This window comes from Calonectris borealis, chromosome 12 (assembly GCF_964195595.1).
Source record: "Calonectris borealis chromosome 12, bCalBor7.hap1.2, whole genome shotgun sequence".
Classification (NCBI taxonomy): domain Eukaryota; kingdom Metazoa; phylum Chordata; class Aves; order Procellariiformes; family Procellariidae; genus Calonectris; species Calonectris borealis.
The window spans coordinates 11,873,503-11,945,591 of NC_134323.1; positions in this window are offsets into that span (position 1 = coordinate 11,873,503).

Genomic DNA, 72,089 nt, shown 5'->3' on the forward strand with positions numbered 1-72,089 from the left:
GTGTTAGCAGTTAAACATCTTTTGGGAGATGGATGGATGCTTCACTTAAAGAGCTAAGAAGAGACTTGTTGCCTGTTCCAACAGCTTGAATATTAATCTAGACTCCCTAGCCTTTTATAAAGTACATAGGACAATCTAGTGTAAGGATTGAACAGCCCTCTGGGAGGAACCCTAGAAGCTGAGAGAGGACTGGAATTGACGTTTCAGATTAACAAACCAAACTGGATCACACAGAGACTTTGAAATACTTACAATATCTGATGCCAGATCGTCATGTGATACATACTGTACTACAGTATACTAGCAGAGACTTTTTGACCTCAGCATGTAGTGATATGCATAGGAAAAACACATCAACTTCATTGGTTCTGAACTAGTTGCTAGCACTCAGCTAGAGATTTGGAGGTTTTATTAACTAATTCTGTAACAATGCTGGCTTCAAGGTTCAGGAGCAGTTAAAAAAGTAAATGAAATATTCAAATTTAGTGGAGAGGAACAGAGAACATATCAGAATATACTGTTATGTCACTGTGTAAATCCTTGATACATCCACATTTTGGACACTGTGCAGTCTTCACTCTCATCTCAGGAAGGACAGAACAGCTGCAGGACACCAAAGGCAGAGAATGGTTTTCATACATGGGAGAACCAAAGTGGCTAGGAATTAGCAGCCTGGTTGAGTAAGAGACAGTTGAGGTCCTGAGTGGCCTGTAAAGGTGATTAGGGGATACTGGTCAGTGTTGTAGAATGTGACATCAAATTAATTATCAAGGGGCATGTTCAAAGCAAACAGAAAGGGGCTTAGCATAATATGAAACCCATTGATGTGAATTGTGGTGGATGCCAAAAGCTGACAGGTTTAAAAAGTATGAGAGAAATTTATGGAGGGAAAATCCATCAAAGACTGTTAAGCAGAAGGGTACTGCTTATGGTTAGGAAGCCGGAGCAGTTACTGTAGGCTGGGAGGCTGTACTGGAGAAATATCATTGTATGTTACTCATCACTGCTGGAGCCTGGATACAGGACCTTGGTTTGATCCAGTAACGTTTTTCTTACGTCTCTAATGAAATGACCGGTTCCAGATCTGCCTCCAATTTGTTGATCCTGAACCAGCTAGTAGTACCATACAAATAGGGAGCGTTGACGAGACTGTATCGATATCTAAGCTGGGTGAAGCAGTTACTGCATAAAAAAAATCCTATAGAAAGTAAACACCTTTGCTGTCATCTGCAAGATATCTTTCCTGTGATATTATAAACAAATAATATTTGTCTACTGATAGTGGAGATGAGCTGACTGGAGATGCATTTTTCAAAAGCAAATGCCAGGTGTTAATTTGATATATAAAAAAAGAAAAAAAAAGAAAAAAAAAAGGTTGCCGCCAAACGGGAAGGTGACTTGGTCAGCACAAGTTGATATGCTGCCTGGGAGCACTAACTGATAGGCTTGTCTGTATTCTTCAGTTTTTGTAGGGTAATCAGTTGTATGAATTTCTCCAAATATCTTTGTGTTAGAAGATAACTTTTTTTTTCTTTCTACATAAAAGAAATCAGTTGTTTGGCTTCTTCAATGAGAGTGTTCATTTCCATGATCAGTGGAAATCAGGTGTCTGGAAAAACAGAGATCTTAATTCTTTTATATCCCATTACATCTATTACTTAGAGTGGATAAAAACTGAAAATAGTTCCCCCCTAAACAATTATGAATGCACATCTGCTGTGTTTCTTGACATTCACAGAACTGGTATAGTGCTTGAGAACTTCAGTACTACTAGGATCAAATTTAAGCTCCAGTAGAGTCAGAGAAATATATTTTGCATTTGACCATCTTTTTCCTGAGCATAAATACAATAAAATTGTAAAAAAATAGAAAATTTAAACCTGAAAGATTTCCCCTGGTACAAAGGAATTCAGTGTGAAACGGTGTCACGCAAAATGACTACTGCTGGTGTATGGCCCAAGGTTAAACAGTCATTTAATTTTATCTTGTATAATAAGTTACCAGATAGCAGTTAATAATTGAAGAGAATCCCATATTTCATAGCAAAAGGCTTCTATATTAAAAAAGAAAAGAAGAAAAAAGTAGAAATAACTTCTGGGAAAATTAGTGCATCTTTTTCTTTGACCTGTGAGTACATAAAACAATGAGCTTTTGCTTCCATATGTATAAAATCTATGGAACAGTTAAGAGACCCATCAAGAAAAGGAAATAATGAACATCATAATGCAATAGAGTACACTGTGTGGCTGAGCCCTGAGCAAGGCAGTTCAGTGGGGACTTCACTGAGGGAAGGCTGGGCTGGCCCCTAGTGAAATCCATGGCAGTTTGTCAGGCAGTTTTGTAATTCCCTCCCCCCACAAAACTGGTATAGCTCAGTTATGTTCCACACTTGCTGAACAGAAAAGCAGGCAGCTGAGGCTGTTTTTCACAGCAGCCTTCTCAGTGAGTTTTCGTGGTACAAAAATAGGAGTGGGACCATACTCAGCAGGCTCAAGCTCTGTGCTGAAAATAATAGGATCTAGCTGTTGTCTGGGGCATGAGGGCTCTGGGTTAATTTGCTAGCTGAAGTGCTTGGCATCCTCATCTGAAAAGCCCCCAACCTACCCCCCAGTGCCCAATTGGTACCGCCCTTCAAGGAGTTGGCAGAAAAGGGAGGAGATACAATTTACCCTTTATCCTGCTCTCCATGCCTCAGGGATGCTCAAGGGAGCCTCCATATGTACCCTCCTTGCTCCTACAGTGTCTTTTCCATGACTGGAAGAGTGTTGGGACAGTCTATGTTCTGTTGAAACCTTTGGCACCATCTCTTCCTTTGTCCTCCTGCTCTGGCTGCTGCTCAGTAAGTCCTGCAGAGCACTCTGAAACGTGTAATGGATGTATTTCCCTCTGTTTCACTTGACAAATCCCGTTCCCCTACTCCAGAACAGGCCTGTCTTGTATTTGCTACCCCCTTCAAAGAGGGTAAGCATCATGTTTTTATCCATTTTCAAAATGGATGAATAAATCCAGATTCTGGCAGATTCTAAATATCCAGAAGTGATTTTTCATATAAGAGTTGTTCCTGAGTTTGGGGCTTTTTTTTTTTTTTTTCTTCACACAAATATATCTGTTCCAGTAAAAATGTCATCAGATCCAGGGTGGGGTAAAACAAGAGGAAGAGCTCCACCCAAGCTTAGTGGTTAGGACACTCATCCGAGATGTGGGAGATCCAGATTCAAGTCAGTGTTTTCCTGGTTCAGAGTGGGGACTTGAACCTGAGTCTCCCACAGATCAATGAATGCTCTTACTGCTGACTATTGAGTTGGGGATACAGGGCTTGGTGTCCCAGGATATTTGAGAGTTTTTGGTTTTATTTTGTATTGTGTTGAAGACAAATTTCAAACACTGAAATTATTTTGCATGAAAGGGAATAGCTCTTTTCTAGCCAGCCCTAATTCTCTACATGGCAAACTCAGCCAGGGGTCTGAGAAGCAGACTTTTGCCGTGGCTTTGGAAATGAACATCTGGAGGCAGAGGCATAATTGAGCCATTGTACATTAGAAGAATGTACTTTGGACCGTGTGGATGGGTGTGCAAGCAAAAGCATTCAGCCGCTTGCCTACTGCATATGGACATCACTCCAACCAAATGCCAAACGTTCATGGACCAGAGGTTGCCCCCAGAGCACTTAGCGTGTGGATAAGTGGAAGAACTAGGGCAGTTTTTCTGCACTGCAAATAATATTAAGATGCTATTTCTTGTGGCTTCCTGCCCCTGTCCTCTTTCTCTACATTGATTTCATTCATAGAGATGGAAACTATCTGCAGTGCTTTGAGACACAAGCATACTTAAATGGCCATTTAAGTAGCTTTGCTTGAAGCTTTCAGGCTAGCCAACAAATAATGTAAGGAGCTGAGAGGTTAGCTGTGCATGGAAGCTAAAAACAAGCTCATTGAACAAATATAGATACTACCTCTTCTGTGAAAATTTGATCTTTGACTAAGTCTGTTTAATGTCCAACCATGTGGTTTGTTCTTTAAAAAAAAAAAAAATTCTGTTTCATCCTGGTGTATCCAGGCATTTTGGTTATATCTAGGCAACTTATCATCACTTCAGACAAGCTTTCTCACAAAATGTGACTACTGATTTATTTGCACAATGAAGGAAAATTCTACGTTACCTTTACTGAAAAACAAACTTGCATGAGCCTGTAATTACACCTGGAGTATTTTCTAAGGAAAAACTTTCTGGTTGGGAACTAAGTTAGATTTTGCTGAGCTAACACTCCACAGTTTAATGTATGTATTTTCAGTACTTGGTTAGTATTTAGTAATAGAAGCTGTTTTGGTTTCTGAAAAATTGTAAGAGATTCCAGGTAAAGAGGAAAGAAATTATAATGTGATGAGAGACATTGAGAAAGCACATATAACTTTATGTTTGTAAAGCTGAACTATAGAAACTGAGTGACTACTTACGTAATAGATCCAGACTGAGCTGGGGAATGGTAATCCGTGCCTGTTTATCTTGAAGATCTATCACTTTTAATGAAGGATAATAGCACTCACAACAGCCACATACATGCCTGGAAAAAGCCCACGTGTGTAGGTGCAAAAATTTGCCTTGCCTCGGGCAAATACACTTGAAAAATTGAATGCTGTGGTTATAGGTTGGTTTTGGCAGAATCATGAAGAAAAAAAACCACCAAACAATATAAATATCTTGTCAATTATAAGGCTGTATCTCTTTAACCCTTTGATTTTTTTTTTTCCTAATTTTTTATTGTGCACACCACAGTCATTTTCTGAGTGACATATTGAAATCAGGGCAAATTTGCATAACTAAAACCATCTCCTGGTACTATTTCATTTTTGTGCTGCTCAAGTTGAGTCTATGCTCGTGCCAGAATCTGTTTATCATTTGCACTATTGGAGGCAGCACCTGAAACCCTGCTGTGCCGGGGGCTGGGCAGAGGTGGTGCAAAAAGTTTGTGGCAGGACCTGAGTCTGGCTGGACAGCTGTGCTGCCCTTCCTTGCTGAGAGCGCTGGCACTAAGCCTTGTGATGGCTGGAGCAAACAGCCTTGAGGAAAGAAAAGGAGAGGCAGACACTTGTCAGCAGCAACTAACCTAAGGAGTCTCTGGTGAGAGGCACCTCCCAGACCGGTTCCACACCACCTCATCAGCATCATATGATCATGAGGCCTCTGAGCACATCTGTGGCTGTTCAGCCCCTCCATCAGTAGGAGAGTGGCTATGAGTATACCTGTCTGATGAGATGCTAAGACATGAATAGAGAGGGAAGACTGATGGTGAGCATGAGGCTATTGCTTTACCTCAAATGGCCAGCAGACCGACTCCCGAAACCTCCAACAGCGAGGTTTTGCAAGGCGATGCAGCTAGATCATCTTCTTCATCACACCTATTTGCCCAGTCAAAAGGAGACAAGGGAGAGCTGGCTGCTCTATGCATTTACACTCTCTAGCCCTGGTCTTGCAAAAAGACTGTTTCTTTTACTGACTTCAATGGCGGTCAAGTCATTGCAGGTCTCTTTGTAGGACTGGCATCCTAGTTGATCCTAGTGAGCCCAGCTACCCAAAATAACCGTTGTTACTGACTCTGTGGGTTTAGCAGGATGGTGTTCTAGCACAGCATCACTAGGGATCACACTCTCTTAAGTCGCTGCCAGTTTTGCTGCTGATTTTAACCAAAGTACTTGCCATCTCAGTTTGATCTCATTGACTGCCTGTTACTGGTTAATTCTTAATTCAGACCAGAGAGGTCTCTCACATGGCGAACAAGGTGCAGTGAGTGTCCATCCTGCGCTAGGCCTGTCTCCCACTTATTGCAATGATCTCGATCCGTTGGCCCACATGCAAGATGCAGCATGTGGGCTGCTCTGCAAGCCAGCGACCAGCTGCACCTGAGCTACAAGGCGACAGCGGTGAGCATGGCCACTGCACTGTACTGCAGCTGGTGATGGGGCTCCCGGAGGGTGGGCACCTGCGGGATTCTGTCTTGCCCTACATCAGTCTCCACAGTCACATAACTTAGCACACAAGTCCTGCTGTGGGCCAGAAGAGCTTTAAGTGCTTAAGGTTTGGTTGCCTTGTATATGTCAGTTTTCTTTCACAGGGATTTCCTCTGGCTGTAGCTAGATTGATGCTCTAATACACAGAAAGGTTTTTTTTTTAAAGCTACCCTGTTCTATACCCATCTGAAAAGCAGGTGGGTTTTTTGCCTCCTAAACCCCAAAAAATGCTAAAGCCCCAGATAAAGCCTGAGTGTTTTAACAACAGGAATTGAGAAACAAGCTCTTGCGAGCCTGTTTGCCTCAAGAGGACAATGTCCCCAACTGGGCTGTTTCACATCTGATACGCTGCAGCAAGGGTTTCCTGTGACAAAATTTTCATCTATGCTGGGAGGACAGACAGAGGTACACGATGGGAGATGTAGCCTATCCAGGACATTTGCCTACATTTGAGACATGTTTTAAGCAGTTTCCAGATAAAGTTTCTCGCTTTCAATTGAACATATCTTGCTTTTCAACCTTTCTTCTTTTTGTCTCAGTTACTGTACTTTTCTATGGCAAGACCAAGTGGAGGGATCATACTTGTTCTTAATGTACCCTTTTCACCACAAAAAAAAAAGTCATTTTATGAGGATTACTTTGTGTTTCTTCTGTTAGAGGTATCTCTGGAAGCATCCATAATTTTCCTTTCAGTAAGGATAGCTCATCTGATAATCAGTCCCAAATACCGCCTGTGACAATGGCAGGTGAAGGATAGCTGTATTCTTGGTTTTCTTTTTTTGCATATCTGTATTTAAGACAGCTAATAATTAATTATCTGTATCTAAGAAAGCTACTAGCTAATAATTTTTGCAGAGCAATGTGAGAACAAAACACAACATTTGTTAGTATGTGGTTTTAGAGGGAAGAATTTCTTTTGTGTGTGCTGCTTCTATAAGCCAGAGCAGTAGAAAGCTTTTCCACTCAAGAGCCTCTGCAAGTACATTGTATTTAAGAAGGTTTTGTTTTTGTAAGATGGTTAATTATTTTTATTTTAAAAATACATAAACAATTTAGCTGGGTTATTTAAAATCCATTTGCTTTCATTATAGTAGATATTTAGTTCCTTGCCATTTACAATGTATTTCTCAAAATTGTTTTCTCCTTTCTATCTCCTTGCCAGCTGGATCTTTATTCTACCATTGCTAGCTGCCTTTTTTTTCTGCCAAAATCTGAAACATTTTTAAATTACATTAAAATGGTTTAAAATTAGACTATATGAGTATAATTTGGAAAATGTGTTAGATTGACTCAGCCTAATGAGTCAGGCCTATTTTTTAGATACATTGGCTATATTGTAATATTTTATCTGACTGTCAATAACTCAGTAAAGAAAAGGGAGTTGAAAACAAAAAGTGCTCCAGCGGAGCAGAAACAAATCAGAATAGTTAAGTATGGGAACAATTAGGAGCTGATTCTGCATTATTTTTGCACCTAACTTCCCCTTTATTTTGCAAAGATTTTTCTAGATACAGCTTTACCTAGGTAACATTCTCCTTTCAAGCTAAAGAAACATAAGTTTATTCATTAGGATTTCAACTCAGAGTGGAGATTTCCATTCCTTAAGACACACCAAGGAGCTATGTTCATGCATTCAGAACTGTTTACAAAAATGGACTAATAAGAGAAAACAGCTTTATCATTGTGGTTTTCCTTGTGGTCAGCATCTGCACGAGAGAAGGAAGGGTATGAAGGAAGGGTAGTCACATTTCAACAAAAAGACAACAGAGCAAATCCTGCTCTGTTAGGTGGGTGTAAAGCCATAGCTAACTGCCAATTTTAAATGAGTAGTTACAGAATCATACTGCTGTATACAGGAAAGAGGATTTGGCACTGTATCAATAAAATTATTCCAGGGAGGTGGGAGAAAAAGCAATGTACTGTTTCTGCTTGCAGATTTAATCTGCTCTTGCAAGGCATGTCCTGCAAGAGACAATCTTGGGGATAAATCTTCCTATGCGACTCCCTTTAAGCCCACTGAAGCAAGATTTACACCTCTGTGGCTGTTCCAAGGCTTGTGTTCCAACCACCAAGCCCTGAGCAACCTCCTCATTATTTCTATGGGTTTATGTACCAGTTTGACATTACTTGAGCTAACATTATCAGATGTATATTGCTCTGGATAACACATATATGGATAGCAATGACCTAGAATCATAAAACTGCTGCTCTGGCCCCTCCTTAAAGGCTCCTTGGGTCAAAAGATGAGGAACTAAATGCAAGAGTCAGGAATGAGACAATTCTGTGGCCCTTGCAGTATGAACTGTGCAGGGTCCCACCCATCTCTAGTAAAGGGCACCACAGAAACTCTCTGTCTTGAATGCAGTCCTGCACTGAGCTGAGGTCACCTTTGCTAACCAAAAAAGTCTGGTGGTTCCAGTGAGGCTTGCATGACAGGTGTTGGTGAGAAGTGAGGCCCTTTGCAAGCTCCTTTCAGATGAGTTTGTACATGAGTGAAGCTCTGGGGTGCTTAGGGGGGCAGCTAGCAGGTGCTACCGCCTCATGTCACCCCTGGTGTGGTGTGCACATGTTACAGGGCCAGTATCAAGGCACAGCAGCTCCTTCCTGAGTTTGGCGGCAGCACGTTGCATAGGCTGCGCTCTTCCTTTGTGTGCGCTGTGATGGGCTTGCATGATCAATATAGCAGTATTGATACATGTGAAATGCCTGCCATTGCAAAACATTAAATTGCATTATACTAGATCTTTTGGATAAATAATTTGCAATATTCTTTTACCCAAAGGGCCCTGTCTTGAGCTCTTTTACCTAGCTTAGATTCCCACTGACATTGAAATAAGAGTTGAGGCAACTGTATTTGGAAACTTTACAAAGAAAACATATGTATCCAGTTTGCTCAACATGGGTGTCTGAAGAAATGTTAAAAGGTGTCCAAGATGCAAATGTTTGTTTATGAAACACTCAGGAGAATTTCACAACAGCATATAAAAGCAACCTAATTTTCCATTTGAACCCTTGTACATCAGATATACGCAGTGTGGATATCCACTCAGCACCTGTCCTGTCATCTTATTCCCACTGACTGCTGCTTCACAAGGTTAGCGTGACAGCAGAGCCTCTCAGCCTGCAGCATCATGACTGCCTTGTGCTAATCCAGGTGTGGGTTCCTCCTGAGAAAGGTGTCTCACTGGCTGTACTGCCCCGGCTGTGTTCAGCACCAGAGCTTACGGAGCGGTGTGGAGAACACAGGCTAGCTGATACATTGGGTTGATTTTCATGTGGATCAGTTCCCAGATCTGGCTCCCTGTGCACTCACACAAGGATTAGTGCTTGCACAAGGAAAGAGATAACATGGTCAGACCTACCCCTTGCAGCAGCAGCCTTCACTTACTGCAGCTTGAAGCTACCATGACATTGGCTCAGTGTCAGTGCAGGTAACGCTTCAATACAATGCATGGAACTAGGTTTTAGCACCTTGAGTGCATGCAGGCTTCCCAAGGTACCAAGTGGTAGTTTCCACTCTAATGATAAGAACTTCATCAGTGTAAGTTTTTACAAACTGTCCAGAGGACATGATGGCTTTCTCGCTCCACCCTAACTTTTCCCCATTGCTAAGCCCAGGGTAATGACCAAAAGGCTGGGAAGCAGCTGTCCGCAAACTTCATGTAAATTCTCGTAGTTCTTTGCCATATTGTAGGAGAACTATTTCTTAGTTTATCTCAGTTCTTTTTTAGAATGTGAATCTAATTGCAAAACTATGATACTGCACTTCAGCATGTATTGCAGAGTTTCCGGGATCACGTGTAGCTGCAAACTTTCACTTCATGCCAATGTACTGCACTCTAATGGGTGAACTTTCTAAACTCAATGTTCTGAAAGCATGGAGGTATTTTGAAATAAAACCCCAGTGGATAAAAATAATCCTCTAGTATTTTACTCCCAGTTAACCTTTTGATGAGAGAGGGTATGGAGTTGGGCAGTAAAGCTGAAAGTCCAGTTAGTCTCAGTGGGACTATTCATGGAATAGCTCCTCTTCTGTGTTAATGAATCAGAATCTGCCCCTGAGTCAATAATCTCTAAGTTCAACATCTGTGGACAGAGAATATACAGAAAAGAGCCACAAATACTACACAGTCATAGGTCAAGGCAAGTAGACATTTTGTGGCGGTGCACTTCATAATTATTGAAGTGTAGCTAAAGTCCTAAGCTTGTGGATGCAGCCGAGGCAGGAGTTCATATATTCTGTAGGCCATCTCATTTTTTAGCTTTAAGCTGAGAAATGGTCTCTTTCCCTGTCCCATCCCCTCTTTCTGGCTCAGTCACTGTTTAATGATTCAATGCAAAGTTGAACAGTGGCTCCCAACTGAGCTGAGAAAGCCCTTCCTCCAATGCCTGTGGGCTAGCAGGTATGTCCCTCAATTACAGAAGGGAATTAAACCTGTTTCCTTTCCACACTGCCATTTTGGGTGAATGCTCTAGCCACTGAGCTGTTGGTGAAGGTGGGGGATGAAGGCAATAGTCTTGTAAGAGGAAGATGATCATGTTCTGTGGGGAGACTGCTCTTTTTGCAGGAAGCACTCAGTTTGCTTACTTGCTTGAGTAGTGTAGGAAGATGCAGGCAGTTCCTGCGAGACTGCTGCACGGAACTGGGTCTTGCCTGTGCCCACACCAGGCATGTTAGCATGGGCATTCAGACCAAAAGCAACTGAGACTTTGGTGCTTATGGCCTTTTGTGTCTCCAGTGAGTTCCATCAAACATATCATCAAATAGAGTTAGATCTTCTGGATCAAGCAGAGAATTTCCTGATCCTAATAAAATGAAAAGAATAAAAACATATTAAATTCAGTCCTGATTCAGCTCCTAATCAAACAGATTTACCACCAACCTACTGTGCAAATGTATATCTCACATAGTGGCAAAACTATGTGGACATCTGAGAAATTGGTGCAGATGGTGGAATCTGAGTTCTAGATCCCCTTGTAGGCAGAAGGCTAAACTCTCTTCTTTTTGACCTGATTGATGTTTGTCAATGACAGTTAAGAGGCTTGGTGGTGTTTCAGTATCATTTGAAAATTCATTTGTATTTTTAAAACTCTCATATGAGATGTCAAAGCCTGTCTTCTAGGGACATTCTACCATGTCACTGACTTGAGCAGGAGTTTATACATGAATACACTTTTGAAGGACCAGATCCTGAGCTGGCAGGTATTTCCAGGTAGATGTTGAACCCCGCTGTTTCATTAATTGTCAATGCTTACCCTGTGTGACCTCCAGTGAACTGGGAACTGGGGTGGGAACCTCCCAAGAATGGGTTTTCCCAGGAGCACTTCTCGCCTTTTGGATACCAGTGGAGTCTGAAAATGTTAGAAGCAGAGCTGATCCTCTTGTCAACTTGACAACTCAGGGGTTTGTTTTGGTAAGCTGGCAGTAGGAGGTGAAGATGAAAAAAGAATTACAAGGGAGGTGGTGAGAAATTAGTTCTGTAAAGGTGGGTGAGCCCTTTTTTCTCCATCAGTTTGCTGCCCCTGCTATTTATATCATTTAATGCAAAATCTTCCTGACAAGTCTTCTGTTTGGTGGGGAAGACAGGATCATGGAAGTGCTGTGCTGGGCTTCTAATTCTCCTAGCTGTCCTGGTGTTGATATGACACCTGATGTACCAGGGCAGCATGGCAGTTAAGATCAGCATTCACCAGCAGATAATACCAGTAAAGATTTTATTTCCTATTCTAATCAAATGTGGTATCGCTGATATCTGATGACAATTGCTGTCTTTTTAATAATCCCCACTGTGGAAAGCCTTGAATACTCAGTTATAGTTGCATTCCTGGAATCATTTATTCTCTGCATAGAGATGCCGTAAGATGTTTGCTCCAGTTAAGCTAAGACTGAACTGTGCCCCAGGGAGTCAACCAGCCAGCTACTGAATCTTTATCAAACTGACATGGACGTCCCTCATCCCTGGTAAGGAGATCAAATACCCCCCACAGGAATACAATATTCTTTCAGCCTTTCAGCATCACAGTGTAAACTGGAGCATGCATTGGCTTGCTGGCTGGGCACGAAAGGGAGGGAAGCCTGCAGCCCATTACCTCTGCCCCCACCAGCTGTGGCAGTGAGACTGTGCTGCAGGTTCCAGGGAGAAGGGGGATGTATTTGGACAGCTGCAGAACATGAGCAAGGGGAAGAAAAAGGGCTGTCTCCAGGCAAACATGTCCTGATTTATAACGGAACTATATTTATGTTAGTGGTAACCACATTATTCAATGTAATTGGGGTCAAGAATTGGACGAGTCTAAAAGAATGCAAAAAATAGTTTCAAAATTCCTATTATAAATAAAGACCTGGTTTAGAGGTTTTGTGAGAACTCCAGAAGTTGAAAGGGTAGCAAAACCCCAGTGTTTTCCAAAAGACAATGCCAGAAAAACCACATGAAAATTCCTCTCAGTGGAGACTGACTGCTTTCAATTTATTTTTTATTTTTTGGTGCTTGTCAGTGTCTCATGCTGCCCTCACTGTCATTTTATTTCAAGCTATTTCTGTGCAAGCTGACCAGTTCAGTATTGGTGCATTGTAATACCAGTCAAGAGCAGGGACTTGCTGTTCGTAGTTGCCAGGAGTGAATTTCCCTCTCCTCACCATGCCCCAAGGTATTAGCAGTTGTCAGTCAAACAAAGCGATGGCAGTACCCTCCAGTCTTACGCTGTGTTTGTTAGATTTTTGGCTGGGAAATGTATGTATTTCCCCATGGCTGCATTTTGGAAGGCTGGTCCCAGGGCTGAGGCACTATGTTCTGCTCTCCTTTACATTTATGTGCTACCCGAGGGCAACATTTGTCTGAAGACTTCCTACCATTTGTTTAATTTTTTTGCATCTTGCTTCTTTGCTTATGCTCTGTCAGGTAGAATACTGAGTCCATAGTGAAAGCTGTGCCTGGGCACAACTTTTGAGACATGAATTTTACTGTGTTTAGCTCTGTCTAAAATGATGTTTCTCCCATCAATGAGAGCTTTCCTGACTATTGCTTCTCTTCATAGTTTTCAAGCGAATGTGAAGTCTCCCTCCTTCCCCAAGTCTTCTCTTTCCACCTATTCCTGTCTTCTTCTTCCATGGTACTCTGAAGAAACATTGACAAATAGTTCTCTGCAATTGGCTTTTTATGGCTGTGTTGCCATAATTAAAGAATTTGTCTTCATTTTGACAAAAAAATTCAAAATATGGCTTCTAAGCTATAGTAATGCCAACACTTTCTATTACAGTTAACCTTTGCTCTTCAGTTAAAGCTGTATCTCAGACCTAAGCCAAGGGTCATAGATAAAACATCCCTAGGTTTTTTTCCACCTCTTAAACTGAGTTGCATCAGTGAACCATTAACTTAGTAGATTATTTACTGTTACCTTTACGGAAGAAATGCATACTGTACTTTTCCTGCATTGCTTAGTTTGATTTATGTATGGCTTCAGTTCTATAGGTTCCTCAATGAGGCAGGGCCTTCATACCGTAGCAAAGTAAACAGGCAGCTGAAACTTGCCTGAACAGTAGTCAAAACTTACAGTAATTCACATACTTTTGTCCTCATATCTTTTCTATTTAACATGCAGCACTAACAGTCCTGATTTGCACTGAGGAAAAACTAATTACAGGAACATTAGACTCAGATAAGTGTTAGCCTCAAGTTAAACTGCAAAGGCCAGGATCTGAGCTGTGCTCAGATCCTATGGGGAGCCGTAGCCAATTAATTATAGCTCCCTGATCTGAGGACAGGTTACAAGCTGGCCCCAGCACTGATTAGAGCAATATTAGAGAAGAGATTACAGAATCTCAGGGGCTGCTCTAATCAGGACCAGCTGCCGGTGGCCATTGGGCCTGCCAGAGCACGGCTTGTGTTGGACTACACCCCTCTGTGCCCTTGCTGTGGCCTTGCAGGGGGCTGCAGGAACCGGTTGCACCAACTCTCTGGCAGGATAAAATATCTGGGCTGAAAACGAGTAAGGCAGCATACGGAAGTGGGGAGGCCATGGGCTGACTAAATCTTCATCCTCCCATTGGGCAGCTCAGCAGGAAGAGATAACAAAACAGGAGACATCCGCTGGTAGTGACCAGCTTTTCTGCTCTCTGACTAGCAAATGGAGCTTTCCTGGCGAGATGATTTTCCACTTCCTCCCAGTCTCACCAGCCTATCTTTGAGAGTCAGATTTTACAGTAATTTTTGGGAGGTGGACTTCCCTATTTCTTCTCCTGCACCCTCCTTTCTGCTGTTGCCAAACGTTATCTCCCCTCCCAGCATGTTGGAGCTCCCCAAAGCAAAGGGAGTGGAGTGTGAGGAAACCAAGGGATTTGTCTGACTCAACTTCATTTGGTCTTTCAATCAATTGAGAAATAAATGTGATATCCCCCTCCACTCCCTATCGACTGGACTCGTATGTGTAGGTCAGGCATCTGGAGCTGGATTTTCCAATGGTTGGGAAAGAGCTTAATCCTTAAGAGGAGATTTGTAGGGAGGTGTGGAATAAAAGGGATAGGTTCTCGATGCCCTTACAAGTGAGAGCCAGGAGAGAGGTGATTCACTCAACTCTGCTAGTAGCCTTCTACAGATGCCTTTTAAAGGAGGCCAGGGCTCCTAGAGAAGGGCAGTACAAGCCAGCCTCGGATGCTTTTATGATGTTTACGTTGACTTCAGCTGATTTCTTGACAAAGCAGGACTTACTGCTGCTTTCATTCTGTATTGTGGGGAATGATAGGCTTAATCTATTTTGACAAGCAAGTTTAGCTCTGCACAGCGTTGCTGCTTTGCTTATGGGGATAGCTGGGTCTGACAGTGGTATTAGGGGTGCAGGGTGGGAGCTTGACTCTGCTGCTCTGTAGCACATAGTCTGATGATGCCACAGAGGCTTTGCATACTCTGAGCACCCCCAAAGGGCTCCAGTCCTGACTGCTTTCAGAAACAGATTCCCTGTGGCAGTGGACAAATCTGGGGACAGCACTGCCAGCTGCTATCTTGCTACATCTAGTATGCCAAAAGTGGCACAATTTCTCGGGGCAGACGGGAAAGAAAAGACAAACAGAGAAAATGTTGGGATCTCACTGTTTTCCTCCCACACACAACTGCCTTAAGCACATGGCTGCTGTGCATTGTGCAGCACTGTTTAGCTTGAGCCTAGGGTGTCCAACTGTGTCAGCACCAGATTATACGAGAGAGCCCAGAGGCTGGTGGCAAGCTAAACTTGAGCTGCTTTCTTCCAGCGCCCAAGAGTACACCACCCTCTTGGATACAGGTCCAAGATTTCACATCTCTCAGCTGTTGTGTTTTCTTCCCCTGTGGCCTTTGACTAGATGGTGCTGCCCAGACCACTCAGCAGCTGAGTAGTGGCTTATGCCCTTACACCCTCCAAACATTGCGGTACCCCTTGAATACTCAGGACACACAGTATCCCCCATGCAGAACCCATCTCCTTCATCCTGCACTGTCAGGACATAGGGACACACAGGTAGGATGCCCCTTCCCATGTCCTGCAACCTGTGTCAGCATTTCCAGGCCCCCTGCCAGCAGCCCCCATCATCCCCACATACTCTGCCACTCCCCATCTGCCACTTTTGACTCTGTCCAAATGCAGTGCAGCCCCAGGTGCTCCTTCCAGACAGTTTAAGAAAGTTGAATGGAAGTTTATAATCTGAGGCTAACTCAGAATACTGTATACATTTCCTTTCTCCACCCCCTCCAAAGGAGTATATTGGTATCTGCACCTGGCTGTATAGGAGAAGACATTGTGCTCTCAAATCCCAGACCCCCTTTGACTACCCTGAGTTGTGCACAGAGATATCATAGTAGGTGAGGCAGAGGAAGCTGGCTGAGAAGGGAAACAAAAGGTCTTTGAGTGCGTGAGACCCTTATTCAGTATAGCTTGTTCCTACTCAAACTCAAAAGTCCAATTTGTTGAATGGATGTAACACCCTTCTCTTTTCTCTTTCCCAGCCTAGATACTCTTAATTCAATTTAAAACAGCCCATATCAGTGAATCTTAATCTAGTTGGGTGCCACAGTGAATTAATGTTAGGTGAATTTTAAGTAGCCTTAAAAGCACTCACTGAATCTGCTTTAAACTCATTTTAATTAGACCAGCGTGTTTTTGTGAGCGGTTGATGCATTTTGGTCCCAGCTGTGTTGTGGGTCTGTGCTTCAGCCCTGACCTTGCTCTAGCCATGCTTGTTTGTCCCTTTTTAAAGACTCCTCTGGATGTAGCACTCTGTGTAGTGCAGCATGGCTTATGGTAAGGTCATAGAGGAAACAGTTCAGTCCTATCCTTCATGCTCACAGTGTTGTTCATAATCAGTGTCAAGATAACAATCTGCTAGTGTTTTTCCGAAGGAATGAAGCTATAATTTTCCTCTGCATGACTTTAGCTCTGAAGAGGAGTTTGTTTTGCCCCTTATTACAATAGATGATTGCAGGATTGAGCAAGATGATGAAAACTTTGAGGTTAAGTAAGGTCAGGAAGAGAAAGCCCATGTGGCCTTAAGTGTGCTTAACAGGTGAATTTTAAGTACCTTTTTTCTTCTCTGGAAGACACAAAGAATTCAATTCTGCTTTTCCAATGGCTTAAAACTTCCCATTATTTCCATTATTATCGTTTTATATTTTCTTCTATTCTGTGCCTTAGTGTGTGCATTATTTTTAGCTGCTGGTGGCTCTCTCTTGTAAGCGTACAATGGCATGAAAAAATCTTCAGCTGTAGCACAGTACTGAGAGATACAGTAAAAGTAACATCTGCAGTGCTAGCTCTGTTCATGGCGGTACTGTACTCTGACAGCTCAGTTCCCTGAGGTGCATGTGTAAGAAGTCCTTGAGACTCCAGGGTGTCTCTTAGGAGAAAGGTAAACTAGTCTTTGGGCCATTCTTCCTGTGCAGGATTCATGGCATGGCCTAGATTTTTTTCAGAATTTTTCTTCCAGAATTTTATAAAGGGAGAACATTGTTTTTCAGGAAAGTAGATGTTTCATGTTGACCCTCGCTTCCCACAGAGGATTGGGCTGATCGTATTAATTGCTGACTCTGCAGGAAGCAAACTTCAGCTGTGTACCACAAACAAGCAAACTCATGCTCTTTAAAGCTCCTCCTTGTTATATTCATTGGCATTCAAAAGAGTGAGGACATAAATCTGTATTGAAAATGCAGAGGCTAAAATTCTGAACACAGCATTTTTCTTCTGTGGGTTTAGATCTACTCTTATTCATAACCTAGCAGTTCCAATGAAATCAGTGTATTTTACCCTACAGGAAAAAAAGCACAGAGATTCAGGATTTGCACAGAATTCTGTCCTCTGTTTTTGCTTTAGGCACCACACTGATCTCTCTCCATGTCAAAGCCAGGAGCAGTGCACGACACCCTTCAAATACCTACTCTCCTAAAACAAATGTCGTTCTTCCTCTTGGAAGCCAGTGGGTATCAGTGGTTCTAAGCTTTCCTCCTCTGCTGCAATTTCTGTAGGTTTTCCTCTGTGAAAACCTCATCATTTCTAAGCTCACCATTTCTCTCAGTCACTCACTGTCGGTCTTTAAAAATAGTTTCACTTATGCATTGCTCAATCAATGCTATTCTTATATTCTTCTATTTTTGGAGCTGGAATTTTAGACCTATAAGATGGCTCTAAGTAGTGGCCATTGCTAAGAACCAGTGAGCTCCAAGATCCTCAGAAATGAAGAGTGAGTGGGGTGACTCCTCTTCTGTTTGCCTGCCAGACCTTGCAATGAGTGAGCTCACTCATGCCCCAAAAACAGGCTTAGGTCAAGTGTTAAAGGCTGAGCAGCAGCACTGGAGCCATACCCAATCACCTGAAAATGTTGGCCTGGATTTTTCAATGCATAGGTATGTTTTTCTATTAGCTTCCATTTTCCCTAGGCTTGGAACTGGAAATATGGCACAGATAGTAATTGAATGTAAACAGGATGGTGGGAAGCCTCAGACTGTCTGTGTAAAGGGCACCCGGCTTGTCTGTGCCTGTTGTGGGAGGCATATGTGCAGGTTGAAAAATGGAATGAGAAGTCCTTTTGCATGTGTGTGCAATGTCTGGTTAGTGTGCAGGACGGGCATGAATGAAGTGTGCATGTCTACTAGTGCTCCTAGTTCCAGGGGTCGCGTCATTTAAAGTTTAAAACGGTTAATATAATGTTTTCTATTTTATTTTGGTATAAATAAGGAAGTGCAGTGCGCAGCCATCTTTACAGTCAGCCATTTTCAGTTCCCCTTTTTTTCTGATCCGCCCTTGGACACGAGAACTTCTGCGAGCGCATGCAGCTCAGAAGCAGTCCATGGTCACTTCAGAAGTCATATGAGACATTTAGTTGACCAGATTTTACTGGAAGACACTGGTCTGATTTCAGTAACAGAAGTATGCAAATAATGGAAATAATACAGATTTGAAATGTTCACTTTTTAATTTGATCAATAGCATTTTTGCTATTACTTTCACACAATACTTTCAAGTGATTCTTTGCAGCTCCTTAATTTTCACATTTCACTGCAAATTTGTTGCTATAGTTCTGATACGATTACATTTGAAATCAGCATGTTAGACAATGGTAGGATTACATCAATTATAGTAGAGAAAATCATGACTTGAGATGCAGTGATGAAGGGTAGAGTAGGAAATAGTGCTGAAAGATAAGCTGCACCACAGCTGGTGCAACAAGACAACTGCTTAGTTGCAGAACAGTTGAAAATAATGGTTAGGAAAGATGTGTTCAGTGATTGAATCCACCTCACTGCTTGTGTGATTTTAGAGCTAAAGTAATAGACCCCCGTATGTAGAATGCTTTTGCACAGGATAGGTTGTGCCCCGTTTTAGTGAGATCCACGTAACAGGTGTTTATCCTATACTGCTGATACTGAAGAGCAACCTGCCTTTAGGATACAGGCCAATGACCCTTCATTTAAAGTCAAAGGTCCCAGGCAGGAGAAAAGGAAGTGAGGTCATGAAAAATGACCAATGCTTGACTTGAATTCCGGTGAATTCAGCTGCATTAGCACAACGCTTCGTTTGAGGGAAAGTAGGTAACATCTTTGCAATGTGTTGGACTTTCCAGCAGCATCCAGTTGCACAAGATGAAATCGACTGCTTACCTCCTAGTAGCATTACTGTATTGCTAATAGCATGACTCCTTCAGTTCATTTACTAGAGGGCCAGATTTTTTAAGCTAAAAATCAGGGACGCAAACCCAGTGAATAAACCATCTGGTCTTTCCTCGGGAGACTGCGTGAATAATCAATGATGTTAATCATGTGAACAGATGCTGAAGAATTAGATTTTTTTGCTCCAGCAGTATAAAGATTCCTTATTGGCATGGCAAAGTGGCTTTATCAGCTCTCAGAATGATATGAATTGTTCTTCCCATGCATGGTGAGCGTACCTGCCTATGGGGGCTGTCTCAGTATTGTGCCTATTGAATATTCCATTGACTTTTGCTTGTTAAAGTATGTGCACTGTAGTTGTGATGTTTCTCAGCTTCTGGTAATTCTGGGCTAACTTCACTAGAGTTGAACTAAATCGAATCCTGGCCATATTTCTCTGTGTACATGTTGCAATAATCTCTTCCTCCTCTCTTTGCCTGTCATGTCTCCTCGCAGTCTGCGACCGCTGGCCTCAGCTGCTCTAGAGCCCGTTTATTGCAGTTTCGCAGCTCGCTGGCAGGCTGGGTGCAGAAGCAGACTGAGAAAATACGGCAAAACTTGGAAGAGAGAAACCAGGTTTATTTGATGAGTTTCTAACTTTAATATATTTAAGATCAAATATAGTTAAGAAAACCCGAGCTATTGGCAGGACAATCCATGCAGAAGATACTCTTGTCACCAGAATAATTTGCTAGGTTCTGGTCATTTTTGGTAACAAAAATGGATCTCTCAGCTTCTGACTAAACTGGCAATAATCAACAAATAACACAAGGTCTGAACGTGGCTATATGGTGTCTTTGACAAGGACGGAAAGTACAGTTTTTCTTAAAAATGTTTTTAACATTTTAACATTTAACATTTTACATGCATTTTCTTTATCAATCTGGATCCAGAATTCTCTCTTAAGAGGTCCAAATGAATGGTGCATCTGAAAAAGGCACTTGTTAACTTTTACAAGGTCTTAATAATATTCTCAAAGGAGTAGCCACTGATAAGCAGGACCTACACAAATGAAGTATAGACCAGTGTTTAAAGCTGCACTGGTTATGCTTCCATTGATTATGCAGCCCATTCAAATCTATAGAAGATCTGCGTTCATTAGCAATTGCTCTCTGAAGTCAAACAACCACAGCAGCCCAAACTTCAGATGCCAGAAGTCAAACCACAGTCAGACTTGAGAACAGAAAGTACAATACATAGAGAGGGATTTTGAAACGCCGTTTTAGTGAACTTTTCATAGCAGTGAAAATGATGTAACCATTTAAGGAGTTTGAGGTACAGTATGTCAGTTGCTGAAATCCTTAAAAATAAACCACAGCACACTCGTTTTCACAGACTGGGAAATCGAAGTGCAGAAAAGTGAAATGACTTGGCCGGGGAAGCACAGTAGCCTCTAGCAGGTCAGGACCATATCCCAGTTGTCCAAGGCCCAGTGCTGGTGTTAATCAGTAAGGCCTGCTGCTTTCTGTGCAGCATTATGTCTTGTATAATAATTGCAGTCTGTTGTCATTTTTCTGCTTTTTCTCAACTGGGAGGGCTGTAAGAAATAACTGTTTCGCTCACTAGGTGACAGTTTTCCTTATTTCTCACTAGGAGAGATGAGTTACCAGAAGTGCCCTACAGAGAGAACAGTACTTTTTGCTCGGAAGTTACACGTTCAAGTGTCCAAGCCCAAAACCACAATGTACTATTTGCTTTAGACAGTCATGCGATAACACATTTCTTTCTGTTGTAAGCTGTTAAAAATAAAACGAGGATGCAGAAAATAAATGTTAGAACAGAAGGAGCGCCCTGACTTTCCACATAGCTAAAACAGCAGGGTGGCAGCTCTCGGAACTGAACAAAATTATGATTCAGGGAGTGATTTCTTTTTGCCCAGATTTAAAGAAATCATCACACAATTTCCCTACCTTTTTAAAATTAATTTTTAAATCAGCCCTGTTCTGAGTGTCATGTTGGATGCTGACATGTGACTAGGAAGCAGCTATGCAAAACTATATCTGCTTGGGTCATGTCTCCTGTTTACCACCTAACTTTTGGTCAGGTTGAAAGCTGAGCTTACAGTAGGCGCTGTGTTGTTGGGCTTGATCTGCAAGTTCTTTAGGACAGGGGTACTGATTTCATTGTAATTCAAGTGAAGTAGGGTGGTTAAGGGCAACTGATGATGAGCCATGTTTTCATCTGTATTGTGGCATGCTCTATGTGGCAGTTACCATCCTGGACAATTATATACTAAAAGCACTGATTTCTTCAGCTAAAGTTTGGTGATCCAAGCAGCCACTGTGAAAGACTTCTGCCATCCGTGTGCTGGAAATAGGAAAGGAGAGATGGGCAGTAGGAAGGGACATAAAAGGTACATTATTTCCTGGAATTAAAACAGCTTCTCTTTGGGTATCATAAAATAAATCATGTCTAGTGCTGGTTCTCAATAAAATGCAATACAGTGAATGGTTGTCAGTAATTTGAAATAGGAATGATTGTCACTAATTAGCTCCTGGCCCCAGCAGGAGCTAATGTCTCCTCAGGATAACAGCTGTATGTTGTAGGTACTGTTTGTTTTGCATATCGGAAGTGCACTTCCAGAAACGGGCAGGTTACCTCCTCCTCACGGGGTTTATATGAACACGTTTCCAAGGCAAGTGACTGAAAAGCATCTAGCTCCAAAGCAGGCTCTTAAAGAGTTTCACGCTGTTTGAGCAGATGGAAACCGCCACTGCTACCACTTCTGCTCTGTGGGATGGAGTGTGTTGATCTGCGCAGGGACAGAAATTACTATCTCTTATCACCATAACTTACATGTGACCAAGAGGGTGGATTGTGCAGCCCAGCAGGTGCAGAAGATTCCACGATGTGTTATCTCTAGCCACGGACTGTCCTGTTTCCAGGAACACTCTTCTGATGGAGGAGATAAGAGCCTGCCAGTAACTTCTCTTATGTGAAGGAGTCAGCAAAAGTGTCTTCATCAAAATGGCTTTGTAATTGCAGTAGTTTCTAAGAAGCACAGGAATAAATATAGATACAGCTGCATGTCATATCCTACTTTTTTATGTATTCTTGTTAGGTAATTGTATCATATTTGCCGTGTAGCTGATAAATTAAATGTACTATGAAACGGTACACAAATAAAGCAGTCTTGCAAATGCAAATGAGCAAACTTGCTGAATCCAGTGAGATACTAGCAGGTGTGAAGATGGTCACTTTTTCTCAGGGCTGAAAGGATCAGCTGCCAACATTTCAATTTGTGCATGATTTGAATCTTTTTTTAAACAGGATGGATGGAAGGTACCTTACGGTGTATAGCAAATAGTGTGCATTAAGAATTCCCCCATAATCCAACCCAAATCAGCACAAATGTACAGAAAGATCCAATTATACATTATTCTTTAAAATAATTAGAAATGAAGAAGTTTTTCAAAACTTCTGTCCTGAATTTCAAGCCCCTCTCTTTTGTGGTTAGCTCTAGGTCTCTGGCATCTTTCCAGGCTAGAGCTGAATGAACACTTTGGGGTTTTGCAAGCAGGCAAGTATGGAAACTAAGGGATAAGGGCCTGACCCAAAGGCCATTTTTTCCAGTTGGCCTGGAACATTTCCATTAGGCCAAAGTAATTAAGGCCATTGTACCACCCTGCAATGTCCAGGCAACGCTGAGATCTTGCAGTATGTAACTGAGTGTGTTCAGCACAACAGCACATTTTGCCCTCTGTTAGTCCCCTGGCAAACACTTTTACTGCTTTTGTCATTATAGCATCCTTCTGGGGACTATGGTTCAGGCAGGCATAAAACGAGAAAAAGCGAGGAAACACGGTTTGCAAATGAGTTGGGAACCATGCAAGTGAACGGAAGGTTGTTGTTTCTAGACCACATTCCTGAGCTCCTTCTAAGCAGGCTGTGTTTGGGGTTTCTGCGATTCTGTGGTGAATGAGGCAGGTGATGTGCTGGTATGTAAGGACAGGTACCTGTTGGCATTATAGCACTTTCAGAAAAAATCTTACAGGGATTGTTGTTGCAAATTGGTGTTTAGGCTGCCTCAACTCTATTGTTGGTTATCGCTCCTTATCCCCCTCCTTTCTCTCTCAGATTTAACTTCTGGTATTCCTTCTGGAGCGCATCTCCTAGAGACTGTCCATCACTTTGGCCCCTGGTTGGAGTGGGAATTTGCTATCCCCATCTGTGCTCAACTCTAACATCGTGAGTTGGGCTATGCACTGCTTCTGCTGCTCTTGAAAGCAGAAATTCGTCTTGATTCTGGAAATATTGCACTCCTGGGCCAGCTTTTGCACAGTATTCTTGCTGTCATGTGGAGTAATGGGAAGGGTTGGAGAAATAGCCGGGGGTCTGAAATACACAGCTGTGAGACTTGCCAAAATGCCTGACTGCTCCAGAGGGGCAGGCTAGTCCAGGCTTTCAATGGCTGACAGATCCCGAGTGCCCAGACATTCACCCCATCCCAGAGCTGCTGGAGGAGACCCTATGGTTGCTACAGCCTTGACAATCAGCTGGTTCTGTGGAGGACAGCCACAACCCCCAGATTCTGTTCAGGCCACATACAAAAGCTCTGTGTGTTGCAAGAGGACTACAGACCACCCTTGGGAACCCTTGATGGACAGCTTCCCGGCCTCCTGGCCCCACAGCATCACCCTGAACTCATCATTTCTGCTGGGCCAGAGGCCTTCCATGAGTTAGCCTGAAATGCGAATGCTTGTTTTCCTCTTGCACTGAATAAGAGACTGACAATATCTAATTGTCAATACCCCTCCCTTGAGAGACATGCAACAGCATTGCTCCTCAGGGCATATTCCCCACTGCTGTATTTAGAACAGTTTGAAAAGACCAAATTTTAAAAATAATAATCTTTCCAAAAACTCCCCACCCACCAGCACTCCTCTGCCAAATTTCAGTTTGAAGAAAATGAGAAGGGACAAGTTTATACACTCTGATGAACGGGAGTTCAAAATGGAACCTGAACATCATAATTCTTGCAAATGTACGCTGATAATAGAAAGTAGTGGTGATAATGGCATCGTGCCCAAAGGGGGCCTTTGTTGTAGGTGCTTGTGGTGTTGTTTCTTTCTGCAGTTTATATTAAAGATGAAAACGTCTGTTTTCTTCACTGTTTCAGACTACTTTCCTCCCTCTCAGCTTATCGATGGAAATTTTAAATAAAGCTACACGTCAGGAAGTCTGCAATATTGTTAACTGCAAATCACTTGCACAGTGAGTTTAGCTGTTTTTCTGTTTATGAAACTCCCACTTTCTGCAGATATTATTTCTTAGGGTTATTTGTGAACATTTGCCACAGAAGACCAAGTGGACAGTTGTCAGACTTTTACTGCTTCTATTAAGTATTCGTAAAGAAAGGGACACCTAAATAGATGGCATCATCTCTGTTCCTGGATTTCGTAGACAGTGTTTGCCCGGTGTATGCATACTAAGTCTAAAATGAATGATAATATAAAATAATTTTATTGGCTTACAAACACTTGCTTTAGGAAATCAAAGGAGGCTGAAATGTCATGATTGGACGTTTCTTTAAAACTTACATGAAGAGAACTCTTTTGTGCAAGTTGTCTCAAATGCCACGTAGGGGGCTTGAAATTGGGAGGAATAAGAATGGCTTTGAATTTGTAAAGACAGGGCTAGATGCTGGGTTACACAGTACTTGCACTCATCAAATTTAGTGATGTGAATTTTGCAGCTTGGAATCAGTGGTCTTTGTGCAAACTCAGCTTATTCAGCTCAGGTCCAGGCAGTCATTTCTAAAGGTTGTAGAGTGTGTTTGCGCCGCTATGACTTGACATCAAGTAATAGGTATTTTGCCTAATCTCATGGCTAAACCATTATTGTAGATGAATTCTGACATCATTGAATCCTCTGCAGCACCAGTGAAATCTATGTAATTAAAGGCAGAATTTAATCTTTAGATTTATAAGCCTATAACAATTACCTTTTACCCATGCACATGAAATACTGCATCAGGCAAATCTATAATTAGTTAAAACTAAAACAAAGTGCATTTCTATTATTAACAATATTGCATAAAAGTCTCAATGCCATAGATGAAAAATCAATCCAAGTAACAGTTCAGAGACAGTTGCTGCTATAAAACTTTTGACCTTAGTTACCGAATGTACATACAAACAAATAAACTAACCAGACAGAGAGAGTCCCCTAGGAGCAATCACGATTTGCAAAATTTTGGGGGCTTTTAGCCAACCTGTAAAGTTGATGGAATAAAAAGCTTGCCTGTGTATGCCAGCTCATTAATCAGTGCCCTTTTTCACTAGCTGAAAGGCTGGTTTGTAGATTTGCTTCTACTCAAGGCATCCGTTTTTGCATCCTTTCCAGTAAATATTGCTGACTGGAAGGCTCCAGGAGTCAGGAAGTGTTTTGCTGAAACATCATGGACAGCATTGTGTATCTTGCAGTGATAGCACTGTGGAAGGCTGTAAGTCCAGTCTTGCCAGTTGTATTCTTTAGATACAGCTATCCTCTTGGATACCTATTGCTTCATGTTGGCTTAAAATAATGCTATGCTATATTGTCAAATCTGAGACCCCTTGGATAACTGGTTCCAAATAAATTTCTTCAGTAATGTTAGAGGTCTTTGATGGTAAGTATCGCTTGTCCAATGGCTCTCAAGTATGCCAAGTTAGTTCTCAATATTCCTGTGTTGATTCTTCTGCTTATTGTTAGCCTCTGGCTTTGGCACATCTCACTCAAGAGTCCTAAGGATTATCTCGATGAGGGTTTGTATTAGTCTCCATCATTCAAGTCTTCTTGCAATCAGCTGCAATCATGCTCCAGTGATTAGCAGAAGTGGTCATTATTGAACTTTACTGTTTTTTTCATCTTCAGCATAAATTTTGCTTTGACAGCATGCTCATCCCCAAAGCCCCTTAAAGTCCCATTTGAAACACATATTAGAGGCTTAAACTTAATGTCTTCCTTTTACATACTAAGGTATGTACTGGTACATACTGGGGACAGTTCAGGGTTGAACTTCAGAAAGTGACAACTCGTTCTTAGTGTCTGTGAGGACACATAGGATATGTTAAGCTTGTTTACCAGAGCTTTGTTCCCAGCTAGCATTGCCTACCAACTCTGAAAACAGGGCTTTGTATCTCTTAGCCTGAGTCCCTTAAGCTAGGGGAGAATCATAAATATGAGCCTCAGTTATCTGCCATGCAGCACCTACATGGCAGAACTGTGGTGCCTCTGGCATTCGCTCTTCAGGATGTCTGTCAGAGTATATGTTTGAATAGCTATATAACATGCTGATCTTATCCCATTTCAACACACACCTACTCAAAGAATATTGCAGTTGGCTTACATAAGAACTAGACAAAACATCGCCATTTAAAACTTATTCACATTGTTAAAGCATGAAGAGAATGATCCCTTTATTCATGTTTTGGTTCATGTGAGGCAAAAAATTATTTAAAAGTTTACAGAAGGTCTTCCTATGTTCAGGTGCATGGAGGATGGTGTGAGGATGCACAGTGTGAGGCTGCCTCTGGCTCTAGACTCTAATCACTGAGAGTGGAAGGGAAGAAACACAGTGAGAAATGGAGTGACTGTGGATACCCACTGTGAGCCACAGAAAGGCACTGGGACGTAGCTGTAACCCTAAATGAGGTGCCAGCAGCAGAGAGGTAACACAACAGAAGAAAGCATGCTACAGTTTTTTTTTTTTTCTTTCTTTTTGAAGTACAAGGGCACTATTTCTCTGTGTTTGGGGGCAAATCCTATCATTCCCTTTGCCCAACCCTTGGGACTACTCCTGGGAGAATAAAGGCCTTAGAAAGCTTGGGAAAGTAGTCCCACATCCTTGCAGCTAGTTACTAAGTCCTGTAGGCAAAGCTGGAGAAACACAGGAGCAAGAGCAAAGGGCCATCTGTTCTGGAGCAAGAGCAAAGGGCCATCTTCTGCCCTTTATCCAATAATGTTTATTTCCCAAGCAGTAATCTGAATTAAACCTTTTCACAAGCTATTTTTGACGCAAATCACCTCGCCAAGCTTGGATATGGGAGTCCTGTAAGCTAGGCTTTGAAACAGCAGATTGCTATAACAAAAGGTTAAAGTGTCACGCATAAAAATGACCCTTTGCCTTCAGAAAAAGGCCATATAAAGCAACCTACATTTTGTCCACCTAATAAGATACACATGGAGCTTACATCAATAAGCTTTTAATCGTATGTGTGTCTTCACTAGCTATGCTGAGACTTGTTTGGGCTGTATAAACTCTTCAGAGCCCTGTCCTTGTATATTTGTGTGAAATGTCTTGCACACCTACAGAGCTGTATATAAAAAATAAATCCTAATCCTCATCAATAATCAAAGAAGGGAGCAGCTGCAGGCTGTACTTTGGCTGACCCTGACCCAAGTGAGCTAAAGAGAAGAAAATAAAACCCTTGTATATGGCACTGTGAAGCAGGAGACAAGTGTCTCGGCTCCTGTCTGAAATGATCTGTGTACCTGCAATGCTACAAAAACATGGAGGATTTTTCTTCACATCAGTAACAGGGTGTTGCACCGAGTGCCTCCCTGGTTCTGCAGATCCTTGCGGCCCACGCAGCCTGTGAAGGGCTGCGGCAAAGCACGTGCATGGATAGGTCCGAGGCCGGGAGGACAGGCACTGGGACTGTCTCTGACCCAGGAGGGGAAGAGGCAGGATGACTCCGGGAGTGCACCTGCAGCCTGACACAACTCCGAGGATGTGAGTGTCACTTCTTTCATACGGGCATCACTTTGTGAAGCCAAACTTCCCATATGGCCATTTCCACAGTGTGATGCTGGAGTCCTCGGGACGACACAAGGTGTGAATTTGCTCTACTTTGCTTCACTGTCTGCCAATGTTTGGCTGTTTTCAGTCCTCGCAGGGATAGTGGATATGCACGATTTCACATGTTCCACCACAGCTGAATTTTCCATACAAATCCCCACTTTACAGCTCTCCTGTGCTCTCAAAGATGAGAAATGATGTTCTTGCCAGTTTAACCCATGTAAACTTCATCATAATCTGAGTTTGGGAGAGAATTAATAAATCCCAGTGCATGTTTCCTGGGAAGGAGTTCTGGTCTGTTTTCAAGGCAATGATGCAATCTCACTGATGGAGTGAGAATAGCTTTGCCTTCAGTCTACACCTTAGGCTGCACATTAGTTACGTAGAACAAGTGAAGTATTCCCAAGAACACCAACAGAAGAGCAGTAATTTTCGTTCTCTCTTTTTCCCACCATTCTTAAATCTTCCCTGTTCTCCCTTTCAGCTTTTAAAACAGCATGTACTGTTTTTTTTTTAAAACTTAAATCCTTCCATCAGACCTCTTCTGCTGGCTACATGCCTGTCTTCCTTCCGCCTGCTGCACTAAAAATAATGCTGTGATCATGCCAACAACAGTTGATGGGGGACCAGCTTACAGGACTGGCTGATTTGGCAGTATGTGGAGCACCAAAGTAGCACTGTTACATTGCTACCTGAGAAGTGATGCAAACTTCTAGCTCTTTTATTTTAAAAAATTTGCTTTGTCTCTAAACAAGTGTGCAGTTAACATCTGTCCTGCAGAATAGTTTTTCTAGCAAGGAGTAGTTACACTTGTAGAGAGTTTCAGAGTTTACCAAGTTTTCTTTTCTCCTGTCTTTGCTGTGTCTTTTCCAGTGCCTTTGTTTTCCTTTTTCCCTAGATAGGAGGTAATTCAACATTGATCTCTTAAGGTTGCATCCAAAATGCCACAGATGCTTCAGGATCCACGGACAATCAGTTTTCAGACAAACTGATTTTTTTTTAAATGGAAATATTTATTCTCCTGGAGCTGCTTCTCAAAGACTTAAGGCAGTGGTTATATAAGAAAGTAGGTAACTTTTAGTCACTTTGGTTAGGGAAGCAGTTCACCAGTAGTGTTTTGCATTATTTTCGTTTTTTTGTGGTCTGAACTTGCTTGTTAAACTGCTGCAATTCACTATTAAAGCTAGAAAAATATTTCATAAGTGCATAGGCACTACATGACATCTCTTCCCATGTGCTGTGGGTTGTTATTAGTGCCTTTGTTGATGGCTTTTGTTCCCTTTACTGTTTCTTAGTCTGATCTGTGGACTGGCTCTCACTTTGGGTTAAATCTGAATCGCAGTTTTAGAATATGGAATTAAATTCTGTATCTTATTTGTCTGGCTTACTTCTTTGTTGTGAAGCAATTAGTACCTCACTCATGCTGTAAACATTGTACTTTATTGAAATCTATCTTGAATAATATACAGTTTAACTACTTCGAGATCAACATTCACCCACTGCCTTGCTGCCTAATGGTCTTCAGTTGCTGTTCACTAAAACCCCATTGGGTCTTCCTTGCTCTTTTGCTTTTATTATGTAATGTCCTGGGGATGCAGGTGGTGAGTGAAGGACAGCATAAAGCCAAGTCTAGCAGAAGACTTCTTTGGCCCCAAGACAATCTTCAAATCTTCGCCGTCATTTTTCTAGAGTGGCAAAGGCCATATGGCCAATTTACAATTCAGCTTTTAGAAAGGCAAGGAGACAGACTCCTGTTATGTGGAGCTCACTTTATCTAGGAAATACTGGAATTTTGTGAAAATAAGTGGAAAATAAAGAATTCACAGTTGAAACTGATTTGGAAATGAAACGGAACTTCGTTATTAATTTAGTATAAAATGCTGCATGCAGCATCTTTTGAAGCAGTGTCTTCTGGGGCTAGCCTGAATCAGCTAATGGGCCTAATCAGAATGGGCCTCAGCTAAGGCACAAATGCGCTTTTAAATCGAACCTTTCACTGGTTTAACTGACCTGGTACAAGTTTGTGTGTAGATGAATGTGAAGTAAAAGTACAAGACAGGATGTCTACTACTGCTATATGCATGCCATCGCTGGTAGTTTAGATTGCGTGAGAATAGATTTTTAAAAGCATGTCTGATTTTTACTTTCAATCCTCATATATATTACTTTTTCCCTTTACATGCCCATCCAAGCTAATAACCTTAAGAGAGAAAATAAAAGGCCTTTGCGTGAAGTAACAAAGCTGGACATCCAGCATGCCTTGGAGAGGCCACTGGGTTGCACCCCATAGCTCATTAGAGTTCAAATAAGAAGAAATGAATTGAAATGGAAAATACATTCCAAAATGCTGAGAAAGGAGGAGTTATTTAGACTGAGTTATGGGGACAGCTTCATCTGGTGAGTGGGTGCTACCAATAAAAATGCTCACAGCATATGGTTCCACTGGGAAGAAATTCATGTTGTTTGTGCCCTTTCTGTCATTGCATTGTATGGTTGTATGCTAGTGAATAAGTGCATTTTCTTGGCATTCGAGCTCATGAAAACCATAACTGAATGTTTGGTGATTTGCTAGAAGTAGGTTTCAAAGTGAGTAAAATTAAAATTAGGGTGACAATGGGACTTTGAATCTCACATTGTGTGTCTCGCTTTGGATAGGTCCCTGGGAACGTATAATGCAAAATGCATCAGTGACAGATCAGCACTAAATAATCAAATTAATTTGCCCAACCTCTAGAAGCTCAAATCTGCAAATCTAATTTCCTGTAGAGGCTTTCACTATTGTTTACAGCTGTACTGAAAGCATATATGGATGTACAACAGGAGAGTCATCTGGTCTTAAATGCAGTTGATTGTTTGGCTCAGGAGTGTAATAAAACTGTCAGCCCAACTCTGCCATTGAACACTGAGTTATCTATACTTGTGACAGGAGCTTGTCAGTGATTTCCAGTAAAAACTCCTGGAGGCCTAATAATTGTAAAAATGCTGAAAGAGAATTTTCACCCTCATTACGAGTCAGAAATGGGTTGTATATTAGTGGGCTACAATCAAACTACACACACTTGAACTGCACAGAGCTGCCCCTCTCCTGTGCATACTGCTTGCCTTGCTTTCCCATCCCATCCCATCCCATCCCATCCCATCCCATCCCATCCCATCCCATCCCATCCTATCCCATCCCTCTGTAGTGCATGATCCACACTTGGGACCACCAAGTTACTGCTGTTTCAGCCAGGAGGGTGTATCGGGAGCTATAAGTATCCTTATTTTAGCTAACAGAGGTGAGAGCTGTAATGAGTCCCCCAGTATTGCTGTGTTACCTGGCACAGGCACGCTGCCGTTTCTTATGAAGCTCTCAGCTGAAAGGACACCCCAGAGGAAAGGGGGAGAGAGAGCTGGCTGTGCTGGCTCTGGCAGCATCTCTTCTGGAGCATGTGCAACACTGCACACTCAACACCACCAGTTTTGCTCCTGAGCTCACAGCAGGCTCTCCCAGGCTCCCTCAGTTACCTGGGAAGTGGGTGATGGGTGCACCCACAGGGACAACTCCCTTCAGGCAGAGGAAGGAAGTGACTCCAGCCTCCTACATCTCAGACAAGTGCTGTAACCACTGAGGTAGTGAAGGGAGAAAAAGATGCTGCCCCTGCCAGGTTTGGGAGAAAGGGCTGGTGTCATTACAGTACCAACCTGCAGCCAAGGATGTGGGTAGTGGGCACTGTGTCTTTGCAGTCCAGAAGAAAGTATGCAACATGATTAGGGTCAAAGATATGTCTGTCTTCTTGGCGTTTAGATGGTTGGTTTCCCTGCACAACTGTCCTTCCTCGGTGTCTGTGTCTCTAGAGGTGTTTTACAGGGAGCTGTACTCAGGGTGGCGGGTTGAGCTCTTAAAAGTCAGCATTACAACGGTCTTTTGTGGATCTAATCCTTGGGAATGTGAGTCTTGTTTGCAAAAGTGATTTAAATGATCAAGTGCCTAAGAGGGCTCCAAACCACCAGAAGAAATACTTCTTGCCCTGAGCTGTTATGAGTACCTGTAGCAAATTTTCATCAGGGGAGGTAAGAGTATTCCCTATGCCATAGAGCTTAGTCCCAGCAAAGCAGACAACAGGTACACAAGACATAGAGAGCGGAATCTGAATTTATTTATTTGTATTTATTTTCTTCTCACCTACATCTGAGTGCCTCTCAAAAATTTAAGGGCATTATTTAGAAAGATATCAGTGGTAGAAGTACCAGTACTGTAACAGTCATTGCTGTTTTCATGTGTTTCTCAATTAATCCTCAAAACTCCCTTCATACTATTCATTCAGCCTCTGAAAATAAGATTTTAAACTTGACCAAAGAGCTTACGAAGGAGGCAAATGTCTTCAAAAGAGGCTGAGCCCCGGAAGTGTCAGCTGTGATTCATTAGTGTCGTAGAGACACATAATCGAGCTGATGAGGACAGGGAAAGTTTCCATAACAGCAACAGTACTAAAATGAGACTGGAAGAGTTGTCATCATTGTTTGAAACAGACACAACCCCAAAGCATATCACTATTATTTTCTAGACTCGTTGCAGTGCTCGAGGCATTGTGCGACTCACAAAACCCCTCAGCCACCTCTTTCCCTTCAATTTCTCCATCATTGTGGAATTTAAATAGCTTGTTCTTCTCAGACAATAGATTTGTCTTTCTTCCACCAATACTGTATTTATTATAAATGACATTTCTGCTTAAACAGAAGGGTCTTGATTCAAAAAGGGCACTCAAGTTTTCCTTATGAGACAAAGTAGAATTCCTTTTAAAGAATTAAACTGAGTAGATTTCAGATATTTACATAACAGCCAGACTTGTGTTCAGAGGAAATTCAGTAATTTCAGGAATAAATGAGTTTAAATTTAATTGCTACCCATCTATCTATCTATCTATCTATCTATCTATCTATCTATCTATCTATCTATTTTAATTACAAAGGATTTTCTAAAGACAGCAGGATGGCCACAGCCTTTATGACTCACTTTGGCTGCAGGAACAAGGCACAAAGTTTAGTGGCGGGCTGATAAAGACCATACTTCTCAATCTGGAAGTGTTAATCTTACTTGAGATACACTGGTGAGTCTGCTGGGAGCTACTCAAAGTTTTTTCAAAGTGCTTATTGCATATATTCTCTTGATGTTGTTTCCAGCAAGGAAACAGTTGGGAATCTTTTGTTGAGTTGGGCATTGTGTTGAATTGAGTTAAAGTCAAGATAGTGTTTCAATATCTCTGTTCTTACGCGTGTTGGCTAATGCACAGGGATGGAGAAATGGCAGTATGTGCTTTACAGCCAGCAGTCTGTGGTTTACGCCCCATAAGCTGTAGATCACCCACGTTTCTGTTTGAGGCAAGCCTCAGCAAATTCAGGCTTGCAGGATTTCTTTGTATGGCTTGCAGTTCCAACCTGCTGAGTCCTGTTTGGCTGTTCAGGCTCATGTGAACTGGGAAGTGTCCAACTGATGTCAAAAGGAAACAAAAATAATTCATTTGGAATCTGATCCAAAGTTTACTGAAGCCAGTGCTAGAACCTCACGACTTCAAGCAGCCTTTTGGTCAGACGTGTCTTCTGTAATGTAATCAATGACGTTCACCTTCCCTGTGTGCCTGTCTGAATGCATTTCCCTCACCTGAGATGAGTAGGAAAGATCTTCCCAAGGCAATCTCCTGAGTTGTGAAGGACTGCAGTAGAGTTTCCCTTCTCTATTAGATTTGTGGTGACCACCATCCTACAGGAACATGCCAGAAACAACCTGTTAAAACACAGGCTGAGGGCACCTGAACACAGTGCTAGCTGGAAGAGCGAGTTGACAGCAAGACCCCAAAGTCTCCAGGACTGGTAGCAAAATGCTACCTAGACACAGGGCAAACATAACAGGAACTGACCCTTTCACTGACAAGTGCAGAGTGAAGGTGCTGGCTCAAGCTATTCATCGTGAACTGGGGCCATTGATGTGTGCGACAATATGGAGGAGTGTTTGAAGAGAGGCTTAACACTGCTCCAAGGTAGCAGGAGTAAAGGTTTAGGTACTTGTGACTAATCCTTCATTTCTTAAAGCTTTTACTTGTAAGCATGCTTGTTGGTGACTGCTCTGAATTCACACCTGGTAGGTTAGTTTGGGAGAGGTTGGTATCTGTCCCACCTCCCCCTCCAACAGCGCAGCTCTGCACCGGCACGCTGCAGGCCTGTGGTTAAGTGCTGCAATCTGGTCCTGTATGAAATACTCTACTCTTTAGGTTTGTGGTACAGTAACTTGAGCAATCCCAGCTATGTGCGCCTTGTCATATGGCACTATAAAGTAGGAACACACTTTCCTACAGTTATTAATTTTCTCCTGCAACATAAAAAATGTGCTAGATCTGCCACTAGAGTTCAGTGTTTTCAGGCTCCCTGATGCTGAGGGGCAATTCTTGAGGGGCAAATGCACCAGGTGAGGAAAAGCTTTTTGTCTCCAGAAATATTTCAAAGACATTTTTCATGTATTTAAAATGCTGCCAGGGTACATAGGAACACCTGTAATTGATACCAAATGGAGGAGTCTTCTCTAGAAATGAGATTTTTCTCTACCGCCTTCTTTAGTTTGTCTCTAAACAAAATTATTCTTTTTGTACCTGCATGTCTACTTTTGAGAGACTGATCATACTGCACTGGAGAAGAGATTTGAGTGAAACTGTATATTGATTTGTTCTTTGTTGTTTAAAATTACAGATGAATTTAACCAAATATGATTAGAAGAGAAGAGCGAATATTTCTGTATAATCTTTGTCAGTTGAATATGAAGCGTTAATGTTTGTTGGCTTGCTTCTCTCTGATCTGCAAAGAAGAAGGTTAGGAAATATCTTTGGTCTCATCTTTCCTGTTATGATAAATAACTGATCTGTGGTCTGAGCCGTAAAGTTCATAACCTGCCCAGAAAAAACTTAGGAACAAACCACTGCTGCTGCAACATTATGTAAAGTGGAAAACCTATTTTCCTGGGGAGGGGTGCTGCTTAAAGATGATTTCACAAAAGAGGAAGCCCTTGCTGTTTATCCTGCTTGATCCAAATGTGCAACATTTCCTGTGGCCAGATCTGCAGTAAAATCAAAGGGGGTAGCCATTTTCTGTGGTCTATTGCTTCCTATAGCATACCCATATGAGAGAGGAAGAAAATTACCATTTGTTATAAAACTACCCCTAACCTTTCTTATCTAATTAATCAATTAAAAACAAGATGCATTGGTAATAACCCCACAATGTCCAACTGATAAGCTGTTTTTCACATCTGTCTGACAGAACCACTGTCCATTTTAAGGTGACAGAGAGCAGTTTTACATATGCTGCAAGATGGAATTTATCCTTAAGACTTTGCAAACACAGAGGGTAGACAGCTGATAAAATCTTTGCTTGCAGGAGGTCATCAAGTGTTTGATTGTACAAAATAGCTAAATCTTGGGTTTTAGAAAATCAACATGACTATTTAGAGCAATCTAGAAATTAAGACCCTTGTTAATAATCAACATGTATGACCAAATCTTACAATCCTGACACAGGCATAATCACTATTGAAGGTGGTAATTTTGTATGTTCACGTACTGTATTATCTTAATTTCTGTGTATTACAGTTATCCTGGAAAGTGCTTAGAGCCTCTATGGTAGGCAGCTTTATAAAACCAGAGTACGGACAGAAAGACAGACAGACAGACTTCAGGCCTTCTGTCAAATGCAGACAGATACAAATGCCAGCAAGCCACTGGCAGAAGTTGTGTCATTCGAGGCCAAAGGTTAGTGCATTGACTAACACCGAGAACATTTGCAGGCCTGAGAGTACACACATTCCTCATCCAGACTACTGGAGGGACTTCATTTAGCTGTATACAAATATTTGCCAGTTACTTACAGAAAGTCTGTGGCAGATAAAGAAGGCTATACGGTCTTTCAGGAGTGCGTGTAGTGCTACCACACACACAAAATTATATTAAGAGAAAATTATTTAGGTTACAGAGCAGATAGCAAATGCCATGATTAAGATTACCTGCTCAACTTTGTTTCAAGTGCCCAGTGTATCTGAATAAAATGACAGTCTTTAATTGCACCCTGTGCATTTTGCCTGTGGTGGCTCCTACCTGGGCTAAGCAGTATTCGGCAAGTCTGGAAAATGTAGCGTGCTCTCTAAATGGACTTACTGGAATACCTCTACAGATTTTACCAAGGAAACAAGCCATGCCCAGTGCAGTAGAGAGTGGGCTTTCTCCTTTGTTTAGGACTGAAGTTGTAGTCTGGTTAGGAGGAGTTTCTTTAAAAAGTCTACATGTGTGCACAGTTAACCACAGCCATGCGCAGGGAATGCAGTTCTTCCCGTTTTCTTAAGTACTGAGGTAACTATGCCTCCTGGATCCTGCAGTCTGGTGACTGGCACCCCCTAAATACTGAAATGATTGATGAAATCAGTTGCCGACTAGAGTCCTGGGTGGGTAATGCAGGAGACAGAGGCAGGATTCCTGGATTCCACTTGTGTCTGACTCAGTGTGTGATCTTCAACAGCAAATGTAAGTCAAATCAGGGCATGCTCTGATCTGTCATGGAAGGCAGTTACGGGATTAATGAATGTTTGCCAAAGCTAGTTTAGTCAATACTGCAAAACACAGGCACAAGTAACTCTCGGGTGTTGGGTCCCATTTTATCAGGGACAGGCTGACAAAATTAACGAGGATGCTGTAGTGCAAGGCAATGCTATTGTTAGTCTGCTAAGAATATATGTTCCTTCTCAGTACAGGGCTTGCAATAGTGTTTTCTGCCCTCCCTTTCACTTAATTGGCCACGGCCATCCATAGTTGCCTGAATTCGTTCGTTGAACCCACATACCATTTCAGCTGTATCCTCCAGAGTTCCCCTCTCTTTGCATTGGGTCTGCATCCCTGCTCCACATATCACACAGCAAAGGACGGACCCAAATAATCTAAGGACAGAAATATACGCACATGCACCAGCTACTTTGCACTAAGTCCAATTCTTTTGAGACAGGTCAGATTTACTTTTCATGCTCTGAACAGCTTACAGGGCTCGCACCACAATTCTAACGTTTCCCTGAGGCATCAGACTGACTGCCGCTGAGCAGAACAATGGGGTAATCAATGCAGGCACAGTGGGGCTGTCTGGAATTGGGACAAAATCCATGGGAAGAGTTGGGCCAAAACGCACGTTCCCAGAGCGAGTGTCTACAACATGCAGTCGGTCTGATTCTTTGGGAGAGCAGCAGACTTGCAGAGCAGCCCAGCACAGGGAGCTGCCTCAGAGGTCCTCCATCAATGGTCCCGCAGCAGCCAGGGGAAGGTAGCAGGGCTGTTTTCCTCCTTGGATCCTTAACAGTTCCAAGGAGGGGAAATAGAAGAAAATGCTCTTCATTGGATACTGCCTGCTCAGTGGTACTGGGAAGAGTCTGAAAGACAGAATTTAGTAACGAAATGAGAATGCAGAGCACCCCACAGTTGGCTTGTGTGTGTCATTGGCTCCTAAAATCCAGGTGCCAACTTCCTGCCCAGAAATCAATATTCTTATTCTGAAAATACCAAAATGCTGAAAGCAAGTCTTCCAAATCTGACAGAACCTAAATGTGGATATGTTTTGCAAATTATCACAGAAAAAAGCATTTGGGTTTCATTTAGATATTGACCCTTTATATTTTAAAATATTTCTTATATAACTTTTTTTTCCCCTTGGTAAAATGTTTTCAAATGAAAATAAAACATTTAATTCCAAAAACATTAGCATGGAAGTTTTGAAATATTAAAACATTGAAATATGTTAGGAGTCATGAAAAATGATGTAAAGTATTTATATAATCAAAACTAGTCCAGACCTTAGTCCGGTATCCATATGAATCACAGTAAAACTGAGTTGTTTCTGTATGCTGTTTCCCTGTCTTTCTCACTCACTGTTTTTACTGAAAAGAAGTTCATCAAGATGATTTTGTGTGACCTATTTTACAGTAGTTAACTCCTCAGTTGGAAGTTAGTCAGAGATTAGGAAACATTATGAAGTTATCAAAAAACTGGCATGTTAGGATGAAATCAGTTAATCTTTAGCCTCACAGGATAGAAAGAGGAAATGTAATTGCAACACTGAACTGTGTTTTACAGTCATTATCACTTAGCCCTTCAGATAATTCTATAATTAGCATGGGACATATAACGGAGGGAAAAATACCTGACACAAGAGGAACTTGGTGAATGTTTTCATTCACAAGTGGGATTTAGCTGCCACGCCAGTGCAATCTGCTGAAACAAAGCTCCTTTGACTAATAAGTCATAGTCTGCAATATCTTAGGGCAGCAGACACCTGGACCTTGACTGAGTGGCATGGCTCAAACAGCTGCTTGTGCTCATCGCTAAATAGCACACGTGGTCAGTCAGGAGCTAACTGTAGTCAGCAAATGGTAAGCAAGACTTACTCCAGACAGGCAACTGACTGCATTTGTCTGATTCTCAAAATACCTTTCAGCACAATTACTGCTTCAGTCAGATCACCGAATTAAAACCAACTCAGTTTATCACACATGTTGATGTTTATATAGTACCTGTCATCACTCACTTAAATGGATAAGAATATGGATAGAGATTAATTCCCGCTCTGTATTTTGTCTTGAAATATAAACAGTGTTTTTAACTACTAATTCCTGAAGTGTGACACTGTAAAATATCTACGTAAATCTTAACAATAGTTACTGGTGCTTAGTTCAGGATTGATTTGCTCCAGCATTATTTATACAATGAACAGAGTGTTTCAGTGATTTCATCTCTGCTGAGGAAACTCAATTACATTTTCAAGTGTTCAAAATCCAGGTTCTAATGCTGAATTGTGTAAATAAAAGATGACAAAAGAAAAGATGGGTTCATGATTCTTTTAGCGAGGTAAGAAAACCACGTTGGATTTCTTCTGTCATTTAAGAACAGTTCTTCAGAAATTGCCTGCCTATGGTTTTTGAGTGGAATTTCTACAAAATTTCTGTCTTTGTAGAAAATGTATTTTTTATTGGGAAAAAAAGATAAAATCTATAAATGGAAAGTAATGATTTTGTCTAAAGGATGATAAAAATAATTTTCAATATTACTACTCATAATATGAACTTGGGCTAAAGGACATGCTAATGGATATAGGTTGAAGACTGAGCAGCTCTGGGAAGGGAACAGTTTAGTAGAACCACCACGAGCAGTGGATGATACATGGAGTTGTATCATACCAATATGGGGGCCCATATTTCCAGAGTCAGATACCTTAGTACAGGCTTCTGATCCCTAGGCTGTGAAGTACGTGTATAAACGCCCAGTTCAGACTCCAGAACATCTCCCTAAAGTCACAGATCTGGGATTCAGAGCTGCAGTTGTAATCAGGCAGCCAGAGAGCTAGAATCATCCTTCTGAGCCGTGTGTGGGTGATGCCTCTATTTTCCATCTCCTGTAGGATATATTGGTGGGACGCTTCAAGTCCAGTTTCCAGCTTCTGCAGGCAATTGTATCTTCTAATCTTACTCACATCTGAGATGATTTCTTACTAGAATCCTGTTCTGGCTCTCATCCTCTCATGACCAGAAGCTTTCCTTCAGTTTCTAGCCCAAATATATTCATGGTTATTTTATACCTGTTTTTCGTTAGTTGTCTCTTAGTTTCAACAGCTCTTGTAGTATCTCCCCCCCTACAGGGAGTAGTAGCTTTAGGTAGGGGAAAAAAAAGAGCCAAACTCTGCTCGGAAAAGAGAATATAATTCAAAATCAGACCATTTTCTCCTCCTCACTGCCAAGCCTCAGTAATTTTGCAAAGTGCTGTCAGCTCTGCTAGCTGCACCATCTCCTGCTCTTTGGCAGTAGTGGGGATCCAGGTTGGCTGAGGAGGTGGTATTTCCTGCTTGTGAAACATTCCAGTGTAAGGAGGGGGCACTTTCACATAGTCTCTTCTTTAGTGAGTTATATCAATAAATTCCAACCAGAAAATGCCAACTGCATACCATTATGACTGCAATCGCTCCAGCTAGAATGCTTCACATGCTGCCAGAGCTATCAGTGGAAAGGCAATGCTCTCTGCTGCTGCATCAGCCGTCCTTCCAGAGCTGTTCACCAGCATATCCTGTCATTCAAACACTGATGAGGCGTGTTTCAAACATAACAGAAACCAGATGTTGTGTATTCATTGTATAATTGCACAGCTGAAAAGAGGTTTACAAAGTGGCCAGATAGCACTGAGCAGTAACCGCGGGAAAGTATTCTGTGAAATCTCTGCGGACCAGGTTGGATGTAACCATTCAGTGCCGTGGAGAGACGTTTGGGAGAGGTTAATCCTCATTTTGACTCACCTGTAAATCTCTTGAGTGATCTGTAGAATATGTCCCTACAAGACGTGACTTGACTCTCCAGGTTAGCTGCATAGGCCCTATACCTATTTACTCAACTGACCACGGTTGGCATAGCGCCCGTGTGGCACATGAGCATCTGTGGTGTCCTGAGCACACATTGCATGGCACATAAAGGTATGAGCTTTGGGCATAACTAGTTCTGCAGAAAAACCTCTCCAAGTGTTCTGGTCACATCTAACCTTTATATTTGTGTTTTCAATTCATGCATTCAAGAATGTATTCAGTGGGCCAAATTTTGTAAACAGACAAATGGTTGCAGCGCTTATATCAAATCTGCATTTGGATGTGTATGACTGTACTGCCAAAATAATAGTTTGTCACCATTAGCAATTGCTGACAGTATCATTAGTAATCTAACATTATTGGGTAAACAGGATTTTTGATTACAAGATTTTTATTCTCCCAATGGTTAGAATTTCAAGAATAGAAATAGTTATTCAGCATTTGATATCCAGCCAGACCAGTTGAATTCTCACTCAAAGAAATAAATCCAGCTAACACTAAGCAGGGATACTTTGTAAACTTAGCCAGATAACTCAAAACCTTGACCAGTCCCAAAGTGCAGATAATTTATGATTTGAAACCTCATGCTATCACCACAGGACCCAGGGAAGAAGTTCAAGGGATACAACATATTTCTTGTTAGAAGCAGTATAAAATGACTCTCTCCGCTGATGACGTTCTGATGTTTGTTACCCATCCAGATAATTCCATGAAATCTTTGCTTGAACTTGTTGACAAAGTTGCTTCAATATCTTCCTGTAATACTAATTGGACAAAGTCAGGGCTTATGCTAGTGAATGGTCTTTGTTCACTGCTAGTAATTAACTATTTAATTCTTAACTGGAAGCCTTAGGGTTTCACACCCTCAAGGTATACGCTCAGTGCAACTGTTAAATTTAAAGGTTAGAATCGCCAGAATTATCAGGGAAGTGTCAGCAGATTGATTTCCTTTAAATTTATCTTGGTGGGGGAGACTGGCAACTAATAAGATTATGATTGTTCCAAAAAACAATTAGATATTGAACATGCTGCCAGTTGCTATAAATCCTGGAACTTTTCAAGAGATGGCTCCATTATTAGCAATGTTTTTGTGGAAAAATGAGAACCACAACATTGGCATTAGGAGAATCCTGGAAATTGATAAAAGCGAGCTTTTGTTTGGAGGCAGAGTATCGTTTCGGTTCTCACCTCCTGAAACTGAAAGAGGCCCTGTGTGGTTTTACCCAGAGGAAGCTCAAGCCCAGCCTTGTTTATTAAAAATTCAAGCTACAATGTTATCTCCCTTGAAGAATCAGGTTCCACGCTGGCATGATTCACCCCCAGCTGGAGCCAAAGGGCTTGCTGCTGGCCTGACTGGGTGTAACTCTGTTTTTGATGACATAGGCAGGGAGTGAATCTGCCCCAGTCTTCCAGAGTTTCACATCCATAAGGACATAACGTGTATAAAATATGTCCTGATCGCAGCGCAGTCTCGGCTGCCAGCAGCAACTCTGGAAGCAGACCTGAATCTCAAAGGTGTCCCGTAGGCAGAAAGAGGAGGGGCTGAGCAAAGGGCAGAGACCAGCTTTGGGTCTTGCATCTCCCTCCCCTGGTCTCCTGCTGTAGAGAAGCCCCTCTTCATGCCCGTGGTAGCTGCAGAAATGCTTTCTAGAAAGGTATTTGTGGGATATTCAGTAATAGTAATTAGAGAAAAATGGATTACGCTCTGAGACCACATGAACAGCATTCCCAATCCCTGAAAGTGCCCGTGATACGACAGAGTCTTTGAAGCTGACACGCTATGAGAAGTCTCTACAGTATACTGCATTTTCCCATTATATCATATGCACAGTATTGATTCTGAGCATGTCCTCCCACAGGTGAAAATTGTCTTTTACTTTCGTGTATAAGAATGCTCAGAACACAGGAAAATGAAAAGCAATAAATATACTAACAAACCTGTTAGAACCCTGAAAAAAAAAATCTAAAATAGCAGTAGTTATTCTATAAAATTCCTGGCATCTCTGGGATGACCTCATGCTTTTGTTGTGCTGGAATGACCTGCATCACTTGCTTCTGATTATGTCTTTTAGGGTAACCTGGTTTTCTCAAAACCAGCTCCAGATCAGAGAAAAATCCTGGCTCCATTGAAGTGGATGGGAATTTTGCTACACACAGAATCTTATCCCCAGATTTTCAAACATGAGGAGATGAAAATTTGGCTCTTAACTCTCCCTTGGGATTCTTGAATTAGCGGTTCAACTTCCAAAAGCTCTGACACCCACTGATTTCAATAGGAGCTGCTGGAGCTCTGTGAAGAAAGGTTGTTCATTTCCAACACTAAATATGGATGGTGGAATCTTAAAATTAGGCTCCTATTTTTGAAAATCTTGGCCCAAACCTTTATTAATACCATACTACCATGTGTCCTGCATCTATTAACAAACATAACAGCATTCAGATCCACATCTGCTGTATTCTCTAAACGTGGGAAATGAAAATGGTCTTTTAATCAGATTTAGATGAAAAGCTCTCTCTGAAATAATGATAGCCAGTTATGGATAGCCCATAATTTGTTATTAGTTAAAATATTCCCAAACAGCACAGAGGACAAGTGGTATGTGTATATACTCTTCCCAGAGAGCTCTGGTAATTGGAGTAATTTCAGCAATTTCCAATTTTAGAGGAAGTAACTGATCCCAAGTTGTTACCTAAAGTAATTCTTACTGACAGTATTATAGGCTTGAAACATTTTTTGCTATGCCAATACCACAAACTAGCTGTGCAATTACAAACGTATTTGTCACTTCTGTATTTATGTTATTAACACTGGTAGTCTAAAAAAAAATGTATTAGTTAGGACAGCCTCTGCCTCTGTCCAAAAAAAAAAAAAAAAAAGAGGGTTTGATATGTTATTAAAATCAGCATTAAGTCAGATCTCCTCTGATATAATCTCGCCAGAATTAACGAGCTAAATAGGGCTGGCTCTGATCTGAATTTGAATGGGAAACCTCTTGGTGTAATGTAAACGCTGGGGGAAGTGGTATTACTAGTTCTGTAGGTGGCTTGAGTCAATAGCCCCGCATTGCTTTTATATTGCATTGGGCTGTTGAGGGCACTGACTGTGTTTTTAATAAAAATTCTATGGGACACTTTGCAGAAGAATTAGTCCAGATGTTTTAGCTGGATTTCAATTTGGCTATCCTCTCCTTATCTCTCTAGAAACAGCAAGAGTTAGGGTTGCAAAATATTTTCCATTACAATCCTTGCTTTTAGCAGGCTCCTAATTTCCTGAACTGTGTACTTCTGTTTGCTGAAACTTCTTGAGTTCGGCTTCTGTTGTGCAGTGGGGTACAGCACTCTCTGTACTATGGCTGAGCAAGATCTCTTCAGCCACTTCTGTGTGTGGGAGAAGAACTTTTTACACATTCCCCAGTGTAACTTGAACTACCTTGTTGTGAACAGAGCTCTGGTAAAAATCTCCCTCCTCCCAAAATGGCTGAAGTGTGAAGTTTAAAACTTGGCACAAACAAGACAATTGTGGCTAAATGATGATTAGAGCCAGATCTTTATACCTCTCATTTTATATGCGCGAGCAGCAACCCCGTGGACATCACAGGATCCGTTGGTAATTAGGCTATTAGGCTATTGGGGCTATTAGGCCAAAGGAGGCAGGAGCTGCCTTCGGTTTCTGCTGCCTTGAAAATAGGTCCCCTTATAAGTAATATTGCAAAGTAGTACCAGGACTCTGTCTCCTACATCCCCTAGGAAGCAAGAGACGGGTAGTGAGAAGGAAACCACACAAAAGCCTTGTTGCATTGCTACATCAGCTTTCTGCACTTTATTACTGGAGGCAGGGTCTGGCTCCTCATCTGCTTTTCATCAAGGCTGAACCCTGTGGTACCCTTGTATGTTTGGGCCGTTTGAGGCTACCATAATAAAAACAATAATAAAAAACAAATAAGCAACTGGAGTCTAAAGTCATAGGATGAACTCCTTCCAGGTCCTAATGGAGTGACTAGTAAAGTCCCAGTGAACCAGGAGAGCCCCGGTTGCTAGTCCAAAAGGCCAGAGGTGTCTGCAGGACTCTGTCACGGGACACACCAAAGCACACCATACTGCTGTGTGGTTCATGCTGAGCAGCAGTGGCTCAAAGCAGGATCAGACCATTGGTCAAAGCCAGCTGCCCCACCGCATCGTGTGCCCCCACTTCCTACCCATAGCTTTGGCCCACACATTTCAGGAGATCTTATCTCCTTGAGCTTTCTTTCATAAGACTCCAACCTCTTTCACCTTCTACCTTGTCCCTGGCTTACAGGAAACTCCCAGTGTTGCTGAGGGCATGCCTTTGTATAAATAATGTATATGCCCCAGTGGCTCCTGAATATTTCCAACATTTTATTGTGTGGTGTGATGCAGAGAGGAAGCATTTACAGCTCAACCTATATTTCATTTCAGGGCACTGAATTTCCCTGCTGTTTTGTAGTGGAATGCATTTCAGTGCGCAGTGTGGCACTGTGTTTGAAGATGACTGCGACAACAGTCTTTACATTGAGGTGTTGGATTTGTCTTTCTTTCAGGACTGAAGATCACTTCAACTCAAAAGCTATTTTCACCAGCACTGTGGCAGGGAGCACCCAAGCATGGTCCAGTTCTTGCCCTGGTGCTGTGTTAGCCTGTCAAGCTGTGCTAGCCAGAGCTACAAGTGACCCAAATAAAAACAAGACCTGAAGAGTACTTGACAGGCTTTTCCCTTGCTGCTCAGCAGTGGTCAACAGTGTCTAGCCTCTGAAATTTGGAAGATATTTGACAGGTTGAAAAACTGAAAACCAGAGGCCACACCTTTAATGCCAGTTTAGAAACATGTATAAAGCATCTGGTTACCCCGTCTGGGAAGCTAATCCACAGAGAGCTGAAAGTATCTGGCAAAGAAACACATTTTGCCTTGGGCTTGATTTGGGGAGGAAAAAAAAAAGTAATATTTCCAGTTTTTTAATCAGTCTTTGGCAGCCATGGAGCACTGCCTTACAGGATTACTATGATTATAGGCTACAGCGTGCACTGCAAATGAGGACTTTTGAATACCTGCTCAATGCCTGGTTGATGTGGGGCTGGTGAGGACAAACACTGTGCTGAGCTTGGGCAGAAGTGAGGGCCACATTTGTCTCACATTTTTTTCAGCTATAAAACATAGACATGTTCACGTTATATCAGTATGTACCATAATATTGTGTTATCCATTACGTGACATCGTATTTTAGATCCTGTTACCAAATTTCTCATTGGTAATAGCAAGAGTGAATGAAGAAGATGAGGGATTTTTAATATATCCAGATAGTAAATAGATATGGCCTGTGTGAAAGATGGCTTTTCAATTTCTTCCTACTTTACCAAGGCTGATTCCTTTTCTCAGCTTTTTCCATTTTGGAAGTCTGTTGCTACTGGATTTTTGCTGATAGAGTATCAGTGTATTTGAAGGTAATTCTGTTAGGATTCAACTGCTTATGAACAGTTTCACACACACTTTTAAAATTAATTATTTAGTACTGTACATAGATTATCTTATTTTAGGGTTCCTGAGAAGCCTAAGGCAGGACCTTAACCCTCAACCACTAGCTTTTGAAAGGAGCCTGCTGTTGACACAACTCAAGCTGGTTTGTATGTTCTGGCTGTACAATCCCTATAAAGAAATCTGGGAGGCTGAGCAGGCATTCTCATGGGGCTTTAAACTCTTGAAAAGAAATAGGGCACCCAGGTCCCATCAGTGTCCTGAACACTGTCCCCTTAACGTTCACTCGATGAACAGTCCATATTAATGAAGGGCCCATTTTCCTGCTGCCCACATCAGCATCTCCCAGAGACTCCCAAGGGGAACTTGTGCAGGGGACGATGCAAGTGAGTAAGATGAGTCTGACATGTAAAACCAGAAAAGGTTATGAAACATAGTTTAGGGCCTCTGAAAGGTTTCTTCACATAGAAACGCAAAAGCAGCTCAGCGCGGTAGCGTAATCGTAACAGTTGATTGGCCGTAAGCCACAGCTCCATGCTGTTGCAATGTGTATTTTCTGCTGTTGAGACACGCCATGATAGGAAGCTCTGACATAGCCACCAAGTAACAGCAGCAGACCCATATCAGGGTCCTTCCTATTTTTGAATGTGGGCTAAAAATGGCTGGGAACAGAACTGGGAAACAGAATTGCCATAAAACCAGAACAGGGGCCTGGGGTGAGAGGGACCATGGCTTAGCAGAAGAGGTCTTCCTGCTGAAAAGGATAATAATGGACTACGAGTAAGATTCGTCTCAGAGACACGCAGAGTGTCCACAAGGCACTCACTGATGAAGCACACATTCATGTGCCACATGCCCAATTCATCATTATTTCAAAGCCGTTTCACCATTGTTTCTATTATAGCCCATTGTAATAGGCTTAGATGAGAATTATGTATAGCATATTCATTCTTAAAATGACCTGGGGAAAGAAGAGCATTGACATATTACAGTGAGAGTTTAAGGAGTGCTATGAACTCCAGGTGAGGTGGAGGGCAGTATGGATTCCTCTTGCAATTGCTAAACCCAACACAGGTAGAAGCAGTGTCAAATCTTATTTTTAGTTATTTTTTTTGGGAGGATGATGGCTAAAATTAGTATCCCACTGAGATAGGCAGCATTTCACCTTTTGAGCAGCCCATTCTGCTTGCGTGTATTAGCACTCAGGAATTATTACTTCCTACTATTTGTAGGCTGTAGTACCATGTGTTGATGGTTGCATCCAGCCTTTGAAGAAGATGTCAAAATGTTTTAAAAAATACAGTTAACTTCTAGTTCGCCCACACTCTTATTTCACTTCATGCAAAAGCCCAATTAAATACTATTAGCTCATATCAGGAAAGATATGAGAGCTCAAATTTGCAGCCTAGACTTACCCAGACTTCCATTTTGTGGTCATCCCAAATTCTGGGTCCAAAAGCTTTGCAGCTAAAATGGAGATTAGTGTCAGTAAAGTTGCTGTAAAGATGCAGAAATGAATAATCTCATCTCTAGAAATAAGGACTGAAACGTATTTAGGAACAATGCCTCTGTATGCCTTCTACATATTTGGTGAACACTGGGCTACCAGACAGTTAATCAGGGATGGTTCTGGAGCAATTGATTTACTTAAAGCATCATGACACTTACTAATGCAATGCAGATCTCTTTTAAGGCATGTGATGTTTTCCAGAGCTGTTGAGCTGCTGTAATTTCTCAATGAAATCAGAGAGATGCAGGGACCTAGCATTAACTTCCAGCACTATATAGATGTATCTTAATACAGGGTTTAATTAATGTTCAAATTAATCACCAAGCACTTTGTTTTTTCATTAACCCATATGTATTACATTTTGATAGTCCAACGGGAAGTGTTCTACTTTGTTTCTCAGCAATACTGTGTATTCAGTTTTTATTGTCTGTGATAAAAGCAGCTCAGCCTCATTATTATCCCAGGATTTGGGTGACAGTAGGGAATGCATGACAGCAAAGCTAAAGCCTAGCTGAGAGCAATTTTACTATTACAGGCACAATTACCATCCATTACAAATTCCAGGAATGAGCACAACCATAACTTTAATAGGTGACTATGTTGCAGCAGCATAAAAAGAAAAATGGCATCCCTCCCTCAGCTCAGAAGAACAAAGAAATAAATAAAAGACTTTTGGTTGCATGCTCTGTATTAAACCCAGGCAGTCCTGAAGGCATTTGGCTCTTCAGTGGAAAGCAGCCCTGGCTCCTCTGTCTGTTGCAGTTTCACTTGATTTAGAAGACTATTTAAGGCCCTTGTTCTGCACAGTTAGAAAAAGGCACCTGTGCAGAATGCTGTTAGCTTCAGTGAGTCTGCTTGGGATCTCTGGGACCTGTTCCTCTCAGAAGTGCCCGTGTGCCAGGGTCATGTCTGACCCTTTGCAGCCACTCTTCTTGTCCCAGACAAAGGACGGGCATTTGTGTGAAGACTTGGGCAGTTCTAGGCCCAGAGTATAACTGAAGTTGAAAGGGATTTTCTTTTGTTGCTGTTTAAAAAGCAGCAACTGAAGCTTAACTGAAGTTGTTTGCATTTACTTTCTTTCCACAGTTTAATTATTACTGCTTTAAAGGAAGCATTTTTTCACTAGAAATGAAACTCGGACCAAGACTCCATTTCAGGAAAGCACTTCCCTATCCAGATAGCACTAAAGTAAATTCCTGATTTTAAGCAACCACCCAAATGCCATTGATTTTCCATCTGTTAAGAAAATTGTTTAGGCAAGTGGCTGAAACAGGTCAGAAACAAATATGAAGCTGAAAAAAATAAATTAATTTACATTGCCTATAACCAGAGAACAGCATGAATGCTAACTAAGGAAGAGAGCAAGTGCTGAAAGTTAAACTGTTTTTTTTTTTTTTTAGCAAACCTCTTTAATTTAAATAATCTCAAAGTTAAAATTAGTATAAGAAGTATGGACACGATACTGTTCATGTTCCTTTATGAATATCTCCTCATATCACACTTGAGTGCATAAAGAGTACTGAAAGTGAGTTATTCAGTGAAGACTCTTGAAGTCTCTAATACCTTACTTGACAAGGGTTCTCATTTTCTTGCAACTTCAGTAATTAATCCAGCTATTGTATGAAAAGGGAAACTGTCTATACAGGTTCTAGACAACATGATTTCCATGCCTACATTTTGTAACTTTTTAATTAATTTGTGTTCTTGAAGTAACAATATTAACATAATTTGTTGCAGAGATTTAATCACATATGACACTTTAGCTACCCAGACATTTGTATTTGAATAACTGTATAAGGTTACTCATTAGAGCAGAATCTCCAAATATAACAGACTGGTTTTCCTTCCCAGACGTCTGTCCTCCTGTCCTTGAGTAGCCTTTTGTGATTGTTTGGCAGTGTGTTGAATTTATGGAATTATGGCCATATGAAATACAACAGCATTTCTGAAGGAATAATGGAGAAATTGCCTTCTGTGCCTGATTTTCCAATAGGGGACCGGCAGCTCAAACATGCCTTTTTTTCCCTAAGGCGTTGTGGCTGTGAGTGACCCTGGGCAGGGGTTGAGTGCGCAGCCTGGATGGGCTCAGACAAGTGGTTGTGCCAGGGCATGGCATGGGCACCAGTACTTCGTGCTTCACACAAAGCTATGCCCCATCTGGATGTTACCGCAGACCTCTGGCCTTAGAAGTCAAGTCTGTGGCCACCAGATACCATTCATGAACAACACAAGAGCAGAGAGTGGATGGTCGAGACTCCCTACTGCTGCCACTGACTTAGGCACGGTTCTGGCCAAGTTATCTGTCTTTATACAGCTTCATTTGTAAAACAGGGGTAACTGCAGCCCAAAGTGTTTTACTGAGCTCGGCTGAAGTATGGTGATGTGCTAACATTAGAGAACGTGGTGTATAACGCAATGAAAAAAACTGTGCAAGTGCCTGGGGTCATTACGATAGGCTTTCTCTGAGTAAATGACACAGACACATAAGTGGTGAATTTTGATTAGTTTTTACTTTAAAGTACACCTATTCAATGAATTTTGTACAAATGCATTTGCACGCACTCTGGCTGTTGTCAGCATTTACATTTGTAAATGTGAAAGTCCAAGGCATAATTCAGTGGTGTTAATTCTTATTTCACTTCATGGGAAAAAGAAACAGAACAAGGAGTTAAGTGCCTTTTTTTTTTTCTGTGTAAATAATCCAACCAGTTTAAATGTATATTTATTCTATGTTTGAAATAATGCAAACTATTCAGAATGCTATGAGAGCTATGAAAAACACAGGGCTTGGAAAACTGGCAGTTTTTGTGGTTTTGGGGTTTTGAGTAAAGTTTCACAACCAATCAGCCCAGAATAATGTCCAGTAAAGGCATTTCTGCTTGTTAGTCTATTTATTTATTTACTTTGGCATTGTGAGCCAAGGCAAGGCACATTTGGAGGAAGGTCAGTGAAAATACTCCAGATCTGTCAAAGGGTCTGATCCTGCAGAGCGCTGAGGACCTGTTGTCATTGGGGAGGTGCTCAGCACCCCTCAGAGGTGGCGGTGCTTGCTCAGGAGCAGGCTGGAGCGCAACCTACTTGCTCAGGCAGCGTGGGCGCTCGCAGCCTTCCCAAAGAATTTACTCGGAAAGTAAAATCAATATTGGATCCATGTGACACTTTACTTTGGCGGCCACTGGTTTCTGTGTGTCTCCTTCTCTGCTGGTGGCCCTGATCTCATCTGCCTCACTGGAGATCTACCCTTTGCTTGATATTGTGTGTCTTCCAGCAGCCTTCCCACCCCAACACCCAGCCTGCCCCAGTGGTGACGCGTAAACTATTAACCGAGCACTGGCAGAGACTTCGAAGGGAATGGATGCAGTCTGTGGTTCCTTGTTCCCCCCCGCCCCCAAAATGTCCTAACATGTGTCATACAATATTTTGCTCTTGGGTTTAGGCCCCTGGGATATTAGGATGACTCGAGTTCAGGAGGGGAGATCTCCTTGGGGGGATATGTTTGCTCAATGGTTTGCTCAGCTCATTCTGGGAATTTCAGTGGGAGAGGCACTCCCTGCTCAGCTGTCACCGGGGGGCTGCCCAGGGAGGGCTGGAGGATGGCTCCAAAAGGACTTAGGTGTTCCTTGGGGAGTGCAGGCAGTCCTAGGGCTCAGGGTTAGTTGCCCCACGGTGCTTCACTGCCTGTTGTCCACCCAGCACCACAGGGAGCTGAACGGCTGCCCCGCCAGCAGAGCCCATTGAGAGCCTCCCAGCACAGGCTGTGCTTCAGCGTGCTGGGGCAGGGGGCCTTGCGTGCAAGGTCCGAATCAGGGGTGCTTCGGTCTGCATTTTCGTTTGTGTCCCTGCGTGTGACAGACATGTTGCAAATATCCGCCACCAGGAGGTCTTTGGAGAGGAATAAACAGTTTTGAAAAGTAGAGGCTGCTTCACCATCCTGCGCAGTCCCCCAGCCCCTGCCCCACTGATCGGGTCCCTGTGGGCATCCCCGCAGCCATAGGCCCAAGGAACAGTCTCATGCCAGTGAAGATTTGTTGTTTCCTCGCGCCAGCCACCAGCCTGGCCAGCTGGCCTTGTGGGGCACCCATCCACCAAGGGGGACACGTGGGCGTAGGGGCCTGACCATGCCATGGCCATGGCATGGCTGTTCCATGCCAAGGTGGCAAGCACCAGCAGCCACCCTGGCTCTGAAAGATCCGAGGGGAAGCTGTGGCAATTTTCTGAGAGCACTGCCACCTTGTGTCGGTCCATCCTCCACTGTAGTAATGCCATGTCCTGGCATAGACCAGCAGATGTGCTGTCTACGAGAGATCAAGAAATCATTTCATGGCCCGAGGTAGCTGTTTGACACTGCTGACTGTCCTCCTTAGTGGCGTTGCTCTCATAGCTGCAGGAGCAGAGTCTGCCAGTACAGCACTGTGCACGACACTCCCACGCGTGAGCCAAGGGCGATGGGACAAAGCAACCATTTCCCTTTGGATCCTGAATGTCCATAGCACAGGCTGGATGTCCAGACAACAAAAGGAGCCTGGAATACCGTCTAATAGCTGATTGCCCTGTGCAATATGGGAAGAGAGTCCAGAGGAATTTTTTGTTCATTTGTTTTTCTTTTTTAACCTGAAAGGTCAATTCTAGTTCTCCCCATCCTTTCCTCTGTGCCCAAACAGATTGTTCAGAGCTGCATGCTTCCATCGTGCACATTCTGCACTACATTAGTTTAATGGCACTGTCACTATGAATTGCAAACTTTCTCAGCTCCCCCCTGTGCTGGTGAAACATGGCAACATAAGGAACATCTGTTCTCTTAGCCTTTGCTGGAAATGGGAAACATCATATTGCATTTTTGTTATTAGCCTTATTTGGATGCCAGTGGTTTTGTTTCTAAACACATCAAGGCAGCTGAATAACCTTAATTGAGTACTACAGAAAAAGCATGGTTTCATGCAAATACAGCTGCCAGCATAATTATTAGGACAATACTGAACTTCTATTCCTGAGATCGGTTCCAGTTCCTTGGTTTTTATATTGCTCCCTTGCTGCTGAATTTCATTATAAACATCTCCACACAAACCGATCTATAGTTAGGCAGTAAACAAGTTAAGTCCTTAATTTTTGACATTAAAAAGCCAAACAAACCTAATGATTACAATACGCATTTAAGCCTTTATTTATACACAAAATTAATTACCTAATCTTCACAAGGAATACCTACCACAGGTAAATCTGTGTCTTACATGACTTCAAACAGTCCTCAAGATTTCTAGTGCAATTCCATTAAAGACAACAGATTCCTGCAGCTCCTATGGAAGATGACAGTATGTGTAAATGGAATCAATTAATAATACCCAGATTTAATTATAATGGATTCATTGTTATTGCACGATCGACCACAGCATGCAACAGGCAATTAAGCAAAGCACATATATGCAATTCTCTAGTCCACCCATTATATAGAATCACTTCATTATTAAGCTTGAGGGCAAGTCAGAGACCAAGAATACAGCAAGGGCACAAAAAGTGGCAGAATCTATTCCAATAATTTTTTCGGTGTCTTTCTGCACTGCAAGATACAAGTATCCTTCATGATAGGCACACTTTTAATGAGCCTTCATGAATATATTTGACTTTTATCTTATCTCCTTTACCAGCTTACTGGAGCATTCCAGAAAACTGTTAGCCAGGTGTGGCTTGCTCAGTTTTTGGTGGGTTTGCCTGGATTTGGAGAGGTCTTTGGCGAAGCCTGAAAATCAGTCTTCTGGTGGGAATGATGGGGGAGCTTTTTACCCTGCAGATTTAATTAGGTTTTATTTTCATTTAGACCCACAGCAGAATTCAAGGCTGCTTTGGATCACCATGAAGTATGTTTGGTATAATTCCTAGGAGAGATGTGCTCATTGTCACAGAACAATTGGATCTAGTGTCACATTAGTAACAGTTTCTCTTTAAGAAAGGCAGATTGTAAGACCAGCAGAGGTTTTGCAGGTCAGAATTGTGTTGTATCAGCAGAACTTTTGCGGGGAAGCTTGCACAGCACGTGCCTGCCCTGTCTGGCTCAGTGCGTCGTCTTCACAACTAATAACATTTACTCCAAATTTAAAGAGGCGCAAAGGTCAGCAAGCCAAATTTAGTCTGGGGGTATCTTTACTGAAGTCAGTAGAGCTGATAAACGTGGCCTGATATTTGCTGTTGGAAGAGCGAATATGAGAACAATTCTTCAAGCATTTATTTTCATTTTTACAATCACAGAACAAGGCGATTTGCAGCAAAACATTGCATGCAACTCTGCTCTCAGAGCTTAAGTCACAAAGGATGCCAGACTCGGTTTTTGGTTTAATTAATACTAGAAATTTCTACAGGGTTTGTGCTCATTTCTGTCTCCCCCAGTACTTCCTCTATGAGAAACAGATTCCCTGGATACTATAACTGGTCTGGTCATTTGAAGTGGGAAATCTGTACTGATGGTATGAACCACGGTAGTGGTGGTATATACTTAGTTTTTGCTTCGTAAAACTCATATTCCCCTAAAGCTTTATCATATCCCCTGGTATTATTGCACAGGTCTCCCAATTAGTGTAGTGTAATTCTCGGCTAATCAATTAAACACACACCTGGACCCCAATGCAGTCTTGCCTATGCCTCTAGCAATTAAAACAAAGGCAAAAGTGCCTGTGAGTTTTTGGATGAGGTGATATTAACCAGGATAAAAGTTGCGCATGCAACTGAAAAAAGCCGAAGACTGTGAAAATGAAGAATGAGCGCCGTCCTGTCGAGGGAAGATTGGTATGGCAGAGTTTGTTCAGTGCTTTGCTTGACCAATTTTATTCTATTTTAACAAATCTGCATTAGTAATTTTGCAGTGGTTTGTAGTTTGAGTACAGTGTGTGCTATGCTATATTTGTGATTTGTTATTAGTAAACAGTCCTGAATGCACTATTCGCGGAGCCTGAGCCGAGCGTTCATTTTCCATGCAGTTCAGCATGGTATGTTACCCATCATCACATTTGGAGCTCTGATGAAGAGAACGCAGACCCAAATCCTCTTGGAGTTAAAGTCTGCAGCCATCTGTTTTATGAATCAAAGAGGGAAACTTTAATGCAAGCAAAGCACCCCAGTGTCCTGAGACACCAAATTGTTGGAGAATCCCCATTTTTTAAATCTTTCCAAGCAGATTCATGTCTTGCGGATGGATCTGAGACCCTGCTTCTGCTCTGACCGAGCCAGTTCCTGGGAGTTTGCCTGGGCTGTGACTCATGTGCTTCCAGGCCATCATCACCACTTGCTGTACGTGACACCCGGGGCACCCCTGACTTCCCCAAACCAAGCAGGGGTGACGGGAATCTCACGGAGCAGCTCCTCCGCACTGTGACAGGGCAGTACCCCGGTGCCATGCGGCTCCCTTCCCCTTTGCAGCCTGGAGCAGGGGTGCCAGGCTGAGACACTGAGTGCCCCGGAGACGGTAGCTGGCACAGCCAGCACAAGTTGCTCCATCGCAGGGGGGGAGAGAACAGGAAGCAAGCGGTGACTCACAGTCTGCACTCTCCCCACTTTGCTTTTGAGGCAGCAGAGCCACGCATAGCTCCTTACTTGGGGCAGGCTGCTCAGGCACAGGCTAGTCCTCAGTTAAACTCATTGCATCTGGTGCTGTTCACTTCCTTTCAGTTTTTATCTAGTCTTTCTGGGCTTCCTGTTAGCATCTAACCCCAGTCGGACAGCACAGTGCCTGTTGCCTGCTGTGAATTTGGTGTGCAGAAACCAGTAGGAGCTAGTGGTTAAAGCAAGGGGCTGTGATTCAGCTAGCATGGCTTTTGGTGCATCCTCCCTATGCTTTTCCATGTTCTTGCTCTCCCAGGAGGTGCAGTGCCGGGGATGAAGAAATGTTGGGGCACTGAGGGACCTCAATGAAGTCTATGAAATGGATTCTGTCTCTGCCGGAAAGGGCTATGGGAAGCAAGCAGCAGAGACTGGATTCTAGTTTTTCTTCTCACTTGTCTCCCCATTTGATTATCTTTTACTCGTGCTGATATAACCATTCACTTGAATATTTTCAGTTTTTCTCAAGCCTGTGAACTTTTGTTTTTATAGGGTGAGCTTGTTTGCCAGGCAGGTTTTCCTCAAACTCTCCCAGTGCCAGTAATTAAGGGATTATCATAATTACCTCACTGGTGCAGATATTGAGTATTAGCACTTAGGCTGAATGTGCCCACTTTGATTTCTCTACAGTGACGCTAGGTAGGCTGTGGCTGAACTCTGCTCTAAATGAGTACAGTGTCATTAATGACAGCACTCTTACAATGGGCACTTTTGTGCTTAAGAAGCTTTCTATACCTTAATCCAACCTGATGCAAGCTACACATGCAAATGTATTACAGGTACAATTTACTTCATGGCATTAACAAAACATAAAAAAGAGATTCAGACTGCACTGTGAAGTGTTTAATGAGCTGTGGGTCAGATCCTTGGAGCTGGCCGAACTCCACCGGCTGCAAGTCAGGGCATAATGCTTTCCTTTCCGTGTCCTGTGCTTGGCATTAGCCTGAATGCTCTGCTCCTCGCAGGCTTGAGAGTTCTTCTCATTTACACTTGCCTTCAGGGGTCACAAGGAGCTGAAAAATATTGTAGACTCTTTGTGGGTCCCTTTTCTCTATGCAGCTGCAGCAGGGATGGCATGGCATGCTGCTGACTGCCACTGCGCCGTGGTCCAGGTCCAGGGGAGGCCACAGCCAAAGCACATGCATCTGCCGCCCCGAGTGGACACAACACACCAGCAAACGTGTGAATCCTGAGCAGAGGCCTCACCTCAGAGCGAGTGGTGGGAGGGAGCAAAGTAGCTCTGCTGAAACTGCTGCTCTTGTGGTTCAGCGTATCCAGCACACTCGCCTTTCCAGGCCTGTTCTCAGGGACTGCTGTGCCTTCCCACATCTGGCTTTTTCATGTTTGGCCTGAAATGGCCTTTCTCCTAATGGCAGCTTTTCCATTGCACGCAGGCTCCTGAGGTGATGATAATGTTATGTTTCCCTGCAAGCTGTGTATGAGAAGCCATGTCTTGTTTTGCATTTCATCTGCTATAATTAAACTGGCGATAAAACCATTCAGGACCTGAATACCCTTCCACTGTGGTCAGTACAAAGCTCTGACATTCCTGGGAACGAAGTCTGATCCTCAAGTTCCTTGCAGATCATTATTCTTCATTCTGCACTTTGCCCTGCTCCCTTTCTAAACCAGTTATAAAAGCATTTGTGCTGTAAGACAAACTCTGCCTCGTCTGCACCGGGAGAGAGCCCACGCTCTAAGTGCGTGCTTCTCATTCACAGATGACCAGCCTGAAGCAATAATGATGCCCATAGAGAAATAATCTCTACCATTTCTACAGCCTTTAATTTTTGTTTGTCTTTCTGCCGTAGAGGTTGTATGTTATGTATGCCATCTCCGCTTGCTTCCTGTTCCCGGCCAGCTGTGGATTGATGATAGCATCTTCAAGTTGTTGGACTTCCTCTTCTTGTCTTTAATCTCTTTTGGTTTCAAAATGGCCCCCCACATTTACAGTTACCAACCACAGCAGGCAGATAGCAGCAGCTGGTAGCCAAGCAGACAACACTGAGTACATTTTAAAAACAAAGAGAGATGTGTTCTTTAGGTTATATAAGAGGATTTAGTGCTAAGATTTTGTGAAACTCAGAGTAATTTCTGAAATGTTTGGCAGTTAATATCTTAAATGTGCTAATTCTTGACATTTTCAAATTCACATTGGTTACAATTTGACTTGGCTGTACCTGTAGGAACAATGAAAGCCAGTAACACATTTATGCTGCATAGTGTATAAATTCAAAATGTAGCAACTTAAAGACAATTTTATACTGCATGAACTTACTTGACTTGCTTGCAATATCAGATCATGCATTCCTTGCCCTATAGGCTGCAGATCGGAAAAGCTACACATTTTCTTTAGTTAACACCTGTGCTCAAAGCCAGGCTAAACTAAGCCTAATGTAACCATCCAGTTGTTCAGAAGCAAAGCCACAGGTGATTTTACTTCCTCTTCCTTTCCTTCTTCATTAAAATCTGGTTTCACAGGGCACAGAGCCTGACTGAGCTGCAGAGCAGATGTTTTGAAGTAAGTCCTGGCCAGAAGCCACTTTCTGTCTGTTTCTGGTTGGTTTTGTTTTAAGATAGAGAGGGAAATGTACCTTATTATATATAGGTGTTTCTTCCAAGATGTATGAAAAGTTAGAACAAGTCAGGAAATGCAGAATTTCTGCAGTCAGGTGCTACAGACCTCCCCAACTGGGAGTACAGCCAATGTAAAACTTGCATAGCTGGAGCATCTGCGTGTGTCAAGATCATGAAGATAAGAGGAATCAATCAGTTTGCTGTTAGTATGCACTATTAATTACAAGCTGTTTCTTGAACTGATTTTTATGTTACAGTCATGTGATTCTGCTAATGCAGTTACAATTTTACATCATTATCATCAGTCTAAACCTGGGGTGGTGGTAGCAATTTTTGCTTCTGAGATTTCTTCAACCATTACCTATTGGTGTGCCTTCAAGACACTGCAAGTTATCACTTTCCTCACTCCAGTCACAATCCCAGATAGCAAGCTGTTTCACTTAAGTGTTTTATTGTAATAGGTTTATTTAAAGCTGTTATTAGCTGCTCAGTGTTTCATTGGGAGGGAAGTTGTGTTTATCATTTGGGAATTGTGGCCACAACCAGGAGATGTATATTCAGTTCATGATGTTTCCCAGACGTTTTACCTTAGGCTTCAACCCTGCAGGGTCTGAGTGCCTTGGGCTAAAGCCAGTTGGAGGTTGGTATGATCAGTATCATGGACTGGTGGAGGACAGTAGAGAGTTTATCTTCTCTAATCTGTTATCTCCTCTTATCTCTTGCTTCATTTATAAAATGGGGACTGTGTCGTAAAAGTTCCTTTATCAGCTTGGCTTCAGGGTTGTTCGAGCAGCTTTGGTCCCAACCATCTTCTGTTGAAACCCTCATACCTTCTGGGCTTGATCCAAAATCCAGTCAGGATAAATCAGGCCAAACTCTCTCAGGCTATGGGGAGAGGCTGGGAAAGATTATGCTGTGCAAGTCTGATGGCCAAATTGTCCTCAGATTGCCCCAGAGCCGAGCGGCAGCGGTAGCTGGACCTCCTACCCCAGTGTGCTTGTAGCATAGCCAGGCTTCCAAGCTGAGGATATGAGATTCATCCTGTGCAACTCTCACCTATCTCCTCTTTTTTGACTCCAAGAGCCAGGATGCAGATTTTTACATCCTACACCACATTTTGCATCAGTAGGTGCCTCTTGTCTGATGCTGTCTTCTAACAAAATATCTCCTGTATCCATTTCATCTGGTTTTGCGGAGCAGCCTACCCAGCAGGGAGGACTCTCAGCCAGGCCGATCTGTGTGGTGAGCCCAGGTCGGCCACTCCAGTGCAGTGCACCACAATGGCACCCACCTCCCCGGCAGGCTGCCGAGTGGCCTTTACCACTGTGGCCTCAGTCCTTAGACCTTTTGTAGAGTCTGCGCATCAGGACAGTAATCCAGGCGGCAAGAGGCCAGTACCTGAGCTGCTGTGCCCTGCAGTAGCAGCGAGGAGATTGATGTGGTATTATTAGCACAGGTATCACAGCCACTATCTCCTCTGTTTACAGTAAACACCCTGCGTGCTACACATTCATTTTGTCTCGTGGCTTTACAGAATCCCCCGACTGTCCAGGAAGCACCACAGCTGCCAGCCAGGAGTGGTCAGCAGCTGCCTTTGAGTACATCTGGATTTTGTTTTTCAAAGGGTTACCTCCCCCCCACACTCCCAAACTCAGGACAGGGAGACACCAGCCAAAGGGGAAGGAGACAGCGGACAGAGAGCTCAGCCTTGTCTCATTGGGCTGATACATGCACTCCCTCTGCCCCCACCTGATCCCTGTGACCTGCTGATGCAGAAATCAAATTGTCATTGGCAACAACCCATGTTGGCCTGAAAGCCACAGATTAGCTTCTGAGAAAGCCTGATGTAACTTTTCATTCTCATTACCAAGTCTAGAGGGAAGACACCCACCATACGCCTCCTCCCTCTCCTTAGTTCAAGGATTTCAATTTCCACGTAGTAGGTGGTGGTGGTGGTGGACATGATACACGTGCTTGAATGGACACGTTTAGATGTGAGCCAGGGAAGAGCCAGTCTCCTCTCCAGGATGCCTCATCCTTAGTTCCCTGTTGAGATTGTGCACATGCACAGCACTGACTTTTCAGAGATGCTGAACCAATGGGAGCTGTAAAACCTCAGCTTGCATTTCAGCCAATATGTACTTTGGTTGCCACTGAATATTGCATCAGGAAAATATTTAATGATAGGGAAAGAAAGAATACCCCTTGTCTGATATGAGCAATGAATTCTCAAGAGCTCAAATCTGCTACCTTTGCTTAAGCTAAACAGTACTGTGTTGTGTAGTGTTATGTTATGCTATGTTATCAAAGGCTGAATACTGATTTTTGCCAAACTGGTTTAAGTCCAGCCTTTCTCTACTGGCTTCAGGGAAGGCAATCTGGATCTATCCCATTGATTGAGAGTTTCAAAACAATCATGGCTTCACACTTCCAAGACCATTACATTTAATCTCATCAATATGAACTGAACACACAAACAATGTAGGAACACTAAGAAATGAGGAAAGTCTGCCCTGAAAGCCCAGCAAGACCTGACTTTATCAGCCCAGGACGTATAAATCACTTTCTTTTCCAGCTCATTTAACCTTGGCCAGTGGCTTTATGCCTCAGTTTGCTCCATTTCCAAAAATGTGTCCAGTTACTCTCTTGATGCATGGCTAAGTCTCTATTCTATCACTGACTCTGTCAACTGGGTAGTATCCCAGCCCCTCCTAATTGTGTAATCCTGCCTCAGTTTAAATATATTATTCCCCTTTTGCTTTCAAATGAGTTATCTCAGAAATGGCACTGGCACCATGAGGTCCCTTTAGCTTTCTGATTTCTGTGTACCTTTCCTAGAGGAGCTCTAACTTTTTACTAATTTATATCTCCCCTACACTCCCCACCACCACATGTAAGAGTCCACAAGACACACATGCAAGAGGGAAAGAGAGACCCAGTTGCTCTTTAATGTGAAAAACTCAGAGCTCAGTTCAGAAAGTGGTGCAAACACTGAGAGAAGCTGCAGAGATGCCTACGGCTCAGCCTTATGGGTTGGTACGTGCTGTGGGTGCGGGGCACCCGTGGGCTCCTGCAGCTCATACCCCTGCTGTGGTTGAGGTTTGGGATTGAAATGTGGCAGAGTCTCTGCCGCTGCTGTCACGATTGTTCTTTGGTGGCAGCTGAGATCTCTGAGCTGGAGCTCACAAGTGTCCGAAGTACATTTGATGGAAACAGCAGGAGGGTGAGCAACCGCAGGAGAGGGTCTGTGAGCAACCGCAGGAGAGGGTCTGTGACCAAGGGGACTTTTGAGACAGGCTGCTGGCATTGACGCTGTAACGACAGCTCGTCTGAGCTAGGCTGGTCTAGGGGTGTGAATGTTTCAGTATAAAGCTCTTAAAGGGATTAATTACATTAAACCAGCCAGATTGTTGAAAATTAAACCCATGCACTATGTGTAGTGATGTTACCTCCATAAGGAGATAACCTATGTCATGCTGAGTCTCAGGTCTGCTGTGAGTGGGACACGATGTTGCTGTATAGTCTCCGCGTGTGCATGGGGGGGAGGGCAGAGCAATGCATTCCTCCTGATGTTTATTCTTGCATAGGAAGTGTGAGAAGATGCTATGATTAGTACTAATGTGTTTTAAATGGAGCCCAGTGTACCTTAGGTGATCAGTGCACATATTCCAGCACAGTGGGCTGTACAGAGTAGATGGCATCATGTAGAGTGCAATTATGCAGATGTGTAGTGTTTCCATAATGTATTAGTGTTCTAGAAGACGTTGTATTAATCTCTGGGTTTGCTGCAAAAATGTCCATTTTTGCTGTCACTGCCATCTTGCCAGACTGTTTTGTCGTCTGCTCAAAGCTTGTTAGGGCTTTGGAGTGCTGTGCAGGAAAATCTCTCGGTGAGATGTGTGTTGTGAATTACAGCCCTGACAACTATCAGAGGGTGCATGCTGAGGTGTAGCATTAATATTTATTTGGGAACAGATGTCTTGGCTGTTAGCCAGGACACAACTTTATGTTAGATGTTGGGGAAAAAAAAGTGGTCCCTGCCCCTAAGAACTCACAGTCTCTATATAGCAACTATTAAAAATATTGAATATAATTTTAAACACATGAATGATTTAAAGGAATAGGTAGAAGAAAAGTGTGAGTGGACCGTAATGCTGTAATAACATTTTTCCCCAGAACTAAGTGAAACATTTCCAACCAATGGCTGATCTACATATTTATATTAGCTGGGGTTTAAGTATCCCTTTTTATTCCAAATTTTTACACAGATAAACCTTAGCTATAAAATAATCTTATTGTGCTTATACACTGATAAAGATGTTAAGTAAGAATTCTTAAAACATTTTCCTGTTCTGTAGAGACATGGGGATGTAGCAACACCATATTTAAAAATATTCTTTCCTCTTCCTGGCACGATTTCTAATTCCAGTGGAGCATGACAACATCTCCTTCTGCTTTGATAATGTCATGCATGCATGCGCCTGCTGTTAGTTGCAGGACAATGACTTCACACCAGACACAAATGGGCAACAACTGGCAAGCCAAAATAAGACTCTGTTTATGTTGATAATAGCTTTCCTCTGTGCTTTGTGTGCTCCTTCTAGTGGAGGAGCTAATTCCAGCTTTGGACCAGTTTGCAGCTGATCATCTGCTCAGGATGGCTTTTGAAGTCATGGTGTGCCGCGGGGTTAGAATATGTACGGATTCACCCAGGGCCTTTTGCAGAGGTGAGCAATAGCTGGCTTGGCAGAGGTTTGACACTCCAGAAGTGCTGTGATGGCTGCTGTGCCAAGCCCTTGTGATGAGCATCCAAGGGTTAAGCTACACACTTTTCTACATCCTCTCTTTTCTTCGTGTGTGCAGCAAGACGAAGCTTGCCTCACTATTTGCTTTTCTAAATTAAGATATCTTCTGGCAGGGCACCACTTAGGAGCTCACAAGAACACCACTTGAAATGATACACACTTACTGGCTGTGAGAAGCAAGACACTGATGTGTATTAAAACATGCTCCCTGCAGATATGTAGACATGGTCTCTACACCTTAGTATCAGCACAGGGGAATGTGAAGGCGCTTACAAGAGCCCTGCCCAGAGGGTTTCTATGAGCAATGGACTTTAACCTTCGGAATCAGAGGCCAGACAAGAAATTAACTCTTTGTAATGAGTATCTGTGGAGCATGTGGATGGGGAAGAAAATTGCCCAGAGCCCATGAGGCTCAATCCTTCACTCTGATTACTGGTGAGGAGAGAGTGAGAAAAATCATACGACCTTCCCTGACCTCCTCTCTTTCCACCAGGAATGAGGGGTGAGAGGAATAACAGCCTTCCTTTGATTAATCAGATTAGTTCATCTTCCTCAGAAGAAGGAAAGTGCCATTTCGAAGCTTGTAGCCCTAGTAAGGAAGCTCCGGTATTTTTTTCCCCAGGCAGAGCAGCAGTGGGCTCTGCGTGTCAACGTTGTTGACAATCCAACAGAAAGCATAGAGAGCAGAGGCTTGACTCATCGCCATGGGTGCAAGACCTGTTCTTTGAACCCACTGCACTCATGGGAACAGCTTTCTTGGAGAGCTGATTTGTCACTGGGGAAGTCCAGCATGAAGTATGGACACCGCCTTCCCAAAAAGGACAGCTGTGATCTCTTACACAGACTCCTGGCTGTCGTAGCACTGAAAATGACTTGCTGCTTCTGGGAATGAGCCACGTGGTGCAGATCTCAGCGACTCGTCTCCTCACTGTCAGTTCTGAATTACTAAGACTGGGCTGCTACATGTAGTGTCCCCTCAGAATGGGGTGTTTGCCAATAAGGGCTTGCAGACAGTTTAATGGGTCTTTCTCAGGAGCCAAAAAAGATTGCGTGGGGATTTCCAGAAAGACCTTGTCTTTTTCACACTTTGCAGAAATCTGATGTACATTTAATCCACCTAGTTCAGGAGTGTCACACACTCCGTGGCCTAACCTTGGTTACACAAGGTGACAGCACCAGAAAATTGGTCCGTCACTTCTCATCAACAGTTCTTCTACAAATAAGCCAAAAAATTTTGGGGAAATTCCAATAATGCACCGAGATTTTGGGGGGAGCACAGGTAAACCTCAGAGAGGGGCACCAGCCCTGGACGGAGAACCACAAAAATGAAGGGTCAGAAAGAACCGGTGAGGGTGAGGAAATGTGGGACAATATGTGTATCCTGGGACCAAAAAGTTTTGAGAGTTTGTAGCATGGAAGAGTCAACTTTCAAATGATGGACAGTCCCAGTAGGTGACTTTGAGCTTTAGGCATCTTCTTCATCAGTTGTGGTAAAGTTTGAAGGACAGGGAAGAAAGGAGTGGCACGGAAGACTAAGGGTGGAAAATTCAGATGAATGGTATGGAGGGGCATACATCCAGCATGAAGAGGGTGAAGAGTATCTGTAGGGCAAATAAATAAGAGATCAGAAAGAATAAGTCTTGAGAGAGCACAAGGATTAGGGGAAGCACAAGGACTGTTGAAGGATGCAACCCAGGGCAGCTTACAGGGCTCTAAGTACATAAAAACATACTTGGCTCCAGAAATTTCTAATCTGGAGATGGTTGGCGGCTGGGAGAGCACTCAGGGGAAATATTGTATGTGCTTACCCTGTGCTCATACTTTTCCCCAGGCATTTTGCTTTTGCCCAGTGTTGGAGACAGGAGCTAGATGGACCTTTGGCCTGGCCCAGTGTGGCTGCTCTTATGTTCTTGTGCTTTCGTGTTGTGAAAGAGTTGGAGTCCTTGTGGTAAGTCTTGCGTTCTTTAGCACAAGCTGCAGGACAAACCGCGCTTATCACAGTGCCATTGCTGAGTCAGGCACAGAAGGGATCTTGCTGACATTCTTCATTGCTTTGCACACGACATGCTGAACATATTGTGAGGAGAAGACTGTGTTTCCCAAAAACAACTGGGCTCTTCACCAAGAAGACTCTTACGTAGGTACAGCGAATTGCTGCTAGTGTTCCTGTCTCCTGCAGCGGGCTGCTCCAGCTCCAGGGTATGGAAGGGTGGCAGCAGCAGCTTTCTGTCTAACAGCTTTTGTTGCTGTTTTGGTTTAGTGGCCAGCTGTTGGGCTGCTGGGGCTGCCTGGGGAGCCTCTCCTGGGGCATTCCCCTCACCTCCGGCCCACTGCGGCCTGGTAGCCTCCATGCTTTGGGCTGTTGCCCACAATGTGCTTGTGAGGCTGCTTTTGTTCCCTGAGGGGATGGAGGGATTGGTGGATCCCGTCATTCCTCTCTCTTTGCTCGCAACTTGGCGACTGGTGGCAGGAGAGCTTTCTGAGCCTCCTCTCTGGACCTTTTGGCTGCCTCACTCCTCCCCCACTTCTTTGGCTTGGTACTCCTGACTCTCTTGAGGCTGTAATTATCTCCCATGAGTAGTGCTATCCTGTTTTGTCTATCAGGGCTGGCATTACCAGGAGGGGTCTCCATTTTTCCAAAATACTGCGGTGCTTTTTAAAAATAAGTATCTCCCAAGGAGGTGAAGGTACTGTTAGAATCTCCTGATAGCTGCACTCACCTTCTTTTTCCTTTCTGCTTTTCCTTGTTTATTCATTCCCATGGTGAGAATGACAATATTTCTGTCTATTAACAGGTAGGAAGAAGGGGAATCTGCTTCCAGAGTAAGTGGGAGGACAAGGAAGGTCAGAGGGTCAGAGCAATGTTTATACACATGTACAGTAATTTCTCGCTCAGTGTATGCACGTGAACTACATATATCAACAGTACATTTTTTCTAAGGTCAATGTTTTTCTCTGCAAAGCCCAGACCCCACTTAGGGGAGAAACAAGCTTTGCCAATAACTGGATTCAATTTATAAGAAACTAGGTGGAAATAATGATGAGGAAATGAGAAAAATAAGCTTTTGATGAAATAATTAATGACTAGTTGTGACACAATCTCACAGCAGCAATCCAAGGCTCAGGGAGATCAGAGGAACCCATCCGCTGCCAGACAATGCTTACCATGCAAAGCCAAGTAGCCTCCTGTTTGCAATTTAAAATCATAACCATATACATGAACTGCAGTTGGTGGCGGCTTGTTTGTTTTAAGTTCTCCCCTAACAAAGTAACAGCACTCCCTTCGCGTTGCATCTGAAGGAGGAACGGACCAGCGGGTTCCAAGCAGTTATGTAGTGTGTAAGACAGGTCCAGCTCTGAAGCAGCTAAAGCCAGGAAACGAACGTTTCAGCATGTGTGAATTATTCTGCTGCCACCAAACTGAACAGAGCTCTGCTGCTCGCAGATCTGGTCCAAAAGACTGAAACCAGTGATTCTTAGCTGGGGATGTTTGGAGAAGGGAGGGACTTCTGAAGAGTCTGCAAAAAGTGCAAAGGAAAAGCAAACCTTTTGTCAGCAGGCTTGCATTTGCTATCACCGAGTCCTCACCCCCATCGACGATATTTTTATGAACCCACAAGTGGACAAAGTTGAAAAACACTTGGCCCAAAGTATTTTTTGCAGAAGGCTCAATTCTGCCCTCAGAGCCAATGTTCCTTAGGTCCACCACGCAGAGCTGTGTGTGAGCCTGTGGCAGAGGGTTGGTTCAGCTCAGGAGTCACTTTTGAAGGAAATCTCCATGTTGTCCCCGCTCACCCGATTCTCCTCGCACTGCAGCGTGGTCTCAGCTGTGCAAACTGGATTGCTCTGCCTGAAAGCAAACGGGCAGAGGCGCTCCAGGAGTGCACCAAATGGGCTCCAACTGCTAGTGCGGGTGTTCAGGCCACATAGCCATGCTATAGCTAGTCTGAAATTGCTGCAATACAGACACAAGGATGGCCACACTATATATTTCACAGCTTCTTTGCAAGGCATTACCTGTCAGTGCCAGCAGAGCCACTGCCACCGTCCTTTGCTCTGCTCCTGAGTCAAAGGCAGGCTGATGGCGGAGGTGCAGAGCCACCGTCTCCCTGCTCAGCTCTGGGGTTAGCTCCTTTCACTGGGCTGCTCTGCACATCTACTGTCCCAAGCAGATTAGTGGGGGAAGGCATGATGGGAGACAGTCCACTCCTAATCGCTTCCAGAGGTCCTGTTTCCAGCTTGGTCAAGGCACTGCTGAGTCATTTTCATGCAGAATGAGTTATGGCTGTGTTTAAAACCTCTTTATTACCCTTCAGTAATCCAGAGCTCAATCTTGCGTTTTTAATGTTGCTCTTCTAAAGGGCAGATTTATATGTAAAACACTTTACACTTTGGTTTCCTCCTAAATAATAACTAACGTTGTTCTTCTGAGTGCTTTATGACATTAGCTAACTAGTCCTGACAACACCCTGGTTTTCCATATGCACAGCAGAAAGCTTGGATGAGCTTCTTAAGTCTGGTGTTTTCAATTCTCATGATTTTATTGTGAGTCTGGGGTGGGCTTTTTCTTCAAGTCTCAGCTCCTGGAAGCACACGATCACATGACTCTCTCACTTTTCATTTTTTTTAACAATAAATTTCTAATTCTTCCAGTTGCAGGGAAAAGCCTGAAAATGTGATCCAAATGCACTGCAAGGCTCAGAAACCAGATGCCAAACAATAAGAAGCCAAACCGTGTTTCCATTTTTAAATCTCTGAAGTTGTACGGCAATCTAAGCATGCTCTGGGTCTTCACCCATGTTTTCTGAGTGTGGAGGGGCTTGGCAGTAAATAAAGCTTCACATTACAAAGAGGCAAAGGCAAATAAAGTCTTCAGGGATGCTAATATTCTCCATCTCCCCTCTCTTTCTTGTTTGTTTCTGATTCTCGTCCTGCATGTGCTTTGCTTTCCACATTGTGAGTAGTCACGTTCCTCACAGTGGTAAAGAAAAGCACACAAATAAATCTTTGCTGGAACAGAGCAAATTTTAAATCAAATCAAAATTTTACAAACAAATAAGGTCAAGGTTTTAAACTCTTCCGTCTGTTACTGTGTGCTTGCAGAGTGCAATTTGCAGCAGGCCAGGGCATACAGTTCGTGACTTTCAAGGCTACTGTAACACAACAACCATTACTGCTGCTGATGCTACTACTACTACTAATAAAATAGAATTGTTAATTGTTAAGTAGAATTTGTAATTGTGATCGTCTGCTTAGAAAGGTGCAAGAAAGCGTGCAGTAGGCTTTTCTTGCACTGTGGCACTGCAAACCAGCTATTTCCACATTGTAAAAGGAGCTGGACAACAAAAAATGATCAACATATTGATTTTGTGTCACAGATTTTGTGTTTCTTCTACTTCCTTATTGGTTTTATACTGACCCATTTAATTTCTCCCATTATTTCCTGCTGACACGGTCGCAGATCAGACCATAGCTGGCTGACTATGAGACAGCAGTTTAGATTTGCCTCACTAAGTTTTTAGTCCTGTATAATACTGCCTGCTCTAAAAGTGCTACTGCGATTTCATTTATACATTCTGCATGGGAATCTAGTACTATTTTAATTACTCTATGCATGTATTTATTCTTTAGCTATTAGAAAATCTCTGTTAGACTTTAAAGTCCAGAGCTTCCCTGAAGGAAATATTTCCCAGCCTGCTAGATCTTAGTGATACAAGATCGTCTTGATATTTATTATAAAGCATACTTTTCTTCATTTTCTCCCATGGCTTCCAGACAAATATTTCTGTGGCTCCCTGAACAAATCCCTTGTCCCTCCGAGTTGGATAGTTGCCTCCCTCTCACTCCTGCTCAGCCGAACAATATCTTCTTCTCCTTTAAGCATTTTAATCATGCTTTCTGCTTTTTAAACCATTCTCCTTGTTTGCTCACATGTTTACACGCTGAGTAGAAAAAAAAAGTATTCCAGGTAGAATCAAAAGAAGCAGTGGTTTCCATCTTGCGGTGCACAGTTAATACATTACCGCACCTTCATATGTCAGACTGCCAGCAGAAGCCACGGAGGAGCTCTCTGTGCCAGCCGCAGGGAGCTCTGCCATAATCGGTCTGTTGTAAGAGCTGATGGGAGGGCCAATTGCTTGTTTCAAGTGTTGACCACAAACTCATTTAGACAGGTTTTGTCTAGGAATCTAGGGATTCCTGTATTACGATCTTCCTGGGACCAATTCTCTGCCCATTTCCCTTAGAATAAATCTGAATGAGTAAGGTTGCTTTAATTTTGCAAATCTTTATTTTTGTTGCAGTTTGGAGTGTTCAAAGGCAGACAACCCTGGTTTACGTTTGCTCTTGTCCAAGGCAGTCCATGCTATGGGCAGAGGAGAGTGAGACCAACACAGAGTGCTTCTGACAGTCCCTTTCAGAAATACTAACAGAGAGCGAAAATGTAAGAGAGCAACCACAGCATCTAAAGGGAACTTTTCCAAACACCGGAGCAGAGGCATACTGGAAAGAGAAGAACCTTAATATGTGAGTAAAAATTAATGAATTATTCTAAAATGGCTATACTGAAATTTTACACTGAGGAAAGTGACCAAGACTCCAGCTGATGAATTTGCTGATATCAAACAAGTGAATTACTATCAGGCACGTAAGAACTACCAATGGGTCCTTCCCGACTCCCTGCTAGACCCTTTCGTCCCCACTTCCAACAGTAACAGTAACAGTTCCCCTTCCAAGAGGGAAAGAGTTGCTGTTGAGCTGAGCTGCGGTGTTGGCATGGCTACCTGGTGGCAGTGTGACAGGGTGCCTTGGCAGTGCCTTTGCAGTCAGCCTCTGAGCAGGAAGCAGGCTAACACATTTCTTGGACAATACAAGGCAAGGAGGGAGTAAATTTACATAGGGATTGTTTAACATTAAAATTAGGTATCTAATCAGATGGGCATTTTTCTACATGCATTCTAGCATAGAAGGAAAGATGGGATATTAAGTCAAAAGGCTGTGGTTACATCATATGGGCTGATAACAAATTTATGAAATTAGATACATGTTGATATGCATCAGATGACTGATTGCTCATTTTTATATTTGTATGTTCTGTAAGGGGTGCTCAGATTGAAAGACCAGTGGATGGAAATGTTCTTCTCCAGACCCAGACAAGCATTCAGTCTTTGAAGAAGGAAATGCAAAGGGGAAGGCTTAGCTGGAGACAGGGCTGGTGTTTAGCTGCCTATGTTTTGGCATCTTGCTAACTTTAGGCCTCAGTTGCCTACATAAAATGGGGGGTAATTGCACGTCTGTACCTCACAGGGTTTCCAAAGAGAGCTACATTAAGGGGTATGAGATGCATGGGCAGTCTAGTAAGGGAGATGGTTTGTATATGCAAGGTAAACAGCTAACTCAATAGGGTAATGATTCCAGAAAATATCTTGCTGAACTGAGGCATGGGAAGGGGACACATACAGTATTGATTCAACTGACTGTGCTCCTCTGTGTCATTCCTTGATAGATTTACCATGCAATTTTGGTTTGTTTTCCCCTCTCCAGTCCTTCAGAAAGTGATTCCTATTGTGATGATTTAACAGACACCTTACAATATAGCAACTCATGGCAGTGGATTGAAAGATTTATGTTGCTGATTCTGCAACAAATGCATCAAATGCCAAATGTGCTTTCAATAACTTCCTGCGTTATGCTGAGATAGTTGGTCAAAGGCATCTTAGTGAAAGACAAGGACAGCTCAGAGTCATACCTGGGCATGAGTTTGATCCACTGTGTTTTATTTACTGCAGAGGCGGTTTGTTTCACTTACAGCTTTACTCCTCCAACAACTATTGAAGCAGTTTAAATAAGCTGCACTCCAGTATTTGGACATTGACCTGCTTTTTGCTTGTTTGTTTAGTGAAACTGCCGCATAACTGCCCCAGCAGAGTCAGGAGTTATAAACAAACTTTGACTGCAAAGTGTGGTTCAGCTTTCACCTTGACACAAATCCTTTGCTTTCTGGAGGAGCAGAGACACTCTCCACAGTACATCAGCACAGTGCACACCAACTCCTCTCCAGTAAAACACAACTAGAAAAAGGCAGCAAAAAACCCCATGGCATGCAGGGTTTTTTTTAATAGATTATGTGATTAACCTACAATCTGTTTATGTTAATTCATTTCAGTATTAGGCTTCTTCATACCTTTGTAATATATAAAGCTGCTGTGAACAGATTGGCCTATGATCTCCTTTATGTCACTGTAAATCCGAAGTAACTCAGTCTCCATCAGCGTCCCTAATAATTAATTTGTCCTACGGTAGGTTTTTGTTCTTTACACATGAAAGTGCAAGTCATCTTGTTTGTAATGTGTGATTTTTTTTGAGGCAGAATTATTTGCTAAGGCTGTAAATATTTAAATCCATCTAAATATTCTAGAATATAAATTCCGTTCTACTGAATATTCTAATCTGAACAGACAGCACCTACCTTGAAAATGTAATATAACGCTTATAATCTATGGTTTAAACTATTAAAAGCAGTCCAACTAAAGTTGGACAAGAAAATAGTTATGGTATCAATTCTGTGGTCTATGGCAAATAAGTGGCAACTGTAACTGAATAACTAATATCAATACCAGGAAATGACCGTCATCAACCGTACAAAGTTAGCAATGCCTTTCAGAAATAAGTCTTTCAGGAACTTGTGGAGGCTTCTTGTGACTTGGAGGAGCTTTCAGCGGTGAGATGTCCGCTTGGACAAATAGACAAATCTTTAAAACTATATGTTTGCACCAGTAAATTCATTCAGAGACATTTTTCCTAAAGGGATTCCCTGCAGGGAAGCTATTATACATGTTGTAGCCTGAAACTCGAGCTGGCCAGAGAATGGAAATTGTGTTTCACAGACGATTTTGAGATTTTGAAATTTGTTTTCATTCCAATTCAGAACAAAACCTCAAAATGTTGAAATTCTCCACAAAGGAAAATTCCACAAAAATAAATAGTTTTGGCTTATTTAGATCATTATAACTTTTAAAAATGCATATATTATATAAAATTTAAAATCTAAATGTTTTATTCCAAAAATTATTGGCATTTTTTCCCTCAAAAAAAAAAAAGTTGATAAAAGTAATAGTTTCACAAAGCATTTTGTTTGTGACAGAATGACATTTTTGAAGGAAAGCAACTCCATTAAATAATTTCCCATCTGAAGTTCATTAGAGTTCCTATTGCCACGTTATCCAGACCTTTTGCTGTAATGCAAAAACTCTACAAGTAGTCTAGCGCCAGAACCATGGTCTGTAATGCTGGTGCTTGTGGGCTTCTTATTGCATGTTTGTGCTATGGCAAGACCTAGAAGGTCCGCACAGATGTCTCTTTCTCATTGGCAAGGTGTTAACAGGAAGAAAAGAGCACTCTTTCTGAAGAGGTGCGAGAGAATTGGCTTGAAGTTGCTCTTGCCACCAAGCCCCCAACACAAGAAATCCTCTCCCTGGCAGGGGAGCAGGCAAACAAACCAGCAATCGGCATCAACGCTGGCTCCTTCCATTGAAAGGAAATGACCCACACAAGGAAATGTGCTCCTTCTCCGTCACTAACAGGGCAAAGTCCATGGTGAAGAGACTGTAGGACACTTTAACAAATAGCAGTGTCAATAGCCTGTATCCCAGAGCTCAAAAGAGACAGTGGTGACGTGCTTTCAATGCCTCTGCGGAATTTTGGAAGACTTGTGCTGTTCCAGGGTTAGCTGAACAGAAGGGAGTTTAATTTTTCATCCACGTCCAAGTATGAACGTG